The 72,089-nt window shown below is 47.6% G+C and overlaps 1 protein-coding gene and 1 long non-coding RNA gene across 3 annotated transcripts in view; both read right to left on the bottom strand.

Annotated features, from left to right (window-relative positions):
* Window positions 1-13,775: 13,775 nt before the first annotated feature.
* On the bottom strand, window positions 13,776-46,093 carry LOC129386463 (uncharacterized). The gene is made up of 3 exons (XR_011893636.1): window positions 45,988-46,093; window positions 38,629-38,682; window positions 13,776-14,061 (listed from the first exon to the last, which is right to left on the bottom strand). It is a non-coding gene; the product is annotated as an uncharacterized lncRNA (long non-coding RNA).
* Window positions 46,094-59,443: 13,350 nt separating this feature from the next.
* The window catches only part of LOC126537807 (uncharacterized), a 16,891-nt gene continuing 4,245 nt past the window's right edge, over window positions 59,444-72,089 (bottom strand). For both annotated transcript variants that reach the window (XM_055074439.2, XM_050184883.3), the window contains 4 exons: window positions 69,473-69,523; window positions 62,695-62,760; window positions 60,605-60,661; window positions 59,444-59,722 (listed from right to left, as the gene is read on the bottom strand). In XM_055074439.2, coding sequence (XP_054930414.1) covers window positions 59,472-59,722; window positions 60,605-60,661; window positions 62,695-62,760; window positions 69,473-69,523 — 425 coding nt within the window. In that variant the 3' untranslated portion in view covers window positions 59,444-59,471. The remainder of the gene's footprint in view (window positions 59,723-60,604; window positions 60,662-62,694; window positions 62,761-69,472; window positions 69,524-72,089) is intronic.

Here is a 72,089-nt window from a genome sequence, read left to right on the forward strand (position 1 = left end):
TTGCAAGTCCAGGTTAGTCTGGCTGTCTAGCTATGTTGAGGCGTTTAGCCAGTCGTACGGCGCGCTGTTCGTCTGTTTCCTGGGCGATTCGTTTGCTTTTCGTCTCGTTTCCATGTCGATTCCACGTCTCCTCCTGCTTTTCAGAGTTGTCGCCGTCGATACTGCCGCCTCAACTGTGGTTGCGGCGCTCGCGAGCTCTCCTTTTCAATCCTCCGACATATTATGAGGCATGCGACGCAACTGGCGAAGAGAGCGGAGGCGAACTCAACGGCGAGGAACGCGGTGTGACGTCATGTGCCTCCTCGGAGCACGGCCACGGCGAAATCGCAAGTTCGCCGCCAAGAAAGTTTTCGCTTTAAAACGACTTTTGTGCCGCGTAGATATTTATTGTTGTGGCGTACAAGATTCATTGTTCCAAATTAGTACATTAAAAGGAATGATTCCTCCAGTCTGGCTGATGTAGAGTCAGAATGATTTAGAGATGGGTAAGTTTGGACGAATTCAAAGCTATCTCTGAGGAATGCGCCGTAATATGGACAAAAAGAGGGCGACAAAAACTATGGACGGGAAATACGGTGCATGCAAAAGCACGTCCCTTAGGCAGTTCTGTCTGGCCTGTTTTCCATCTCGGTGTTCTTTTGTCCGTGTGACGTGAGCTGCCGTCTGAAGACCGAGTGCTGAACGCCACCACGGCATGTACCTCGCATCTCCACTTGCGTGAATCTGAGTAGTGAAATCCCTATTGCCACAGCAGAACCTGCAAGCGTCCTCAATTCAAGCCTCGCCGCCATCTATTCGATAGTGCCACCATTTCCCATTGCTCATGGCCCATCAATTATTCGAGAGCGAGAAATAGTACTCCAACTGGCACCGTCAGCAGTGTAAGCCTTCGCTGCAGTGCGCCACCTGGCACACTAATGGGCTTTGCAGCGAAGCTGTATATGGCTAGAGTTCCGTGCACTTTGTTCTCTGTGAGCAAAAACTAACATTCAATGGCTCATACCACCGTAAGCATTCATGCTCCAGCAAGCAAGCAAAATATTGCAATGGCTCATAGCCCCGTAAGGCAGAGGCTACAAGCATTGGACAAAGTGAAGCAAACAGTGCTTAAATTCTTTCTAATCACGCATACAACATGCCGAACAGCATGTAGAAAACAGTTATCATCAATGGCTCATACCCCCAGGAGTGATGTCTCATACCCTTGTGAGCAATGACTCATATCCCTGTGAGAAATGCTCATGCGACCGTAAGCAAGTAAAAAATTTCAATGACTCATAGTCCCGTAAGGTTCATGGCCACTCACTTTGCGCGAATTAGATGCGATGACACTACGCCTGTTGTCGTTGTCGATAATTTCAATGTGGATGTGTCGGTACCGCGTTCCGTGCTGCAGACAGTTTACGCGTTCCGTGCTGCAGACATATTCCTTGCGATGCCATACCGATCCGCCCCAACCGACCACCCAGCGGCGTATGTGCATCGATTTGACATGATGAAAGAATGTGATTACAGTTGGGAGTGAAATAATGACCACCGATCAAGACAATAAAAAAGTGTGCGTACTTTTCGCCACAATGACCAGCCATCAAGACAATAAAAGAGTTCGTACTTTTTTCAAAATTATGTGTCATCTCCGCGTCGTGCGCGAAACAGCTTCTCTCGTCAACTATCTTCACAGAGGGGAATGGCTCATGATTTCTTATGCATTCGGTACCACTAGTTCTGTTTTAATTGTGTGTAGTTCTTATGTACCCATTGTTTGGCGTAATCTTTATGTGGAAAGAACACCCTGACACAAATTCGTTCTCCAGCATCACAGGAAAACAAGTGGGGAACCTAACCGTCACAGTCGACCAGTGGCCGTGAACGTTAAGAGCGAGCATGTGGTACACGTATAACAAATCAGCTTATGTGGCAATCTGTACTACTGCAGCAAAATTAACGGGGCCGGCTCTGTTTTCTACGCAATTTGGCAAAGAAACAAGCGGTGTCTAAGCATTCTCACTACAGCTAAGTTGTGGTTTCTAGCTCATATTTTTTTTATTAAAGCGAGTTCTTTGCATTCCTCCACTGGGCACGCCACTGCGCTCAATGGAATAAAAAAATTGCCCCGCTACATAACCTATAGTTCATCAAATATGAAGCACAAAACAATAATCTAAAACACATTAAATACGAACACTCAGTTTATTGCACCGATGGCTAAGAGGCTAATGGCAATGGCGTCCTGCTGCTGAGCACAGACCTTACAAAAATGTACTTTTCGTTTGAATTGAGTGCGTATAACATTAATTTTGAGTATGCAAAACACATTCAGCGTAATATTATATTGAGTAAGCTTGGCAGAGATCTGATTGAATCAAGCTAAGAAAGAATCAGTTGACTCAAGCTTCATACAAATTAATTTGCATAAAGTTAAGAAGTGTCAGTTGGCTCACACTCGTACCCATTCAATTAAACACACCGAAGAAAGCTTCGGTTGACCAACAGTGGATACACATTATTTTCTTGTATTTAAGACAGGGCCAATTGAGCCACACGCGTTACACGTCTAGTTGACGAGCTATTGAGTCCTGTCAAAATGTTAAATTGTAAAGGTAGTAATTGTAATGAGGTTTTATATTAGAAAGATCGGGTGCTGTTCTGTTGCCTGTTAGATTACTATAAACATACAAGCATGCTGTTCAGATTTATTGTTTATTTTCATGTAACACAGATGCTCCCTTTAACAATACATTGAAGGTCGAAACCCATGGCTATATATGTCACTTAAGATGCCTTAGGTGCAGGTAGACAATTTCGTTTAGGTTGTACACAGCTACTTTTGCAATGAAAATATTTGTAGAAGAAGGGGGCCTAGTAGTGCCCTAGGGTTTGTACCTGCCTTATTTGCAAGAAACCGAAAACAATCGATTACGTTTCTTTACGTCATTGCGAACGGGTGCATTTTTTCGGATGTACTACAAAGGACAGTTAGAAAGCCACAGGCCTGCGAGGCACACGCAGCACAGTCAGAGCGTAAGCTGGAGAAGCGGCTCCATAGGAGTTCCATTTTTGCCTCCACGCACTGTAGGTCTTCTCGGCGTTTTCAGGATCTGAACGGTCCAGGTCCGCCTGCGTCGACGGGGAGCTGCGGCTTGGGCTGCGGCTTGGCCTGCTCTCTGCATCTCGGTCTGCTGAGCCCGATGTTGCCTGGTTGCAGCAGCGCGCGCAGCTCTAAGATTCGCTTCTTTGGCAGTGGTTCGTACTTTGCGCGTGCCGAAGAGCAAACACAGGCATCCAGACTACGCGGCGCACATGTCGCATCCCTCGGCCCGTGGCATGGTACATTGCCGTTGATGATCACGATAATGATGGTTTACTGGGATTCTCTTCAAAGCTGGATGGTGACAAATAGTTTCCTAGCCTGCTTGAGTCAACCAGGCCCAGCTACTTGCAGCATGGAACTGCTACATGCAGCTGCTACATGCCGGGACACCTGATAGAATATAACAGAGCTGCAATTCAAAGTTTATATGCATCGACGCTACGCGGCGCGCATGTGACATCGCATGCCAAATGGCACGATACGATGCTAATCATGCTGATGCTGCTGATGGTGATTTAATCAAGGAGGTTAGTCAAAATGAGCTAGATGGAGTTGATGTTGCTGTTGTTGTGTGGCCCAGTTCATGCAAGTGAAGTAAAGGCACTGAGATTTCACACGCTGCTGCATTGGCCAAATGCCGCAAACGAAGGACGTGGGTCGGCTCCACGAAAAGATGGAAAACACACCAACGTGTGCTAAGAAAAGCGGCTTAGTTGTTCTGCCGTAGAATAGCAGCCAAGTACGCACTCTTGCTCGGAACAAAAAAGAAGGTGGCCTGAGTTGAATGAGAAGCGTTCGGGAAGACTGGCGTGAAATAAGAGGAAGGGGTTCGGCTTGAAGTCGCCGCCACTGCTAACGCCCAAGCGCTTCCCAGTTGTCCCGTTGATCTTCTCGGTCTCGAGTGCGCTTTGTTTGGGGGCCTTGCCGCCAGACGGGGTAGCGTAGTCACGTAAATTGGGCGACGCAACACGTAGCCATCCGGTTTCGGTGTCATTGCTTAGCATCCGCGCGCGCCGTTTAAGAATGTCTTGAGAAGACGGCGGTATATTTACCACCACTTAGCCGGCTGCAACCGATGCACGCCTTTATGTGCGATCGCCATCGGGTCTTAATTACTGTGTTTGGAGCGTTCAAGCGAACCGGCCCACAGCTGCACGGTGCGCCGAGTTTTCTTAGTGCTAGTAGTGCAGCCCCCTCTCAGGCACACATGTCGTCAATAAGCCGTGACTTCGTGGGAGTATTCTCTGAGCTTGCGTGGCGGCCTCTTGCAGGAGATGTTTAGTCCTCGGGCTGGTGCACAGACAAAGGGTAACGACACAGACAACTTATGGTTTCAAGTGCGAACCTGAGCCTGGCCTCCAGTGCCAGAGCACAATAAGGCCAATACTCGGAACCTAACGTAGGGGAGAGGGAGATGACATGTGTCTCTGATCAAACCTATCGCCTTGCGTGTTGTAGATTGTGTCACTGTTTCTACCAATAACGTGTTGATCACTAACGTTTCTGTGCTATTGGTTGCAATCGTGTGAACCCGCATGTGTGATTGTGGCTGGTTTGTGATTGTTTTGTGCACCTGAGAGTTTAAAGAGTCATGTTTTGGTTGTGAGAGAGAACGGTGGTTTGGGCTTGGACCCGGAGGGACGCCTTGGCGTTTTCCTCCCATGTTTGTATCTTCCCAACGGGAAGATGGAGGCATTTGAGGAAAACGCCCACCATAAAGGCGGCCATGAGCAAACAACTTGAAAGGTGTACTTGCAGGTGAAATGTTATTACCGACGTCTTATGAAAGCAACACACGATTTCACCATTGCCTATAGAGGTGCTGCAATTGCTCTAGAGAAGCGTGTATCAATAATTAAATACTATTACAAGAGCAGCGCGGCAGCACACTCCGTGTTCTGCTACGACGACTAACCAAGGCGGCGAGGGCTTTTTGCCCCGAGCAAGATGGCGGCGACCAGCCACTTCCACTTCAGAAGATTTAGTATATAACTTCCTTGGATTTAACGGCACCATTCTCTTTCAAACGAGATGGTGACAGCCACCTAGCCTGCTTGAATTAATGAGGTATGCCATACAAGTTTTTCATTAGGTCAATATTTATACATGTCCATAATCTTTTTCTTCCTCAAGACTTCTCTATCTACCTTGTACCGCTACCTATGCAACTGCTACACGGCAAGCCACGTGGTGTATTAATATGCAGCTGGAATACAAAGTGCATCTCTATAGACACAACGCGGCGCACATCTGACATCGCAAGGCAAGTGGCATGGTGCGATTGGTGCGATAGTAATTGGCATCCTCTTTGAAATGCGGTGGTTACATAGTCACTTAGCCAGCTGGGTTTGACAAACGGCACAATACGATCCTAATGATAGTGATGCCGAGGATTTATTGGCTTCCCCTTTGAAACACAGCAGTGCAAAAAATTGGGGGTTTTACGTGCCAAAACCATATGATTATGTGGCATGCCGTAATGGCGGTATCCGGAAATTTGGACAACCTGGGGTTTTTAACGTGCGCATAAATGTACACGGGTGTTTTCGCATTTCGTCCGCATCGAACTGTGGTCGCCGTGGCTGGTATTCGAGCCCGCGACCTCGTACTTAGCAGCCCAACACCATGGCCACTGAGCAACCACGGTGGGTAACGCAGCAGTGACATAGTCACATAGCCAGCTTCATTTAATGATGTATACAATATCTATTTTTTCTAGCGTTTTTGCATACATATTAGCATCTTCTTAGCGAGACGCTAAGAATTTGCTTGGATAAATTCATTCTAATATAAGACCGTGCGTGGAAAATAGGAATACTTATAAATGTCAGTTCTAGCAACATAAGGTGTGAGAGAGCCTGACCATCAGGTTATCTGTGCTTATCCACCTAATTAGACATTATCTTACTCATATCAACATTTATCGGTCCTGATGAACCTTATTGGACTTGATCCGGCCCTTATCATCCCTTATATGTCGTTATTGACTTCATCAGAATTCCTCTGGCCATTATAAAGACTGATCGTTATTTAGGACCTTATCCATCGGCGTCGAACCATTATCAACGGCGATCAGACCCACATATCCCCTCCTCAGTCCTTATCATCTTTATGCACTCATTGATTGCTTATGTCTCTGTGTTGCGCGTCAGCTCAGACAACGGGCTACAACAGATTCCTATGGTTCAGTTAGCTTTCTGCAAGCGTGGGTGTTTAGCCCTGTGGGCGCGACACTCGGCTTCTGAGCGTCACGCATCAATGGCAATTTTCCTCAGTGTATCCGCGTAGAAATGCTCGCACATATAAAAGCGCATGCATTGTTTGTATGTGAATGTGGCTTGCGTATATGTTCTGTGTAGGGCGTTGTTTTGTAAGATGTGCCTATTCTATGAAAGTGGCTGTAAGAGTGACCATGGGGTTTTATGACCAGGGAATCTATAACGTCAAACTATTCCCATGTGTTTTTATTCCCATCTCCTGACGTCACATTTACGCAACCGCCGATGCACTGATCGTTATATCTATAACTATCACTTATAACTATTATAACTTATTATAACTATCATCGGGCTGCTAACCGCAGGGTTGTCTGAATAAACCAATGAAACGCTCTACTGGTTTGTAGAAGGTCACTTTTGTTTGCTTTGAAAACGAATAACAGTGCCTCATGACCTCGAGCGTACCGGAATCTTGGAAGAACGCTAACATAATCCTAATCCATAAGAAAGGGGACGCCAAAGGCTTGAAGAATTATAGACCAATCAGCTTACTATCAGTTGCCTACAAACTATTTATTAAGGTAGTCGCAAATAGAATCAGGAACACCTTAGACTTCTGTCAAGCAAAGGACCAGGCAGGATTCCGTAAAGGCTACTCAACAATAGACCATATTCACACCATCAATCAGGTGATAGAGAAATGTGCGGAATATAACCAACCTTTATATATAGCTTTCATTGATTACGAGAAAGCGTTTGATTCTGTCGAAACCCCAGCAGTCATGGACGCATTACGGAATCAGGGTGTAGACGAGCCGTATGTAAAAATACTGAAAGATATCTATAGCGGCTCCACAGCCACCGTAGTCCTCCATAAAGAAAGCAACAAAATCCCAATAAAGAAAGGCGTCAGGCAGGGAGATACGATCTCGCCAATGCTATTCACAGCGTGTTTACAGGAGGTATTCAGAGAGCTGGATGGTGAAGAATTGGGGATAAAAGTTAATGGAGAATACCTTAGTAACTTGCGATTCGCTGATGATATTGCCTTGGTTAGTAACTCAGGGGACCAATTGCAATGCATGCTCACTGACCTGGAGAGGCAAGGCAGAAGAGAGGGTCTAAAAATTAATCTGCAGAAAACTAAAGTAATGTTTAGCAGTCTCGGAAGAGAACAGCAATTTACAATAGCTAGCGAGGCACTGGAAGTGGTAAGGGAATACATCTACTTAGGGCAGGTAGTGACGGAGGATACGGATAATGAGACGGAAATAATCAGAAGAATAAGAATGGGCTGGGGTGCTTTTGGCAGGCATTCTCAGATCATGAACAGCAGGTTGCCATTATCCCTTAACAGAAAAGTGTATAATAGCTGTGTCTTACCAGTACTCACCTACGGGGCAGAAACCTGGTGGCTTACGAAAAGGGTTCTACTCAAATTGAGGACGACGCAACGAGCTATGGAAAGAAGAATTATAGGTGTAACGTTAAGGGATAAGAAAAGAGCAGATTGGGTGAGGGAACAAACGCGAGTTAATGACATCTTAGTTGAAATCAAGAAAAAGGAATGGGCATGGGCAGGACATGTAATGAGGAGGGAAGATAACCGATGGTCATTAAGGGTTACGGACTGGATTCCAAGGGAAGGGAAGCGTAACATGGGGCGGCAGAAAGTTAGGTGGGCGGATGAGATTAAGAAGTTTGCAGGGACGACATGGCCACAGTTAGTACATGACCGGGGTTGTTGGAGAAGTATGGGAGATGCCTTTGCCCTGCAGTGTGCGTAACCAGGCTGATGATGATGATGAACAGAGCAGCTTGTCTTTTCTAATTGGCTGACAAGAGGCGAGGAGCACGCTCAAGTGGAGAGGGATCCAATGGGGCAGGGCCAGTGCACTGAAAATTGATAACCGGATGAAGATGGTGGTGCTGGCGGCTGCGATTGGTCCGATTTCCCTTACTTAGCTTGCGGTGGCTGGTCGAAAATCGCGGCGACATGCAACGGAAGGCTTCAGAATGCCGCTAGAACGGATCATCAGCAAAGCCGAGTTGATAGAGCGAGATCTTAAACGTGCCCAAAGTGCTCAAAAACGTTACACGGCCACGCAAAAAGTTTTCTTATACCCAAATAAACCCAAGCGCTCCGGCAGGTGTGAGTAGCCAGTGCTTGAGCGATCGGCGGCAGCCACCTTTTATTCCTTTCTGAATGGGGCAGCCTGCGGCTATTGAGAAGAAGATGCAGTTTTATTCGGCATATTAATGCATCTTTAACGCTTACACGTCACTCTGACGCGATGGGTTTTCGCGGTTTAGTGATGTCGCGTGACAGGCTGGTGAAGTGGGTGCAGCCAGAAAACTTTTGACCAATAGCCGAGGGCTAACGGCGAAAAGGCGTGGAATCAGAAATAACAATTTTTCTTTTGTTCGGTCCAATCATGCATAATCAGTGCGTACATGTCATATCAGAAGGGGAGCTATCGCAGTTTTTTCGTGACGTCGCGTGACAGACAGGCGAAGGGGAGGTAGTCCAAAAATGTTTTTGACCAATCGCTGAGGGCCGATTGCAGAATGGGAATACAAAAGTTTGGCATAGCTTTACGTTATAGCACCCCAGGTGATGGGTCATAATTTCAATCTCCAGGGGCTATACGAGAGACGAGGGGCGTTGTGACCTGGTGCCGGTCGATAATGCGAATCTCAAAACATGCCGCCTAGTTTTTTCTCGCGTTTTAGCGACACTAGGAAAGTTACTCTAATTAATGTCGATCATACAAGGCATCGCTGTTTTTCGCTCAATGCAGCAGTGTCACTTTTTTGTTAGTGGGGCTAGCCTAAAAGCTTATTTGGACTGACTAAACAGACGTTCAGTTGACGAAGAAAGCAACATGTTCAATTAAACCACGATGACCAATCTGTTTATGAAAGTTAGTTAAAAATAAAGAAAAGTTAAATATGCAGGCATTATAATTTCTGAAGAAAAATGAATAAAAGTTGAACTAAAACTCTGTAGAAAGCGTTGTAAATGGAGGTCATGGTTTCCATTCCCTGCAATGGCGTCTATAATATGAAGGTCCTAAGTGCAAACGTGTTCCCCTAAAAATATCCACGAGCACCTAAAGAACGCAGGCAGTGTGACAATAATACAAATCAGCCCCCTAACTACCCCCTTCCCCCTTCATAAATAAAAAGAAGGACGCCCAACACATGCAAACCGTATACAGTGTCGGAATGAAAACCGTATATTTTGATATCATAGTGGCAGCATAGTGCATCGGGGAGAGGCGGAAGAAATGAGACGGTTGTAGAGATGGGACAGTGGAAGTAACTTTTAACATAGATTCAGCAACGCAGATCAGACTACACGTCATACACAGTGCCATTGTATCTAGAGATTCGATCGTAATCTTTGACCGCTCCGTCGTAAAATGCGCGTGCAAGAATATTCGGCCTTTTAACCTACAACGAGTAACCAGATTGCTGTTTTTTATGCTACCACTCTGAAGCCAAAACAGAAGGAAAAATGAGCTGGTGAATCAAAGAGATTCGAAACTTGCACTGACGGATTGTGTTCTGCCACTGGGTTGCTAAACGCAATGAAGAACTTTTACGCCTGTACGCGAGAAGTGCTTCTCTTGAGTTCCGCGTCCTTCAGTTGAATGAGACAGCATTATTTAAGAAAAAATGGGGCACTTAAATTGCTCCGTAGTTGAGCTACAGGCATTTGTCTTTATTGTATTCGCATATTCACTCTCAGAAATTGGTTATCGATGCATAATTATACCATTCACCTACATCCTCTAAAAGAAATGATGACATGTCGACTCCTAAACTGCAGGATAAGCCCACTGCTCAATACCCGTGGCAATGAACGGTGATAATCTTCTTTTTCAAGTGGCATGCAGCAATAGAAAGAAACAGATATTCGAGACACAACAAGCTCAATTAAGAATTAAAATTTTTGACTCCGAAATAAACAACTCTGGAGTGATTAGCTCTCCCTGATAAATGTGGAAGGTGTAGACCCTGCCACCAATCGACTTTCAAGGTCCATAGGGCGTTATTTCGATTGCAATGATGTTTTTATAATTTGACAAGAAGCGATCAGTGTCTTTATGAACAATATGAAAAGCATCAGTGGAGTGGTTATAGTTGTGAAGGCTATGAGAGGAAGATGAGAAACATGGACCTTCTTTTTTGGCGGTGTTGCGTATGTACTGAGCAAGGACATCGCGTTCAAGCCGCCAGAGACACAAGCAGCTAAGGTACGAAATGTACTTTAAATGAAATAATTTAGTAAATATTGTCAAAATCGTTTGGTACATCTATAAGTAAACCTTCAAAGAGCAAGCCTCAATCAATTGTCCCTTCCCCTAAGCATCAAAAGATGGTGTTCTCCTTAGTGACAAGAGGTGTCGCACTGTCAGTTAGGACCGTTGCTAGAGCACGATAAGGAAGGATAAGGTAGTGGATGCCTACGTGGGTATCAGGAGCCTAGCCATGTGGGCTGCAGCCCCCCGAAATTTCTTTGTGCTGTCATGCACCGCCTACCAAAACGGCCCTCGGCGCTGGAAATCATTCTAGTTTTTGTCTAGAATGTCTTTTTCACGCTCGAAAATACATTTCGGCGCGAACATTGAGAACTCGGGCTGGATTTTGTGGCAATGTCCGTGCACCTGCAGTCAAATAACTCAAGGAGACCCGTCCGAGCACAAAGTCTCATGGACACTTTGACGGCGAGCGGGTTCGTGGCGGCACCTCCCGGAAGCCGCGAAATCTAGGGAGCGCATGGATTTCAGTTCCGAAAGTTTATGGGTACAAAGTTCTCATAAACTTATGATGCGAAAGGTGCACTGACCTTTCTGAAGTCGTGCTTTAGATTTTCTATTCAGGAACATTGTAGGTTAAATGTTCTTATAAACATTTCACGCCAAAGGTGCATTGATTTTCTAAAGTCGTACATAGAACCATACAACAAGACAAGCCAAATCAACACACCATCAGACAAGTTGACAAAGCACAAAGCGAGGTCCGATGAGACGAAGCGCTGTGGTGGTTCATTTGTGTCATGTCACAGAAAAGAATATCATATTTTTTTTTTCACCTTCACCAAAACATCCATGTGAAGACACTAAAGCCAGGAAAGGCAATTACGATCTTATTTATTTTTTCAACTTTGGCTTTTATTCGCCAGGACACATAGAACCTCTTCAATTTTCTTGCTCTCGCTACCCGCTGGCTGCGAGAGCTAGCCAGAGCGCATGCGCATTTCTCGTGTTGCCTCGCCCACCGCGCGGCGAACCTCGGTGCGCGTTCGTTTTTCTCTGGCAGAGTGGATTTTGGCCTGGCCGAGTTTCGGACGCTTTCTGGCTAGCAGACCAGAAAAGAAACGATGGTTGCTCACTGCCATCACTGAGGGGACTCGACGGATTGCAACGCGTTCGGTTTAGAGCATCACCTTCACTTCGATTTCATCGCCACCTCTCTGGAAGGTCTTTTGTCTCGCCGGTGTAAGATACTGAGTACTGAGCAGTACTCGCGTGGTTCCCTGTGGCCGAAGTATCTCACGTTTTCTTCGATGTTCCTTCGCTAGCCACAGTAGTTGCCCAAAGTAGGCATTCCATTGTGGCTAACATGTTTTCGTTTGCATTTTTTTTTTCGGTGCCCCCGCCCAACCAAAGAAAGGGGAACATTATCGGCGCAGCGAATTATCCCATGGTGAAAGTTCAATTTTATTACTCTTGCTTTTGCCGAAAGTAATGGGCCACGGGACTCTTCAGTCGCCAGATACCCTTATTATATCAGTGACATAGCATTTATTTGAACACTCCAGGCGCATGCCTGCCATCACCGTCATGTTCCGTATAAAGTACCGGGACTATAACATTGTCGCAGCGGGCTGCATGCTGTATGTGCAAGTGAAAGTGTAGGAGCGGTGCGGTGGATGGGTGAGCCGTCGATGGTGGCTCAGTTTTGTGTGCGCAAGAGCGAAGGGAGAAAAGCGGGAGGAAGCGTGCTGTCTTCCGTCACGCGCGATTCATCGGGGGGAGTGGAGGGAAGGATGGAGGGGGTGTGCCTTAGGATTCTGTGATTTGTGATCTGTGTTTATTTGCCTTGTTTGCTGAACTATATACCGTGACTTTTGCATACGTACCCGGATTTATTAGCAAAGTCTTAGTACGTAGATTAATATTTATTATTGCTTAGGTACGTAGGCAATGACAATGCAGTGATTATTCGTGTATTTGATCCCTCAACAAATTATGTAAAGAGAATGCTGAGCTGCAACGTGATCCCCTCCCCCCTCCCCATCTCCCGCTCGAACGAAAGTTCTGGCTGCGCCCCTGGTGGACATGATCACTGGCAGTGCCTTGCTGAAGGCTTTTACTGCGCAGCGCTGCGTCAGATAATTAGTGGCGATCATGAACCAGGGGTGGCCAGCAAAATAGTTAAGGAAGCACTCACGGAACTTCACGGCAATTTCTCAAAGCATCAGCACTTTCGGGGCTACATGCTTAAGAAAACCGCCAGCGCGTGGGCGCATACTTGAGGCAATCTGGCGTTGGCGGTTTCGGCGAGCTTTGACGTAACGCTTGACGCTTTGGCTGGGCTTACTGAAGTAGAAGTGTTGGTTGTGGAGGATCGAGGCAAAAGCACCCGCGAAATAAAAAAGAAAGGAATTATGGTGATCCAACAATCACGTTGGAATCTAAGTGAAGCGAGGCTTTCGTGAAGCGCTTCAAGAAGTGATATAAATTTGACCATTTCATTCTTGCGTCTTTGGCATGAAGAAAGCTAGCGCGCGCGCGTGCTTTCATTTACCCGTGCTACGCAGTGTGAGAAATCTTGTGTAGTCGTATATTTTTTCATCTCTGTTTATTGATATTAAAAGTACCTGCCATTTCTTGGCCCGTCCAGTAAGATGTGTTCATGTTTCCTTGTGCGGGCATGACACAGTGCTTGTTAATTGAGTTAACTGCAGCTTATGTATCTACAATACTAACCTTTCTGTGTATAACTCTCTGATAAACAATAATATCACGTACGCGTTTGTGCCGGTGTGGGCGAAGGGATGTTATGACGTGAAGAGGAGGTTGAAATGTCTCGACGATAGGTAGGTGGTGTTACCCTAACTACTAAACTACAACCTCCTCTCCTACTATTCGCTCTATGGTCATAAAAAGTCTCGCGTCGGAAGTTTCTGTTTTGAGCAGCATCGGAAAGAGCAACTGTTGCTACCTTGGTGAGCATTGGAAAACAGCAACTGTTAGCCATAAAAGGAGTCACCCAATAAAGAGTAGCTGTCAATCGCTCATAATTGCTCCCGAAGAGACGAACAGCTGTAGCATGTAAGCTACTAACGAAAAAAGTTAACCTCTGTATTCCACTTACTGCTTTTTTGCCTGGGGTGTGCAAACAAGACAAAAACGAACAGATTTTCTTTCCGTTGAAGTTGACAATACACACAATACAACAGTAAGTAAACTAAGCTTTATTTAGCGATCCCCCAGTGGCACATTTAGGCTAGAAACATCCCTTACATGTTGGAAACCAACTTATACATGCAGAGCTGCGTCTCCTTTTTGTCGCACCGATAATTGTTGCACGTACAGGTGAATTCGAACGTTTTTTTGCAGCCACCATCTTCTCGATGTTTTGTTAGTTCCCAAGCGATCTTGCAGCTGCATTGATTGCATATTGCGTATTTGGTACCACCTGTCACCAAGTCTGGCCGGGTAATAGTGGTGTCAACAACTGAAAAAAATAAAATAGAGAGATCTCAGGTAAATTAGGTAGGTATAAAAATTCCGAAGGTTAAACTTGCATGTTTCGATATGGTGAGCACGCAATAAGGAATGTCTTAGTAAAGGAGACGAAAGCTATTGTAAATGGGTTTCTATCTAAACGACATATTTTCGCAGTTCTGCCCCATGAAGGACCAGTCTGATTGTCTTCAAGAACTACTGGGACGTCACATGCTTCGTTGATGCCACAATAATATCATTTCGTTACACGATCCCATCATTCGATAATTAGTCATTGCAATCGATGTGCCACTTGCCATTCATTGCCTTCTGTACGTTATTAAAAGATCAAGAAGTTTATTACGTTTCGCTGCTAAGATCCAGGTAGCAGGTGCGATCCCGGCAGCGGTGACTGCATTAGGACGGAGAAGAAAAAGCTACAAGAATTCCTAGAATTGTCTAGTAATGCGTTAGCCTTGTTTCGCTCGGCTGTGACTTCGTATTCGCTTAGTTTTGCTCACTTACGTTGCCTAGCTTACGCCCGTCTACCCATGTTCTTTCCGGTGGCAAAGAATGCTTAAGCTTTAGCAGTCAGTTTTGATATTTTCTGGTCGCATCTGGTTCCTTCACTGCAATAGTGCCAATTGCGCCGGTACGCAGGGTACGAGCGCGGCTCGACAGAGCAGAGCAGTGGGAAAGGAACACTAGCTGCCCTAGCAGCGCATGAGGCATTGTGTGCGGTAGGGTGTAGGGTTCTTCGACGTTTTACTCGCCCGCCGCTCTGTTCAGGCGGGAGACATTCTTTGATAGAGCTATCGCCGCCAAAACAACCATTGTCGTGCCCAGCTCGCGTGTCGAGACGTGATCATATGCCGCATTTCGATGGCGTCCCTCGGAGCGGGCACGAGAATGGCGGCGGCGCTTCACCATGTACGCAGCGGCGGGCAAGAAGGACATCGAGGCACCCTAGAAGAGCGCATCGCTGCAAAGCCATCTCACGCTCGCTGTGGCTCTCGCAAGCCTGTGTTATGCGCGCGTTCCTTGTACACGCAAGCCCTCGCCTGCGCTCTGTCTGTTTGAAGTTTATTACGATTTTGACAATACAGCATTGTCATGGCGCCGGAGCAAAAGGCGAGACTATACACACTAGACTAGGCCTCCGGCGTCACGAGCACAGCAGACAACAGTGCAAAAAAATGCATACATATATGTACACACACATGCACACACACACACATGCGTATATATATATATATATATATATATACAAATGACACAATTATGCTACAGTAAATCAATCAACGCAGCACAATAAGTATAAATAAGGCAAATGAAGAAATAAAGTAGGTACAGAAAGAAACAGGAAGGCCAACCAAATCGAAACAAGAAGACTTACAACGCATGAAATTGCATATCAGTCGATAAACAGGAAAATCAATTAGAAAAAGCAGGTGTCAAGTGTCGAGAAAACACAGTTGCGATTTCTTTCTGAATATTGAAATGGTTGAGGAATCTTGCATGATATTAAATAAAGCATGCTAACCGTTAAGTAAATTAGGAATCTGCCACTGTAAAAGCTGATTGCCGTAGTTTGTTCTGGTTTTTACCCGAATAAAGTTCCTAGCTCTTAAGGTGTAATTAGTTGTGGTATTAGTGTACATAGAAAAAACGTTCTCACGATTACTTATGAATTCTAAAAATGCTTTTTCTGATAACTTTTGTTTATAGAGAGTAGCTACACTCAAAATACTGTCCTGGTGAAAGTACTCAGAGGTACATTCGTACATCGAGAGGTTATCAATAATACGAACACAGTTTTGCTGAATTCGGAATAGAGTTTCCAAGTTAGCTTTAGAAGTGACGCCCCAGATAAGTAGACAATAGTGGAATCTAGAATGAATAGTAGAAATGTACAACTGCCGTTTAAGTTTTAATGGTAATAGCGTGAGATGCTTATTCAGCACACCGATTAATTGTGCTAAGCTACGTTTATTGTAGCTTACTTGATCTATCCACCTTAGATTTTCATGGAAGAGTACACCCAAGAACTTGTACTGGGAAACGCTTTCAAGTGGTTGCGATTGAAATATTAAAGATGCGAGCTTGACTGGCTTGTTAATAAGACTAAAAACAATATACTTTGTTTTTTATCATTTAGGCTCAACTTATTAGCCGATAACCACACTGTGCCCCGGTAAGGCCCAATGAAAACGTGCCAAGCGTTACAATGCGCTCGAGAACCCGCGACGTGTTCATAACTCGAAGGACGCTCAGCAGCATTCAATTGGACAATGGGCTACCCCAATATCTCAAGTTGCCTTACACTCAATTTCCGAGTTGCCCCACCCTGAAATTTAAGTAGGTCCATCCCCCCATTTCAAGTTGGTCTAGCCCCACATTTCAGTTGTGGGGCTAGACCCACAACTGAAACTTGTGTGAACTCGAAATTCAAGTAGGCCCACGCTGAAATTGAAGTTGGCCCACCACCAAACTTTCATTTGGCCAACTCCCAAATTTAAGTTTTGCTATCCTCTAGTTAGGGTTTGCCTATCCCGAAATTTAAGTTAGCCAAATATGAAATTTAATTTGGCCTGCCCCAAAATTCAAGCTGGCCCAACCCCAAGTTTAACTTGGCCTACCCCCGAATTTCAAGTTGGCCCATCCACTAATTTAAGTTGACCCACTCCGCAATTTTAGTTGGCCCACATGCGAATTTAAGTGGACTGCCCTAAAGTTTCAATTTGGGCCATCCCCCAAGTTCACTTGGCCCGCCCCCATATTTAATTTGGCCCGTGTACAAATGTCAGGTCTGCCCACTCCCAAATTTAAGTTGGCCCACCCCTATGTAAGCTTCCCCATGCATTTTCATGTAGGCCTGGGTATCTGCAGGGGTATTAACGCGATAGCGTTAAGGAGCTCGTGTCGCAGAAAAGCCGGTGTCGTCGGCGTCGGTGTCGGCGTCCGCGTTGGCTGTGAGCGATAAATCGCGGCAGGTACTTCATAAATAAAAACCAACTTCCAAGATGGCCTGGGTGGGAATCGAACCAGGGTCTCCGGAGTGTGAGACGGAGACGCTACCACTGAGCCACGAGTTCGATGCTTGAAAGCGGTACAAACGCGCTTCTAGTGAACGCGGTGTTGCCTTAAAAACGTGCCGTAGAAAGTTATACTGCGGTGTATATCGGTAAATATGAGCATGTAACTTATGGAAGTCGCATTTACACGAGTAGCGAAGTACGTTTCCGCTACATTTCTTCTGCGCTTACCGCACACGCAGAGCCATCTTGCGGCAAACACAGAAGACCCCCTCCTCTCAATGTACGGCACTGCCCCGACAGGTGGCGCGCCATGCGCGCATTGGGGCTGTGCGCGGACCGGTGCCAGGCGCGTCGCGGCCCCGACTGCCTCTCCCCTGACGACGCTTCGCCGTGCTCCCACGCGGGTTGCAGAATCAAGCGCCGTTCCTTTCTTTAGATTACTATCTATCTATCTCTCTGCCCGTGCCGATCACGACGTTTGGCTGGCGTAGATCGTTTCCCCCTCCGAGGCACCGAGTTCTTTGGTTCGTTCCGTTTGCTCAGACGCACGTTTCGTTGCCGCGCCCAACGCTGCGTTGCTCGACGTTCTCCGTGTGATAGGTGGGCGCAAAGTCCGATGCGGGGCGCCTCGTAAGTGATCCTTGCGCCGTAGCGCATTGTCTTACACCCCTTGGCGGGTCGATGGGAACGCTGTCGCGTTCCACTCTTGAAGGCGAAGCTTAAGCGTCCTCCAATTGTTTTTTATTTTCATATTATTTTTTGCGTTAAATTGTTCCTTATCTTTTAAAAATTACCGATCATCTACATTTACATTATCATAAAGGTTAAATGTCTATACATGCAATACATTTTTCGCGTGATAGGGCAGGGGATCCCAGCTCGCCAGAGAATGCGAACGCATTAAATTGCAAAAAAAAAAGACACAACAACTTCGGAGGACGATTAAGCTTTGACTTTAATAGTGCAACGCGATAGCATTAAAAAATCTCTGCTGCTTGCCAACTTCCCGGCAACGGCAGCTCGCTTGCAGGTGCACGGAGGCGAGCGCCATCTGAATGGCGTAAAAGTAGGTTGCCGCGAAAGGCTCTTTCGCGGCAAGAATTCTCTGCCACGGGAGGATGTGTACGGAACCCATTTTTTCGCGGCGTCACGTTTCCGCAAATCCGAGCTAGCCAATCACTGGCGCCAAAGTCGTCACATGGGCGGTGAGGTCAATGCTCTCAACGGCGAGCGCGACCGGCGCGCGCGCCGTGTCCCTGCAGCCGGGGCGGAACAACGACTGAAACGCGCGGGATTTCGCGCGGGCTCCCGAGGCATCTTGAGACTCGCTCCGCGACAGCCGACCGGAGCAGACGTGTTGCGGATGGGCTCCCACCCCTCCCCAATAACCTGCGAGTCGTCCCTCTATACCGACGACGGTTGCTATCGCGCCTCCGGCAGCCTTGGTTACATCCCGCCGAACGGCCCGACGGGCTCGCCGCCGCCTGTACTCCCACGCTTTTGGCCCGCCGCTCCTGAGCCCAGCCGCCAAACCGGTTGCCAATCGGACCTTGCCTGCGCGGCCCTGCCGCGCCAGGCTCTCCGACTGTAAAACCGCCGCCCCGACTGCTGAAATGGCCCCCGAAGTTTCGCCCGATGGTCCGGGCCCTTCCAACGGCCACCAACGTACACCATCCATGGTCAACCTCCCTGACGAAGACTCCGATATGGACTCTCGTGATTACTTCACGCAAGAACCAGGCCTCCTGACATCGTCGTCCGATTCAGCTGCGAGTTTCCCTACCCACGGTCCCGCGTGGGAGTACGCTCTCAGCAAGCATCGGGCGAAGAAGCTCCGCAGGGCCGCCCGGGAAACACAGACCTCCTCATCATCGGAATCAGCCATATCCGTGAGTGGCACTCCGTCCAATTGCAACCTCCTGACCCCAGGCATAACCCGAAAGCCCGGTCCTCGTCGCCCCAGACTGCCACCCCTACCAAAGGGAGATCTGAAGGTAGTCATCCGGCCGACGAGAGGCCTAGCCCTCAAGAAATACCCCAACCACGCTATCGCGGCAGCAATTGTCAAGTCCTGCCAGAACCCCACCCGTGCGGAGGGGAAATACGTCGTGCGCCCCCACATGGGCTCAAACATCCTGATAGTCAGCACCCCGCACGAGGAGGCCGCTGACGAGATCTGCCAACTCACCCACCTTAAACTGGACAACCAAGCCCACCCGGTGAGAGCATACGTCCCGTTCTCACCGCAAACCATCAGAGGGATCATTCACGGACTCGACCCCAACAACACAAGGGAAACCCTCATGGAAGGACTGTGGGTGCAGGACACCCGCATTAAGATCCTGGACGCCCGCATCTTGGGCGCATCTACAACGGCGCTGCTCACCATAGAAGGATCCCACCTACCCAAGCTGGTCTACCACGGAGGGTGTGAATACCCATGCTACCAGTATAGGCCGGCCCGGCAGTTCTGCCGGATGTGTATGCAGCCGGGACATCGCCCGGATGTGTGTCCAGACCCCAACACGCCGGTTTGCCGCCGGTGCGGCATGCCGAACCCACCCCCCACCCACGTTTGTGAGCCGAAATGCGGACTCTGCGGTGGTCAGCACGAAACCGGCACCAAAGAATGCCCCAAGAGATTGAAGCCACCAAGAGCGCTTCAGCTGCCACCCACCCGCAACAACGAAGAGAAAAGGTTGTCTCGATGGGACGGCCTCCCCAAGATCTACAATAATCGCTGGTTCGACTCCGAGGACGGGGACTCAGCCGACCGCAGCCGCAGCCGCAGCCAATCCAGGAGCCGACCCAGGTCGAGAACCCGAGCCCGGCAGCAGCAGCCACATCCACAACAAATGCGGACACCGCCCACACCGATGCCGAGAAAGAAGCAGCAACCCGCCCAAGACACAACCAAGCAGGTGAGCTGGGAAAGCAGGGGCAAGGACTCCTCTGCTCCTCCAACAGACACCCGAATCCCTAAACTACAAGCGATTATAACTGCGCAAAATGCTAGGATAGCAGAACAAGACGCCAAGATCGCAGCGCTTATGGCCAAACTAGACAAAGTAATCAAACAAAACACTGCGCCGCCACCCACCACACCCCCACAGCAACCCGATGAAGTAGTGACACACCAAACGCTACAGCAAACACTACAGGACATGGAGAAGAGAGTAGTCAGCTCCCTCACCGAAAATGTCACCCAACTATTCAGCGTGCTTCAAGCTAAAATTGAAACCATAGCGGGAAACCTCGCGCAGGTAACTGCTGCACAGAACTCACACTCAGTGTCAATTCAGGCGCTCCAGACTCAAAGCCGCAAACGCGCCTCGTCACGCGATCAAGGTCCCTCCCGCAATCGCAGCCGTGCCAGTTCCATTGGGAGCGATGCCGGCCCGCCAGCCCACCTAGCCGCCCAATATGGCCCCAAACCATAAGCCAAACAACACCGAACACATAGAAATATGGCAGTGGAACTGCAGAGGTTTCAGACGAAAACAAGGACTCCTTAAGCAATACCTCTGCACCACCCCCATAAGACCTGACCTTATCTGCCTGCAAGAGATAGGAGCCGAAAGAACCCCAACGCTAGCCGGCTACTACACAATCCACCAACCCCACATGGCGACGGTTGCAATCCTCGTCGCAAAAGACATCACTGTCATCGAGCACTCTTTATCGGAACCGGACATTGAGCACTTAGCCATAGAGATAGTGCCCAATAAACGGGGCCGAAAGAGCACGTTCGTGGTTAACACGTATAAGCCACTAAAACCAGCAAGGGCCGATTTCACCAACCTCCTTTCCGAAGCCAATCGACTGGCGCAAGCTAACCAGCTCATCGTAGTTGGGGATTTCAATTCCCCCCACCATGACTGGGGGTATCAGTCAAACTCAGCAAGAGGAGTGGCAGTCGCACGAGCAATAGAAACCCTCGGACTGGAACTCCTCACCGACCCTTTATATCCGACCAGGGAAGGCAACAGTGTCACCCGTGACTCCTGCCCCGACCTCACCCTAACGAAGAACGTCGCCGACGCCACGTGGACGAACCTAGGCGAAACGCTGGGCAGCGACCACTGCATACTCAGCACGTCCATATCATCATCCAAAATTAGAAGGGGTCTGGGCACCGCCCATATCACAGACTGGCCCAAATTCCGCAATGCACCCTTCCCGTCAGGTCCCATTCAATCTATTCACGCCTGGAGCGAAGACATCAGACAAGCATACAGAACAGCAACGGAAACAATACACCGCACACCGGAAGCCCCAGAAGTAGACCGCCACCTACTCAAGCTATGGCAGAAGCGCGGCCGGCTCGTGGGAAGATGGAAAAGGCAACGCCTAAACAGACCCCTCCGCCTGCGCATTGCACAGCTCACGGAGGAAGCTCAAACATACGCCACCAACCTAGCACAGCAAAATTGGCAACAGTTCTGCGAGTCACTGCGGGGAACGCTGGGAACCTCCCGTACCTGGGCAATTCTGCGGAACCTCATCGACCCCTCTAAATCAAAGTCACAATCTACACGCACCCTGAAGCGCATTGCTCACCTCTTCCCGGGAGACGACGCAGCACTGCTTCAGGCTCTAAGGGACAAATACATCGGTACTAGTACCGCCCCACCGTGCTCGGCGACCTACCAGGGCAAGGAAAACACTGCACTCGACGCTCCCATCTCTGAGGCCGAGGTGTATGCCGCCGTCCGATCGTGCACCCGAAACACGGCGACGGGAGTAGACAGAATTACCAACGCCATGATCCGCAACCTGAGCAAGGCACAGATCAGGGACCTCACCAAGTACCTCAATGACTCGCTCTGGGAGAAGAATGAAATTCCCTCCGAGTGGAAACACTCGGAGATCATAGTAATTCCGAAACCGGGCAAGAAGCCGGTGATCGAAGCACTACGACCTATATCTCTCACATCGTGCCTGGGCAAGCTCTACGAGCGAGTCGTCCAGACGCGCCTCCAACACTACATGGAAGACAACAATCTTTTTCATCCCTCCATGATTGGCTTCCGGTCGGGCTTGTCGACGCAAGACGCCTTCCTTCTCCTGAAGGAAGAGGTTCTCTCCAACATCCCGAGGGGTGGCGAACACATCATTATGGCGCTGGATCTCAAAAGTGCGTTTGATAACGTGTCTCACGAGGCCATTCTCTCGGAGCTCAGCAATCTCAACTGCGGCAAGCGCACCTTCCAATATATCAAGAATTTTCTGTCCAGCCGAACGGCAACAATAGGAATGGGTGACACGAGATCGGACCCTCAAGACATGCCCAACAAGGGCACGCCACAAGGATCGATCATCTCCCCGCTCCTATTCAACATCGCCATGATTGGAGTCGCCAGGGCTCTGCAACAGGTTCCGAACATTGGATACACCCTGTATGCGGACGACATTACGATCTGGACAAACACCGGCTCCCTAGCCGAGAAGGAAGACACGCTCCAAGCGGCAGCAAACTGCGTCGAAATCGAGGCCATTCGATGCGGGCTCTGCTGCTCACCCGACAAATCCGAAGTTATCCGCATACAGGGATACAACTACAAATCACCAGGCAACCTGAGCATCCTCCTACACGGGGCTCCAATCCGGGAAGTGCCAGTCATGCGGATCCTGGGTCTCTGGTTGCAGAGCGACGGAAAGGCCAACCACACAATCCAACTGCTCAAAACGACAACACAGCAGATCTCTAAGATGATCCGCCGAGTGGCCAGAAACAGAAAAGGCATGCGGGAGGAGGACACGATCCGTCTGGTGCAGGCGCTGGTCATCAGCCGCCTCTCCTACGGGCTCCCATACCTCACCCTGCTCCGAGCAGACCTAAACAAAGTCAATGCGATGATACGTGTAGCCTACAAGAATGCCCTTGGTCTCCCACCGTATACATCCAATGTGAGCTTGGAAGCTTTGGGACTACACAACACGTTCGAGGAAAATTCAAGAGGCGGTCCTCCTGTCCCAGAGAGAACGCCTGCTCTCCACAGCGACAGGCCGACACATCCTCAAGCGCATCGGCTACCCGGAGGACATTCACACCATCCAGTCGACCACGAACATTCCTCCACCGTACCGGGCCAGAGTACACGTGGACCCGCTCCCAAAAAACATGTCTCAAACTCACAATGAAGGCAGAAGAAACGCCCGAGTAGACTACCTCAAACGCACAGTGGGACGGAGCCCGAAGACGGTCTACGTGGACGCTTCCCTCTATCAGGGTGCATCGAACGCAGCAGCAGTCGTGGTGGTGGACTCTACTTACACAGAAGTCTCCAGTATCTCCATTCCGCACTGTACGGTTACGGAAGCCGAAGCGGCGGCGATCGTGCTGGCTGTTCAATACGGGGACGCGACCAACCGAGAACTACAAGTAGTGACAGACTCCCAAGCGGCATGTCGGCTCCTTCTAGCAGGCAGAATACCTCAAAAATTAGCTAGATTCACGACTAATCCATTGGCTACAAATTCATCACTCAAACACCAGATTACGTGGGCCCCGGGGCACTCGGGGCTGGAGGGTAACGAGGTCGCGGACAGGCTAGCTCGAGGTCACACAAACCGAGCGGCCACAATCCTCGATTCCACAACCACCCTCCCCGTCCCCGCGGCTTACGGCGCGAGATTTCAATATCTGCGCAAACAAAGACAGCTTTACCCCCCACCACACAAGGGGCTAAACGCACAGGAAGCGCGGGACTGGAGACAGCTCCAGACCAAGACTTTCCCCAACTTACACAAATACAGCTTCTTCTCAGAACACTACAAAGACGCATGCCCCTGGTGTAACGAACAGCCCACTGCCTACCACGTCACGTGGGGGTGTACGGGCCCCAAACCGCCAGACATACAAACACAACAGCCGGAGGAGCAGTGGGAGGCCACCCTGTCCAGCTCAGACCTAGAGACCCAGCGCGGACTGGTAATCCAGGCGAGAGCAGCAGCCAAGGCCACTGGGGTTTTGAAATGAAGACTCCACTCACTGTACATTTCCTTTTTTTCTCCGTATTTCTTTCCTCTTTTGTGAATAAATGTTTTCTACTACTACTACTACCGAGGCATCTTGAGAGAGGACGAGAACTCTCGCCAGCCCGCCGCTCTCCGTGACAGCGAACGCGCAGTGGTGGGCCTTCGAAACGCGGCGCGTGTTTTTAAGCGCGCCGCTTCGCGCGCGTTTATTTCCGCAAGTTCTCGAGGACCTACCTTTACAAGGAAGCGAGCGGGCCGCGCCGCTGTATGAATGGTAGAAACAATGAAAAAGAGGTTTGTGTTTTAGTTTCCGCATAGCAGAATTATGTTTTTTTTTCGTATGTTCAAGTTTCAGTCCGACGCTGTAAAGTCTGTAGGTTGTGTTTAGGTCGTACTTTACGATTTTTCTAATGCATGTTACTTCGAGGAATTGAATGAGTAACGCCTCTCCGCCACGCGGAGGGCTTGCGTCGTTGTGGTTCGGAGTCGTTTTCGCTAGACGACGCCGGACTCCAACACCGTCTCTTTTACGACACAGGGCACTTAACTCTATCGAGTTAAACGCTCGTGTTAATAGATTTAGGTGTAAGTTAAAGAAGCGCAGGTGGTGAAAATTATCCCACAGTGCCTCTCTGCGGTGCACTTCCTAGTCGTATTGTGGTGTTTGGCATTTATACCTCAGAATTTACTTTCTAATCGGCATCAAGATGTACTGTTGTGTTTATGGCATATGAACTGCAGTTTCGAAAGGTAGCGTCTTGTTAACATAAGAATAAATAAATAAAACAATCTTACTGTCAAGGATTGATTACTTATGTGCGTTGAGAAACTAGAGCAAAGGAATCAAATTAGTGATTAATTAGAGTCAGTGCAGGACTGCATTACATGAACATTGTCGAAATCTTTGTACTTCTCTGGTGCATGTCCGAAGAAGTAAGCGTGCACTTCGTCAACCTGTCTGCAAGTAAGTAGTCTCGTCTATTGTTGACGCATATTATTAACACGTGGACGCGTTTATGTTTTACGGGTGAGCGCTTTTCACCGCCTAATAAGTGTTATCGCTCAGCGCGGGACGCGCCTGCATGTATCGGAAGTTTCTCAAATGTCATCGATGGTTCTGTTCTCACCGAAGCTTGCGTAATCTGATTGCATGTGCGGCGCTGCATGTGCGGCGCGAATTGTGTAGAACTTTCTGGAAGACACGCGGACACCACCGATTACTATAGAACCTCCGATCCCTCGTGCATAAAAGCCGAGGCACTTGACCGGCAGATCAGATTTTGACGATTGCCGACCGTGTTAGCCGTCATTGCTGTGCTTGGAGTGTAACTTGCTTCTGTGACCACAAGTCCGCCCAATAAAACGTTAGTTTTGTCATTCGCAGTTTTGCAGCTGTATCATTCACTGTCGCAACTACGTGACATTTGGTGGAGGTGCTAGTGCGTTCATGTGCTGAACGCCATCGCAAAGCCCCGATACAAACCCTAGCCACGAAGACAACACCAACGTTGCCAAGAACCAGCGAGCTAGCCACAGATTGCGAGTCCTACGCCTCGAGCACGGACTTTTGCCTGAGAAGACCAGGAATTGCACGTCCAGGAGAGCAGCTACAATGACAGTCCCAGTATCGTCAACACCCATTGTGCTGCAGCAGCCCAAGGAAACAATGACCTCCCGCAGTTCAACGTTCGAGGACCCAGAAAGCTGGCTGGAGACGTATGAAATGGTCACTACGTTTAAAAGCCGCAGCAGTGACGACAAGCTGCGACATTTCTATTTCGCATTGGAAGATGCCGCCAGGACGTGGTTCGAGAATCGAGATGCCACCTTAACGACGTGGGACCTGTTCAGAAGCGGTCTCCTGCAGACATTCACAAGCGTCGTGTGCGAAGAGCGCGCACAAGCTCTACTAGATACCCGAGTGCAGCTGCCCAGTGAACCATAGTGATCTTCACGGAGGAGATGGCCCGTCTTTTGCGGGACGCCCACCCATAAATCTCGCAGGAGAAAAACGCCTGCTTCCTGATGTAGGGCGTCAAGCAAGAACTTTTCGACGGACTGATCCGTAACTAGTCGAAGAACATAGCTCAGTTTACTGCAGACGCATCGAAGATTAATAAAGCTCTGGAAATGCGCACTAGGCAATATAACCACACAGTCTTCACGCCGCAGTGTGCCATCCAAGCAATGGGTTCCGACGACCTTGAAGAGACCATCCGGGGCAGTGTGCGCGAACAAACTGTGCAAGATCTTGTATTCGTCGCAACGCCAGGTGGCGTCGTCGGTCGCTGACATGGTCAAGGACGAACTACATCGATCACTTGGAGTTCCTCAGGTGTAGCTCCAGTCGCCGTAACCAGAGCCAGAAGCGATGACATACGCCGCCGTCGCCTGCCGGCCCTGTCCACCTATGCTCCCGACCCAGGGTCCCACAGCGCCGTAAATCCGTCGTCCAGCGCCACCACTGCCAGCACGCCCGACCATCACCCAGCGCAGCGTTCCTAGGAAGACCGACGTTTGGCGTGCCCCCGACTATGGCCCGCTGTGTTATCACTGCGGAGAAGCGGGCCGCGTCTACGGTGGCGGCCATACGGTGAAATGGAACTACGAGGGTTCGCCGTCAACTCAGTCGAGCCCTAAACGACCGTCCCGTTCGCCGTCACCAGGCCGCTACCTGTCGCCGTAGCACCGACCATGCACTAGCTCAGCTCGGGGCCGGTCCGTCAGCCTATATCCGGAACACTGAAAGCAGCAACCTTGGAGGTGCGGTAGATGTTCGTCGAAGTGACGAAGATACTCCACCGCCGATGAAGGCGCCAGAGGCACTATCTCGGCGACATAGCGGCGACACGCCGCCACGTTGACGAAGCCTGCAATCAATAAATGCACCGACCAAAGACCTGACGATGTGAGGTACCAGCCACACGTCAACGCGATACAGCCGTGATCCGATGCCAAGACCTAACTTCAACGCAAAACAAAGAACCACAGACGTCGACGCGCTTTTCGACGGCCACGCAATCACCGCCTTAGTGGACCCAGGAGCCGACTACTCTATGAGTGGACTCATCGCTGCCCAGTTTAAGAAAATTAATACACCAGGGGAAGGCGCTCAAATCCGGACAGCTGGAGGACGCCTAATAAAGCCAACTAGAACTTGCACGGGAATAATTACGGTTAATGACCGGACCTAGCCTGACACTTTTGTTATCCACCAACAGTGTTCTGAGACATCATTCTCGGCATAGACTTCCTGAACCAACACGGCGCCATCATGGACCTGATGTCAAAGTCGATAACGCTGTCGGAAGACCATGCGATACCGCCGGAGAGCTGTCGTAGTCACCACGCTCTGAGTGTGTTCAAAGATCAAGTGCGCATCCCGTCTCGATCTAGCATGTTTATTTCCGTCAGCACCAAAACACCCGCAGACGTAGAAGGCGTCATCAAGGGAGATCAACGGCTAGTGCTCGATCATGAAATTTGCGTCGCAAGAGGAATCGCTCGACTGCATAAAGTAAAAGCGAAAGTGATGATGACCAACTTCAGCCAGGAGTTCAAGCACGTCAACAAGGCCACGACGATCGTATACCTCGAGGAAATTGAAGAAACCAGCAATGCGTTTGTGCTCTCGGATTCCTCTTCATTTACCCCGACGAGCATATTTCCCGAACCAGACTTCGACATAAATCCGAGTCTCCCCGCAAGCAAGCAACAACAGCTCAGAAATCTTCTCCGACGATACCAGGACTACTTTTTGATGTCATCAAGCATTCGACGTACACCAGTTGCGAAGCATCGCATAATAAACGACGAGTACACTCGACCGCTCTGCCAGATCCCTTACCAAGTTTCGACAAGAGAACGTGAAGCTATAAGGCAAGACGTCGGCTAAATGCTGCGCAACGACATCATCCAGCAGTGTAAAAGCCCGTGGGCATCTTAGGTGTATAGTACACTTGCAGTCTTGGCGAAGGGAAAAGACGGAACCCTGGGTTTCGGCGTCGTTTATCGTCGACTGAACAAGACCACGAAGGACGTATGCTTCCTCCCACGGATAGATAACGCATTAGATCAGCCCTGCAACGCTGAACACTTCTCGTGGATGCATCTCAAGATTGGCTACTGGCAAATAGAAGTCGACGAGAGGGATCGCGAAAAGACCGCCTTCCTCACGCCAGACGGCCTCTGCGAGTTCAAAGACATGCCATGCGGACTGTGCTCCGCGCCTGCAATGTTCCAGCGTGTCATGGACACAGTGTTAGGAGGATTGAAGTAGCAGACCTGTCTTGTTTACTGGAAGACGTCGTGGTTGTTGCTTAAAATTTTTGCGATCACCTTACGCGGCTTGCGACAGTGGTAGAGGCCATCAAGTCATCAGGACTCACTCTGGAGCCGGGAAAGTGCCGCTTCGCTTACGACGAGCTGCTGCTCTTAGGCCACGTCATCAGCAAAACTGGAGTCCGTCCCGACCCGCAGAAGACAGCTGCCATCTCAAAATTCCAGCAGCCCATAGACAAGAAGGCAGTACATAGATTCCTTCGCATGTATGCCTACTACAAGCGCTCTGTCAAAAAATTTTCACGCATCGCTGAGCCGCTGACACATCTAACTATGCCAGTCGGACAGTCACAAAAGGCGAGAGAAACTACACCGTAACTCGAGTGTCTAGGGGTTGTCTTCACCGTACGAATTTTGTCCGTATCTGCACGGCCGTACCGCCGCGTAGTGACTGACCATAATTTACTATTTTGGCTTGTTTGGCTGCGCGACCCGTCAGTCCGGGTGACCCGCTGGCGTTGCGTCTTCAAGAGTACACCTTTCCCGTGTCCTACAAGAGCGTACGATGTCACATGGATGCTGACTGCCTATAGCACCTTCCTTCGCTGCACATTAAGGCTGACGGTGATGACTTCAACCACTGTCTAGTTTCTGTCGCATCTCTCTAGTTTCCACCCCTAAGTAGCTTCAAGAGCGAGCAATGTTGTTATCTCACCGTCAAATCCCTACGGGTAGCGGCGCGTGAGTCGGTGCGAAATACACCGTTTACTGTTCGTAATTGTTTGATGTCCAAAAGAGTTTTCAGCTGGTGGCCCGCCATTGCTCCTTGTAGTGCCCGGAAACCTGTGCCCTGTGGTTCTTAGTTCGATGCAGGCGACATCATGTCCGGGCACCTTGGCTTCGCACCCACACTGCACCGACTTCGAAAGAGATTTTTCTGGCCGGAATTCTTCAAAAGAACGATGCAGCATGTCGCCAGCTATACTGTTTGTTAGGTTCACAAGCAAACGATGATGACTTGAGCAGGCTATCTGTAACCAGTTCATAGACATCGCCCTTAGCAAAATTATGCATCGGCTTGCTTGGTCCGCTTTTGAAGACTTCAGCTGGCTACCGGTAGCTGGATTATATTGTGCATTGATTACCTAACTCGCTACATGAAACGGGGGGCAGGTCCATCTGCCACTGCAGCAGACTTCTTTTCCTTCTAGTTGCGTCATGCCATACTACGTTACGGTACTCCACAGGTTGTCATCAGTGACTGTGGTAGCCAATTAACCACCGACGTCATTCAAGGGCCTTTAGAGCTTTGCGGGTGTGCCTGTCGCCATAACGCTTCTTAGCACCTTCAAACCAACGGCCTCCCTGAGCGTAGGAATCGAACCCTTACCAACATACCACCATATATGTCACCGCTGGCCGAAAATTGGGACGCCGCCTTACCTTTTATTATGCACGCTACAATGCTGCCAAGCAAGAAGTTACTAGATATGCGCCGTTCTTTCTGCTGTACGCACACTTTCCACAGAGCCTTCTGGGGTGGCTTCCATGAATATTGAATAACAAAAAATGCGGCAGAGGCACTTAACACTGCTTACGTGTGGAAATGCGAAAGCATTGTGCTGTTTATAGAACTCGGAACGGCTCTCCTGAACCTTATTTTACCGTTCTCGTGTCAAGACGACCCTTCAATCGCCCGAACTTTGTGTGGTGCTGAAGAAGCACGCAGACTAGCGCATATCGAACGTTGTCCTCACAAGGCCATAACAAGACTCGGTACAATCCCCCTCAACTTTCTCTGAGTGACTGTGCCTGGTTGTGGATATGTGTTCGGAAAAAGGGACTGTACCGCAAATTTCGCACCATATACTATTATACTACTCACTCGTTATACTCACTCGCTTGAATGATGGGAACTATCTTGTCGCAGAAGTGACGGCAAGTAATTGGCGTTCCCGCGCGACCCAAGTCGTTCACATGGGGCGCCTCGAGCAGTAAAATTACAGGGCACTTTAGTTCACTCAGCGACCATTGCCTGTCTCAAGGGAAGATGGCGCCGCACTGGGCGACTGAGCTACAGGAAGAAGTATAGTGGGGCGCGCGAACTCGGCTGTATTCCGCGGAGGGTGGTCCTTCGGGATGGCTTCTACTGCATCTTGTTTGATTGTTTAAATAAACATCTGCCGTAGCATCGTAAATATATGGCTATTTAATGCGGTGCACGTTATAACGACGACGGAACTTGTACTTCGCCGAAGGAATGGTAATCCTTGGATTACGTGGCGATCATGAAATCTGCGCAACGTGGCACAGTTTCTACGTAGCGTAAGCTGCTACGAGGAAAGTACTGGGCAAAGTAGGACGATCCCGGAGATCTGGAGGCGTAACTCGCCACCAAAAGCGCGAGCAACCACAAGGAGATAAAAGGAAATTGGACAGGATGCATGTTCCAAGTGTTTCGAAGAGCTGGCTGGCTTTGGAACGAGACAAGCTAGTTAGAGCGATGAACTGATGTGCTAGATGGCAGAGGTTCGACTCCATCGTCGGTCGCACACTGCTTAAGCGAAGCTTTCTTGCAAAGTTCGAGGGCGTTTTCGTACGTACCTGGCCTCTAACGCCTAAAGCGTGTAACTGGGTGGTGACGGCATCATGGAACGGTACAGCGAAGATGTAGTTTAAATTTCAAACAGAGTTTCATAAAATAATTTATACAGTTTATAGCTGTAGTACCTAAAGGGAAGAGAGAGAGAGAGACAAATTTATTTACAGAATGGCAGAGAGGTTGGCCTGAGCTATAACTTGCTCTGGCCTGTACTCTAGACTGGGGAAAAGTGACGGAGAGGGAAAGGGCTGATGAATGATGATGGTATAAGGAAGAGATGCGTATGTACAAATTCACAGAGTTGTGGCATCTCTAAAGCCGTGCGTCCAGCCCAGTGGCTTGGAGAAAAGCTATAGCGGCACTTGTTACCAGGGCTTGTTTAGGCCACTTGTTCAGGCCAAGGACCTAAAAGAAACTCGTCTGATAGCAGTCTCTGATGGATCGTTGCAGTGGAAGAGACAAGTTTCGGTCGTTCTTGCGCGTACGCGGTACACACGCAAAATATATGTTCAAGTGTTTCTGGCACCTCACAGTATTCACAGTTTGGGCTAGTATCACTGGCACCTATCCGATGTCTATGACGTTTGGTGAATGCTACACCAAGACGAATCCGGTGCACCATGCTTGTGTGGCTTCTTTTGAACTTGTGAGGCATACGAAATTTCATTTCTTGGTCCCATTTGTGTAATCGCTTGTGTCGTCGATCGGGTTGGGCCCAGTGTTCCAAAGTACGGTTGCGTATTACGCGACGAAGTAGGGCGTTTGTGTCTGTTCGTGAGAACGGAATGCGTACTTCACAAGCATTATCTAAAGCAGTTTTCGCTTCAGCGTCTACCTGTTCGTTCCCAATCACGCCCAAGTGTGAGGGTATCCATTGAAAGGTGACATTGTGGCCATATCTAGTTGCGTGTTCGAGAGGCTCTGTAATTTCTATAGCCATGGAATAATACTGGCCCCGTCTGGGGACACAGTCAATCGTTCGAAGAGCTAGCTTGCAATCGCAGAATGTCGTCCATGCGCGAGGAGGCTCCTCAGAGAGAAATCGAAACGCCTCCCGGATAGCAACAAGTTCTGCGGCAGTTGATGTTGAGCTATGGTCTAGTTTCAACCGCCGAGCGATAATCATATGTGGAATGACAAAGGCTGCAGTTGAGGCACATGGTGTGGCAGAGCCATCGGTATACACATGTACAGTATCTCCGTACTCTGCAGAAATGTGCAACAGGGTCAGTTGCCTGAGGCAAATAGATGCAACGAATGACTTTTAGTAATTCCAGGGATCTGCAATGTAACGACAGGTTTAAGCAGAACCCACGGGGGTATTCTCGGAATACAGGCGGGAGAAAATCCTGAGCGCAGAACACTCTGATGGCGCGATATTGTCCTTGAAACGCTGGAACCTGGGTGGTTGGCAGGGAGCGATGACAGAGGATGGTGCATGTGTCGGGTCAACACGTGAAGGTACATTCGAAAAGGCTCGCAGAGCAAGTATGCAGCAATAGGACAAGCACGAGCTTTCGCTATTGTTCCATTGGTTGACGTGCATCGTGGGAGGCCCAAACATGTGCGCAATGCTTGAGCTTGAATGCTCTCCAGCGTGCGCACACTGCTAAGTCCCATGCTTGAGAGCGCCGGCATGCTGTACCGTATATACCCTACGAATAGTGCTTCCTACAATTGGAGTAATGACGACTCCGAGGGGCCCAATCTTGTTCCTGCAATGACGCGAAGGACGTGAACAAAACTCTTCAGCTTTGACTTCAGTGCGGCGACGTGTCTTGACCAAGATAATCCCCGGTCTATGACTAAGCCAAGGAATCTGTGGTGTGTAACCGTAGGTATCGCTACTCCGTCAACGGTTATCGGATACCTGGTCATTTGTTTTCGCGTGAATGTAATCACAGAACATTTTTATGTTGAGAGTTGGAGGCCTTGACGCCGCAGATACTTAGCTGTGATTGCCACTGCACGTTGAAGCCTAGCACGCATTTGTGCACGGGTGGCTCCAGATGTCCATATGCATATGTCGTCCGCATATGAGCTAATCTTCACCGTGCTAGAAAGTTCGGATGCAAGGCCAATCAATGCAACATTTAAAAGAGTTGGACTGAGAATTCCCCCTTGTGGAACACCTCGATGTATATGGTACTGTCTGGTGTCGCCATCACTTGTCAACATATACACTGTGCGGCCACTGAGGTAGCTAACAATCCATGCATATAGCCGGCCACCGACGTCTAAATCTTCCAGTGCATCAAGGATTGCATAAGGGAGTACACTGTCGTTGCACCCTTAATATTCAGAAAAACAGCTCCAACTAAACGACGGCGACTTCTTTCCTGTTCAACAGTGGATACCAAGTCGATAACACCGTGAATGAAAGAACGACCTCTTCTAAATCCGTGCATAAAATCAGGAAAGCAATTATTTCTCTTTAGAAACCATTCCAGCCTTGACAAGACTATTCTTTCTATTACTTTGCCGACGCAACTGGCTAAGGCGATCGGTCTGTAGGAGGAAAGCTCGTAAGGGCACTTCCCCGGTTTAAGCAGCGCTACAACGCGACGGCATTTCCAACAATCTAGAACATTTCCTGCCTCCCACGTTCTATTATAATAAGATAGAAGAAGACGTCGTGCTTCGGTGCCAAGATGGCAGAGTGCAGCGTATGTGATTCCGTCTGGTCCTGGTGCCGATGAGCGTCGAGAAACGGAAATCGCAGCGTCAAGCTCTTGCATCGTAAACGGTACTTCGAGTCGTTCATCAGGTGATGGGTTCGCGATGGTGACGCAGATGAAGTCACTGCATTAGATGCGTCCACAATGAGTTTAGTGTAGTCCTCTGCTACCTCCAATTCAGTCCGGCGTTGATGTAAAGCCACCGCACGGAATAGGTGTCCTTGTTGTGGAGTTGCCTGGAGACTTCGTATGACCCACCAGATCTTAGATAGAGGCAGGCTGTCTTGGATCTAGGGATCCGCAGAATGTCCTCCAACGCTCTCTGTCGAGCTTCTCTAGATGTCGAAGAACATGTCGTTGAGCTCGGCGACTGCTGGAAAGATCTGACGGTGACTTCGTTCTTCTGTATCGTCATTCCGCGCGGCGACGGATTGCGCGAAGGGCCTCATATTGTATGCGAACCGATGATTTGTGCCTCGGTATGCTGACTTCTCTGGTTTTGTCCCGCAGGGTAGAGGCAATGATGTCCTCTATTTCAGATGGAGATGTCATACTCTGACAGGCGGTGTGGACAGAGGTCTTAAATGAAATCCAGTCTGTTTGACGAATGCAACGTGAGGCTGAACGGCGAAACCAGCTAAAGTGAACGTAAGTGGAGAGGTGGTCACTATCATGGGTCTCTAGATCCGTCGACCAGCATGCTGAAGACAGAAGGCTCCTTGATACAAACGTTAGGTTAAGACAACTGCTGTAAGACGTGCCACGAGTAAATGTAGGGAAACCGTCATTGAGCACATGTAGTGCCTGACTGCACATGAAGTCGGCGAAATATTTGCCACGAGAATTCATCGAAGTGCTACCCCACAGCGGATGGTGCGCGTTAAAGTCAGCAATCACAATATGAGGACCTTGCGATGCTTGCAGCAGAGACATCAGGTGCGAGCAATCGATCCTCGCTCTTGGGAGGATGTATCCTCCAATCACTGTAACCGTGCGACATCTGTGTTTTATGGTAAGGCATACGTAATCATTAGTAGTATGCGATGGGACGTCGTGCCTGAAATACACCAGATCGTGATGTATACAAACTAACACTTTGCTTGAGGCTTGGTCGTTACGAGACCACATCTGGACATATCCAGAAATACGGAAAGAACCCATATTAGGTTGGCAGATAACAATAACTGGAAATTGGTAATTAAATACCCGCTGTCGGAAATCCGACAAACGACCACGTAGACCTCGAGCATTCCATTGCATAACAAACGATTGACGCATCCGTTCTTCAAAAATCGTCGCCATGCTTGCTTAGTGAAGACCCACTAGCAGTGGTTCCAACACTTGAAGTAGCTGCACTGGCAGCCTTGGCAGCCGGGGTATTCAGGCCGGAAAGAATCTTGCGCATGGAGCCCTTCAAATTTTTCAACATTCTCGTGACGTCAATGTCGTCCATTTTTCCTGTTTCTTCAGTGCTTGTAGGAGCGGTGCATAAGGGTGTTACCGCAGGCCTTGATGCTAATGAGGGCCATTGAGTCTCCGATGTGTTTGGGGCCGGTGATGAGTCGCCTTGTACTTTCGTAGCATACAATGGCTTTGAGTCACGTGCCCCTTCATTCCTAAGACGAGCAGGGGGTGGACGCCGCACTTGAGCTGGCTTTCCTTCTACGCGAGGAAGGCTGCGGTCCCGTTGATGTCGGCGTCGGGACCGGCGTCTGCGGTGGCGGATATATGTCCCTTGCCGTTTCCCTGTGCGTGGAATCATCTCTACCCATCTTCTTCAGAATACCCATTTCCTTCCTAATCTTTGGGCACTCTTTTGACGTTGCGTCGTGGGCACCAGAACAATTCGGACATTTCGCAGGAACGTTGCAATTGCTGTCTCTGTGAGGTCCACCACATCGTTTGCATGTCCTTGCAAACTGCACTCACATGCCCAAGTTTCATACACTTGTGACATTGTAAAAGCCTCGGCACGTCAGGACGTACCGGATGCCTCATATATTCAACCTTGACGTGTGTTTGCAATGTTTCAGACTGGAGCACTGATTTCACACATCGGTATCATCCAAAACGGTGCAAGCTGAGCACAGGAGCCGACGACGATAGTAGTTTCACCAGGTCAGTGTCTGTAATATCAATGTCCACGTCGTAGATGATACCTGTCGTTGCTTCCTTGCCGTATGTGGGGAATGCGCGAACAGGGATGCTTCCCAACTGAGTGACGTTTTTTTGTGTCTCCAGTATTGTCAGTGTATTGAATTCCACCGAGAGGATGTTCTTTCGAGCGTTTAAAAAGTATTTCTTCTATTTGACCAAGGGCAGTTCGTTCAAAATATTCCGACAGGCTCTGCCTGTTCAGTGAGTTGAGGTTGTCTGTTGTCGTTGTTGGTACGTATGCAATAGTGTATGACTGCTTGCCACTTGCCTTTCTCGTAGCCTGGCGACTGGTCGGTGATGTTCTTCGTATCTTTCTCTTCAGACGTCGGCTTGACACCACGGTAAAATCACTGTCCGAGCCCATATCATCAGTAGAGGAGCCATCAGATGACTGAATCGGGACCATGCTGGGGCCGAAGCGGTCACTCACGTCACCGGGATAACGAACTGGCCGTTCAGGACCCAATTGCTGGGCGGGGTTTGGGTCCCCCATTGCAGAGGACGACGTGCCCCAGTTTTCTTGTCACTGATTGCAGAGATCACAGAAATTAAAGTAGAAAATGGAGAGAGCTCGAAGCCGAAGCTGCTCGCTACGATCACTTCTTCCTTCCCTGGAGGGAAGTATTGCACCACCGTCTATGAGAATTTTCGAAAGAGCGATGTGCCCTTGTGGAAATGACAATACATGGCTCTGCAAGGTTTGTGTTGGCTGGTGTTGTGCGTGGCTTCGTCTAAAGGCGTGAACATGGCTACACAGACAACGCGTCCTTAAAATATAATCTTCATAAAAGGTTTTATTCACCTATATTAAAAATTTCAATGAAGTGTACTCACCTACAATGCATAATCAAGCGAAGAAAATCGTAAACAGACGACAAACTGTTCTAAAGCAAAAGCGAATCTTGTCTGTCCTCTAACTTTAGCGGCCTGCTGATACTTTTTACGTGTCATATAAGTGTATATGCAACCACAAGTCCTCATAATGAAACAAAACGCGTTTTCCTGTAATAAAGGTACAGGGAACTATTTGCGTGCTGTTTTAGTAAAGGAATGCATGATGGGACATACGGAATGGTGCTAGCCAGGCACGTCTTCAAAGCGTGTTGGCTACCCAAGCACGATGCCAATCCGAAGTCACCAAATGCGGGTGTTCCCATGCATATTCACCGCCAGCTTTCCTTCTATAGGTAGAAAAAAATTGGCAGTGGCTAAGCTCGGCTATGCCATGATATATGTAGTGAGAGCTAAGGCATAGCATGGTTAGCCTTGGTTAATTTCGATTGCAAGTTCAGGTTAGTCTGGTTGTCTAGCTATGTTGCCGCGTTTAGCCAGTTGTTCGGCGCGCTGTTCGTCTGTTTCCTGGGCGACTCGTTTCCTCTTCATCTCGCTCCGATGTCGATTCCAGGCCTCCTCCTGCTTATCAGAATTGTCCCCGTCCATACTGCCACCTCAACTATGGTTGCGCCACACGCGAGCTCCCCTTTTCAATCCTCCGACATGTTATCATGCATGCGACGCAGCTGGTAAAGCTTTCGGTTTAATATATGGACACACTCTATGCAATAACTACTGGAGGGCACTGTGGTACCATTTTCTACCGCAGCTGCAAACAAAGCGGCTCATCCAACATGGGAGGGATGGACAGTACATGTATTCGTCCTTTTGTCCTTTTTGTCTTCAAATGACTTTGCAAACTCATCATTTTCGATTAAGTACGGGGCTATAAACAATTCAATCACATTATTTAAACTGTCCCACACCGGAATTTGAACACAAGACCTCTAGCACACAAGGCTGCTTCTGAAACCATTACGCCAGGGGCGCATGCGATTGCAAGCGGCATAGAAAACCCTTTCTCGCGTACAAGCGAGCGCGTTTCGATCCGCAGTTGCACAAGAAAGTGACGCATAAGAAACAGCGGGAGGGCAACACGACGCTAGGAACCCCACTGAAAATTGAGAAAATAGTCTCTCTCTCTCTATATATATATATATATATATATATATATATATATATATATATATGTGTGTGTGTGTATGATTCGTAAGGGACAGGCAGATTATGGAACCTAGAGGGATTCTCTTGCAAGGTTCCCATGTTCAGGACTCGAACTTTTTCGGACCTCAGGTTGCTCAGAAACATGGCCGCCGTCCTATTTTATGGAATGCTCTTGATGTACTCGTGCATTCTCCAGCCGCAGTCAGTGTTAAGGAAGTTCCTCAACAATGTCTCGTGAAAGACCTTTTCGAGGGCTCTCACAACAGAGTCACCCAGAGCAATAAGCTCCAGTTTACATAGGTGAGCAGGACCATCCTCGGAAGAGTGGGCTACGTAGGTGGTCTGCAGAAACGCAAGGAGGACGCTAGGATCCTCCTGCACGTGAGGGAAGCCATTAGGGCCGCACCGATCCCATGGAACAAGCAGCTCTAACATACTTGAGGAAGGAGAGAGGAATGACCCAGGGACCTAGGGAAGGCCTCTGGAAAGGACGTAGACGTGAGGTTCGTTGAATTCGCAATAATGCTGCCATTACAACGTGGATGCTCACTCGTTAGTGCCTATCCCCATCATATGATGGCGCTGTTCCTGTTTTCTCCCATTGGATCCTCCCGTAAAAACCGATGGCTTAGCCACTACCACGCAGTCGCGTCGTAACTGACATAAAAAAAAGCTAGAAAGGCATTGCTCTGGCATGCTTAGGAGCATTCAGCGCAAGAATTATGCGGTAGGTGGTGCGGCAGTAATTTGTGTTCCAGAAATTCCTTATCGTCACGCCATGCCTAGTAGCATCAGCCATTTCAACAGACTTTCTTCCTTGTGTAAGTAACCTTTCCACTTACCTGGTGCCATAGCTATGCCATAGATGCCCCCCATCGATTGTCCAGCTCCTCCTGCTAAAAGTAGAAATGAAAAGATTACGCATAAGGAAACCATTTTACAAATAAATAACGAAATAATCCTGCTTACGGGGATTTCAGAGAAAACTGAATAACTAAATAACAGTCGTAAGAGTCCCTGAAGGATGTCACGTGACTTAGAATGATTGATGAATTGGTGTACTTACACGTCAACTTGCAATGTGTTGTGTTCGCTCAAGCAAGATTGCATTATATAAATTTCAATATTCTGTTTGCGGCATGTGTACAAGTGTGGAATTGAAGCCAAGCAGCATGAGGCACAAGTGCTGCGCTTAGCACTAAATCAAGAAATATAACCCTAAATTTCGTTTGGATGCATAGTTATTAAAATGCAGCACTCATACGCGGTAAATACGCAATTGTTAAATTGAAGTTGTGGAGTTTTACGTGCCAAAACCGCGATATCATTATGAGGCACACCATAGTGGAGGACTCCGGAAATTTGGACCACCTGGGGCTCTTTCACGTGCACCTAAATCTAAGTACACTGGTGTTTTCGCATTGCGTCCCCATAAACATGCGGCCGCCATGGCCGGGATTCCAGCCCGCAACCTCGTGCTTAGCAGCCCAATGCCGTTGCCACTAAGCAACTACGGTGAGTTATTCCATTGTGTTTCGCTCAATCTATTTAGGACTTATTTTTAAAAATCTATTTTAAGCATAGGAGTTCTCTTAATGGAAGTGTTCTCCTTAGAGCTGTTCTCTTTAGTTGAAAAAGAAAAAACAGTTGTCTACATGCACACCAGCTGACCCTGAAGGTCAGCTGGTGTGCATATTAGGTATATTACTATAACACTCAGTTTGCATGAAATTATTATCTGCCTGATCCCGTAATATAGTTCATGAGGCAGAATATTGCGTCTGCTACTTTTAAGAATCAGCTGGTGTGTATGCAGACAACCGCTTTCTTTAGATTTAATTATTTAACAAGATCCCCTTTGTTAGAAGCTAAAGCTGTTTTGCCTGTGAAAACGAATTTTTCGAAGATAGGGAAATAACCTGTGTGAGAAATCAAAACGACCAAGCATATAGGTGAAGATGTTCATATATTATATTCTTATAAATGATTTCCTACATATATCAAAATGCACACTTGAAGCCGAGCAGCAGTGAAGTCAAGTCCTTAGTACAAAAACTAAAGTTAGCTTCACGCTGCAATGTAACTTGGCTGTGGAGCATCGGTATAGTGTCCAGATCGCACACTAAGGGTTATTGGTTTGAACCAAATTATCGGTGACAATCCCTTGTGTTGCCAAGGCGTTAGGGGCTGATGTAACGAAGATAGCCGTATTCCAAGTTGAAGCCTGTTTAGAGCAGTAATACAGAGCTAAGTATGCTAAGTATGCTAAGAGCTAAGTAAGCAGTCCTTTGTCGTGCCATGTTGTCCTTGTCGCCGGCAGTCTACTCTACAATAGCTGGAGGGGCCGTAATGTGGATCTCCAATCCTTGCCATAGCCGTCGCACTATCCGCACGTAGTCATCCCGAGCGCCGTTTTTCCTTTTCACAGCTTTTCAATCTCCAGGCCTACTTGGTGCCACCGAACCGCTGGGGTTGGGTATTTGCGCGTGGAAGATTTAGACCGATATACCTATTAGAACGGCTCTCTAGTGCGGGGTCTGTGCGATGAACAGAGCATTATAGCAGTTAACAGGACAAATAACTGTCGTGGACTGGAAACGCGGCAGCGCAGAAGCAGCCATTAAGCTATCGACTACGCCTTAGTGTCAGGAACGGTCTAAGAACAACTAGACAATGTTGCTATAGATGTGCGTGGGAAAGGTAGCCAGGATAGCAATTACAAATGTTTAACCTTAAAAGTTGATAGATACACTATAGCAAAACATTAAGTAATGGCAGCAGAATGCTTAAAAATGAACGAACAACAAATAAAAGAAATCGCAAACAACACAGAAAAGAAAATGGAGGCGTTTGCTACAGAAGTGCGGGAATCGGTACACGTTGCAGTAGGATATAATTCCGACGCGGCACAAAAATTGTTCGGTTGGAAAGAGGGAAGCCCATAAGGGGTGGAACAATGAAGTAAAGAAAGCCATAGAAAGATCATCGAGAAGCCAAATAGTTGAGGTTACACAAAGAAGAGATACTCGTTAGATGGAACGAATACAGACAAAAGAAAAGGGTGGCGAGCGAGCTTGTGGAAGAGAACTATAAATGCACAAGAGTGCATTTCTACCCCTTCTTCACAATTAACAAAGGGCTTCGTATGTTTAATAGAACACCCTACTTTTTTAGAGTCATCCGGACGAATCAGGCGGCACAAAGTAGCAAGTTTTCGCGGCGCGGAAAGAACGGGTGGTATACCGCATACCACTGAAGTGTGGAAAAGAGTATATCGGCCAAACTGGCCGATGTATTAATGAACGCCTGCGGGTGCATAAGCTTTCGTTGAAAAATGGATATGGTTCAAACTTGCCGCTTCATTGCGAGGCCTGCGGAAATGAGGATGAACGGGCATGTGAAGCGAGGCTTCATGATACGACAATCATGTATAAAAGTAAAGATTGTGTTGCGCGTGAATTGTTGGAGGCCAACGAGATTAAGAAAAGAGGGGACAACTGTATCAGTACCCCTTCTTTGAATATATACTCGAATGAAAGCATGTTTTTAGATAAGATTTATATTTAGATTAAGCGTGATTCCCTTTATCTACAGTGTTCTCGCACGTGCGCATTCACATATTTAGTGTCCCTCCTTTTTCGTTCCCCTCTCCTCATGGCTATATAATCAGCCACCTGTCATTTCAATAAACAGTTGCAAGTAGCGCCTTGTCCTGTCTGTATTTCTTCTTGTGTGCCGTCACTTTTGGCGCTTAATCTATTGAAAGCTATGCACCAACTAGCCCCACAACGTGTTTTACTGTTATCTTAGAGCTTCACGTTCTCGCGTCGAAATTCGGCAACCGCCGTGGTTGGTCAGTGGCTATGGTGTTAGGCTGCTGAGCACGAGGTCGCGGGATCGAATCCCGGCCACGGCGGCCGCATTTCGATGGGGGCGAAATGCGAAAACTCCCGTGTACTTAGATTTAGGTGCACGTTAAAGAACCCCAGGTGGTCGAAATTTCCGGAGTTTTCCACTACGGCGTGCTTCATGATCAGAAAGTGGTTTTGGCACGTAAAACCCCATAATTTAATTTAATTTTTTTTTCGAAACTTGGCAAGGGCTCTGGCGGTCTGGTCGAGCACACTCTTCGGTTATTATGCGATGCTTGGTGACTGGTGCTTGTAGAATCCTGAATGACGTTGGAAAGCAGTCTTTATATCGTTGGAAAAGACGTTTGAGCTGTTGGCGCTTAATCATCGGGATACTTGAATTTTTATAGAATTCTGGTGCGGGAACGCGGCAGAATACGACAGTACAAATGCATTGCTGGTTTCCTTAATTTCATCCATGTACGCGATCGTCGTGACCTTGTTGATGTGTTTGAACCCCTGGCTGACGTTTGTCAGCATCACTTTGGATTTCCCTCCGTGCAGTTAAGCGATCCGTATTGCGACGCAAATTTCACGGTTGATCAATAGACGTTGGTCGCCCTTCTGGCACCTTATACTTCTGTGGGGGTTTCGGTGGCAACAGAAATAACAATGCTGGAGCCAGGCTGGATACTCACTTGATCTTCGAGCACACTCAAGGTGTGGTGACTACGGGAGCTCTCCGGCGGTATCGCTTGATCATCCGAGAGCGTTATCGACTTCGACGTCAGGTCGATGTTTGCGCCGTGTTAGTTCAGGAAGTCCATGCCTAGAATGACTTCTCGTGAACCCTGTTGGAGGATTACGAAGCTGACAGAGTAAGTCTGGTCATGAACGGTAATTATTGCCGTGCAGATTCCAGCCAGCGTTAAGAGGTGTCCTCCAGCTGTTCGAAATTGAGGGCCGTTCCATGCAGTCTTGATTTTCTTCAGCGTGATGGCAAATAATCCACTGATGACGGAGTAGTCGGCTCCTGTGTCCACTAAGGTGGTGACTGCGCGGTCGTCGAGAAGCACGTCGCGGTCGGTTGTTCTTTGTCTTGCGTTGTAGTTACGTCTTGGCGTCGGATCGTGGCTGCGTCGTGTAGACGTGTGGCTGATACGTCACGTCGTCAGGTCATTGGTCGGTGCATTGTTTGCTTGCAGAGTTCGTCGGGACAGCGGCGTGTCGTTGTTATGTCGTTGAGACAGTCTCTTCGGGGTCTTCATCCGCGGCGGAGGATCTGCGTGAGTTCGACGAACAGCAACTGCACCTACATCGGTTACGGCCTTTAGTTTTCCGAATATGGGTTGACAGAGCGGTCCCCGGCTGGACCAGTGTATAGATGGCGCTGCGGCGACAGGTAGCGGCCACCTGACGGCGAACGGGACGTTAGTCGGCGGCTCCACTGAGTAGCGGCGAGGTAGTCGGCGATATCACGAGGGCATTCACCTTCCTGAGGGCGCGGTTCATTGACGGCGAACCCTCGCTGTCCCATCTCGCGGTAGGGACATCGGCGGTAGATGTGGCTGGCTTCTCCGCGGTGCTAGCACAATGAACGGTGGTCGAGGGCGTGCCAAATTTCCGTCTTTCTCGCGTAGCAGCGCTGGGCAACGGGTGGGCGTGCTGGCGACGGTGGCGGTGAATGAGGGAATTGCGGCATTACGGAAAGCAGGCGCGGTCGCAGACGGGGACCTTGATGGCGGGCGACAGCGGCGTAGGTCATCACTTCTGGTTGGGCCTACAGTTTGTGGTTGCGCCTCAGGATCGCCAAGCGATCGCTGGAGCTCTTCTTTGACGATGTCGGCGATTGAGCCCAGTTCAGCTTGCCACTTTGGAAAGAGCGTCTGCAGTTCCTCGCGAAGGACCGCTCTGATTGTATCCGGCAGGTCGTCGCTGCCGAGTGCTTGAACATCGGTGTGGCTTGCGGTCAGTGGTCGGCGATTATATTACCTTGTCCGCATATTGAGCGTCTTCTCAATAGTTGTGGCCTCGTAAATAAATTCGGCAACATTCTTACGCGGGCTGCGTATCAATCCGGCGAAAAGCTCTGTCTTCAAGCCGCGCATCTGGAGGCGAAGTCTTTTCTCTTCCGGCACGTGTGGGTTGGCGTGTTGGAAGAGGCGAGATATCTCCTCCGTAAAGATCGCGATGTTCTCATTCGGCAGCCGCATGCGGGTTTCCAGTAGAGCTTCGGCTCGCTCTTTGCGCAGGACGCTCGTGAACATCTACAGGAAGCACTCGCGGAGCAGGTCCCATGTAGTCAGCGTTGAGCCCTGGTTCCCAAACGAAGTCGTGGTGGCGTCTGCTAAGGTGAAGCACACATGCCGCAGCTTGTCATCGGAGTTCCAGTTGTTAAATGCAGCGGCCCTTTCATGTTTCCTCCCGGTTATACGGGTCTTCAAATGATGATCCACGGTAGGTTGGTGGTTCCTTGGACTTTTGTACCACGATGGGGGACGCTGGGGCTGCCATTGGGATTCACTTAGCGACGAACTTCCTGGTCGTCTTAAGCAGACGTCCGTGCTCCTTGGGCAGTCCTTGCAGTCCACGGCTGCCTCGCTGGTTTTAGGCGACGTTGGTGTTTTCTTCCGCGTTCAGGCTTGGGCAACGGCTTGTCGGGAGCGTACGGAACATGAACAAAACACGTCTACCAGATGTTACGTGGTAGTGACGGTAAAGAAAACAGCGAAACTGTGAGCAACGAAACTAGCGTTTTATTGGGCTAACTTGTGCCCTCAAAAATAGACTACACTCAAGGAACAAAGAGAGCGGCGACTACAGCCGGCGATCGTCGAAAATCTGATCTCCCAGTCAAGCGCGTCGGCTTTTATACACGAGTCATCGAAGGTTCCAGATTAATCGATGATACCCGCGCGCCTTCCAGAAAGTTCTACGCATTTCACGTTGTAGATGCAATCAGATTACACAAGCTCCGGTTACAAATAGAACCATGAACAACATTCGAGAAACTTCCAATACATGCGGGCGCGTCCCGTGCTGAGCGATAACATTTTTCAGACGGCGAAAGTGTTCACCCGAAAAAGATAAAGTTTACGTGTGACTATAAACAAGGTATAAACAACATACCTCAAATTGTTGACTTGAAAAGACCGGGAAAACCAACTTTACGTTTCTCATAACGCGTGAAAATAGGGAGAGAACTAGCATTCAGTAAATACTTTCAGAGAACAAAACTCTCCCACTAACTAGCAGCTTTCGGTACACGTCACTAATAAAATGGCCCCCACTCGCTTTAAATATGGAATGGCTCACATTGTTAGCGCTCCCAGTGAGGCTGGTAAACTTTACAAGCGTTTTACATAACACCTCAAAACAGGCCGAAAACTAGGATTTCGTAAATTTATTTGAATCTCTAATTAACACATCTATGTTTTTCGTGTCTGTCTGCGTTTCTGTTCTCAGAGCTCATTTTTTGAGCAATGCAATTGCAGCAAGCCCAAGCATGCAATATTTTAACCCAAACTGTTCAAAATGCGCCTGCATGTCTTCTCTATGATTTCGTACGTGTCATACAAATTTAAACATTCGCTAGTAATCGATATTTCTCTAAAAATTACGATAACCTACACACAATGGTTTTGAATAGACTTAGTCGCATTATCAGCTTCGCTGTAAATTGCATTGAATACTAACACTAGATTTGAGCACATGGGCTCCAAGTGTGTCACAAATATGTAGCCTTTTCTAAATAAAATTTATTATGTGCCGTCTTCAGAGGAAATTTTGGCCGGAATGTTAAGAAAAATGCGGAAGGTAGACATAAGTCGAGAAGAACGGTATACTAAATGGATCTGCTTTCGTGCGTGCCTGCGTATATATGTTTTAAATACCTGACCATATACGAATTCGCACACTTTGTTTATTAACAAGTTTACTTATGCATTGTGGAAAAATCTTCCCCTGTCTTCAGTCATGTTTGCAATTGATGCTGTGCCCCCATTTTTCTGAACTGATGCACGAAAGCTTAAAAAAAAGAAGCTTATCCTTTCAGCACTGGGTAAATGCAACATTCGAATTACGAGTGTTACACTTAACGATTTAAATTATTTATAAGTGCTTCTAGCTCACAATTTTGTGTGTGTCTCTACTCTGAATTTTGATCACGGAAAGCTCTTATGCACACCTTGCACACCTGACTGAACCTGTCTTTCGCACTCAGCGCCATTACATGTGGTGTAGTAGAGCACATACTACTTTCTAGGCTATTTCTGCAAAGCGAATTTCTGTAACATGATTAATGTACGCAATGGAACTGCTAGAAAATGCATATCGAAAAAGTACACTCACCCACAATTGAACCGACGATAAAGACAGCCAGTGCGCAAGCCTTCATGATAGCTTGCTTTAGGCAAACCGCCACCCAAGTTTGCAGCCCATTTTTATGCAGGTGCAGTAACAGCTGCAACGACCCAGCGTACACAATGTAATAACAATGACACGCACCTGTTTCATACAGGAGTTCTTTTTCTTCATCCGTGGCCTACTCGCTTGAGTCAAGAATCGCTTATTTAGGCACCGACGCACTGTTATCAAGCGCTGGCTTACGCAAAATGAAGCAACGGGAATAATCAGGGGCACAATTGTAATGTTCACTTTTACTCCAGTTCTATTAAGGGTTTCGTTCCATTCTGAGTGAAGTCTTCGCTTCAGGTTTAGAAGGAATTAACAGAATTAGAAGCGCATCGACAGAATTTAACTGTAAAAATAGCGTTTTAGTGCGATTAAACTTTTTTTATCTACGTCAACCTTTTGGAGCGTATCTATCTATCTATCTATCTATCTATCTATCTATCTATCTATCTATCTATCTATCTATCTATCTATCTATCTATCTATCTATCTATCTATCTATCTATCTATCTATCTATCTATCTATCTATCTATCTATCTATCTATCTATCTATCTATCTATCTATCTATCTATCTATCTATCTATCTATCTATCTATCTATCTATCTATCTATCTATCTATCTATCTATCTATCTATCTATCTATCTGTAACTTCGACAGAAAGCTCACTCAGTGATTTACGCCGAATGACAACTCACTTGCGGAACAACATAACGCGGAGGAGGCTAACACATTATCTCACTTTTCATATTCGCAAAGAAAGGACGCCAAGCTCAACTTAGAAGATGTTGGACGAATTGGTCACCGGTAGAGTGGAGCTACGTTTGGTTTTTGAGGCGATCAGTAAGATGTGCACCTGTCAACTTGCCCTTGAAATCTGGAACAGACTGCGTGCAATGAGTATGTGCAGCTATGCACCTCTATCATTCTCCCTCTCTGTTCGTTACCTCTGCCTTGAATTATCGGGCGTGAGTCAATTGGCGGGCCGTTCAGAGCAGCACGGTGAACCGGCTCTGCCGTAAATAAGCTTGTGCGCATAAAGCGTCATGCTGCTGCCAGCAATGCATACCAAGGTGTGCCGCGCACAGCTCTTCGCCGTCCTTCTCCATCTGCAGTTGGTTTATACGCACAGAGCGGATCGGAACGTGGGTTGTAAGCGCACTCTCAATCAGAAAATAATAAAAGACGGGGTATTGCATTGAGCCTCGCGTGACGACAATGATGACTGATCACCTAAAGTTTCCGCTTTTAAACCACTGCACTGTTTCATCGTTACTTGAATATATTGCAAGTGCTGTAATTACACCTGTGCTACACTGGTCTTCGTACCTATCGCAAATTAAAAAAGTGTAGAGCCGATGGTACGTATATCTACTGTGCATGTGCGTAGTATAAAATACTATACATTAACATTTTTCATTCCGTGGACAGCACCCTGATGAAACGGATAGGTTTTCATGTGATACTGCATTAAAATCACATCCCCAAGAGTGGTGGAGTACATTATTTGTGTATGCATTTTCTGTGCGTATGTATTGCGATTCTTGTTACATTACTTTTCCTCTTTCTGATACAGTGAATCTGCATATGAGGGCAGGAAAGAAACTTGGAAAGACAAAAGGCGCTAACAGTTTGTTTGTATTTACTCTATATTGTAATCGGGTACATTCTTTTTTGTTTTGTTTGCGCGCGCTTTTAAGAGAACATGCACCATGGATACATTTATGAATAAAGATGTGCTAATCTGGCGTGTAATAAATTCGATTCGCCAAAATGTGAGCTTCAGGTGCTTCTTGTCTTTTGTGGGAATGTGTACGCATTTTTAAAAATTACCAGATGACGCGTGCACGTAGTTAGGGCTTATATAAGCTGCTATACAGCAATTAGCGGCAGTAGCCGTGCCGGCCAAATGTGCTACAGTGCAAGGAATGCACGGTAACACAATACTCAATGAATAACACCAGCGCAGCATCCAATACGGATATGAAGAAGTTTATTAAAAGTATCCTGAGAAGAGCCGCCCCTTAAGGCTTCACCGCGGGCCGCTCCCACGAGGGAACAGTTGGGCCTAAGCTAACTGCCGCATCGCAGGCTCCGTGGATAGCATTTCCAGGCTCTCTGGACACCCGATGTATTTTTTTGCAAGCGAAATTGAGAAAATATGTTTCCTTCTTTTCTTTCAAGAAGAAAATCAGTAACAAATACTGCCATTTAAGAACGTGCCTAAACCACTTCCTGATTATGGGGCACGCCGTAGTGGAGGACTCCGGAAATTTCGACAACCTGGGGTTCTTTAATGTGCACCTAAATCTAAGTACACGGGTGTTTTCGCATTTCACCCCCATCGAAATGAGGCCGCCGAGGCCGGGATTCGATCCCGCGACCTCGTACTCAGCAGCCTAACACCGTAGCTACTGAGCAACCACGGCGGGTAACTATTGCCGTTTCCTCCCCTGCGCTGTCCGTATGGCAAATATTGCACCATTATCATCGCAATCTGCACCAGCAACGTATCATGTCCCGGGTCAAGGGATGTGACATGTGCGCCACGTAGTCCGGATACCTACGTTTCCTCTTCGGTACACATTATGGTGCCTCCTCGCAAGGGATGAACCCGAAGAAGCGATTCGTAGAGCTACGCGCGCGGCTGCAACAAGGCAACATTGGGCTCAGCAGGCTGCGGTGCAGAGAGCAGGACCAGCCGGAGGTCGCCGTTGTCACCGGGCGGGCACTACAGATCGTTCTCATGAAAACGACGCGAAGATACTTCGCCGTTTTGATATGTATATGTGTGGTGCCGAAAATGAAGCTCCTATGTAGCCTCTCCTCCAACTTACGCTGTGACTGCGCTGCGCGTGGCGCGCAGGCCTGTGACCTTTAGAAAAGCGTTTCTCTGCTTCGTGTTATTTTTTATGTCGTGCAGTAGAGACCTACTTGCTCTTCTTACAACATGCACAGCGCACATGTCACAAGTAAATCAGTTTCACTTTGCGTGTTCAATGTCTTTGTCGACAAATCTCTAACGGCTGATGTTCGTAACGAAAGGAAAGCCTTCATTACGATGGCACCTACAGAACCACTTCTTATGAGATATAGATGATTGCTCTGGTAAGTAATAATGAAAGCCGCAACATAATTTCCGGCTCTGTATTCACATTCCATGTGGCTGTGTTCTCGTATAATTCTTAGCTCCTATTGTAAAACACACATAGAGAGAGAAGTGGTTCTTGTGGGAGAGGAGGAAAGGTTGGCACTATCTTCTGCAACCCATGCGGGAGCATGGCTCAGGGCCAGCAGTGTGGGGGAGATGGGACTTCTGCAAGAGTTCCACCGCCTGGGGCTCCCACGTTCACGACAGAAAAATATCCTCTTCCCCTGTTGTAATCAGCTACCGGCCTTCCCAAGTGTCGTCCAGTAACTCGACTCGTCGGGGCTCTTGGCGATACTATAAGAAATTTCTACACAAACGGATGGTCTACGGCCATCCCAACATCTTGGGCTTCCTGATCCGCCACTACGTGACTTCTACTGGGCCACCTGCTATACAGTCTACCTCCAGCCTACTCCTCCGGTTGAACCCATTGGGCCATCCCGGCCGGGCTGCACGGATGCTGCTGGGACGACCCTCTCTTCCTTTTCTAGAACACAGATGTGTAGCTTAGTGCGCTTTACTGAAAGCTTCACAATTCCCTCTCTGTTTCGTAAGCTGAACTATGCTATTCGGTACGGTGATTTCATTTTTTAACATAAGAATGCTTCTAGATCGTAACAAAGTACCTATAGAGACTTGTTCTTTGATCACCTCATATATTATGAGAAAGACTGAATTTGTGGAAAAATTATAAATTAAAATTACCATGCCGCATATAGCGCTGGGGAGCAGAACTTTCGCACGGCTCACATTCATGTAATCTTTAAAATGATGTGAATTTACCGTGACACGCTTTCAGCGTCTTGAATCAGGAGGCCAGAGATTATGAAAACTGTTGGAGCTTCAAAGCACGTCGACCAAGCGAGCCCATAGGTTCCTTTAGAAATGAAAGCGAGCAGAGAGCACGATGGCCATTTATTTAAAGGACGACCGTGGAAGCAGCGAAGGAGCTTCGCAACCGCCCACACAACAGCAAGGCATTCGCTTTCTGTAATTTAACAGCTGTGTCCGATGGTGATAGAAAGTGGCCTGCATAAGCAATAACACGATCCTTGCCACCCTAACGCTTAGCCAGCACCGCACCTAGGCCATGACCACTGGCATCTGCACGCAATTCTATATGGGCATCAGGGGCGAAATGGTCCAGGATGGTTAGTCAGGTGATAAGGGTGACGAGACGGAAGAAGGCGGCGGCTTCTGAGGCAAGCCAGAAGAATGGTACGCCTTCAGAATATTAGTGAGGGGTCGATCAATTGCCGCAAAACATTGAACAAGACGACGTAAATACGAGCCTAGTGCTACAAAACTTCGAGGGCCTGCGACCATCTTCAGAACCAGAAGGTCTCGGGCTACGCAATAGGCTGTACTTTATAACCATCGACGAGAGGGCCCAGGATAGTAATTGGGCTGTGGACAAAACAACAGTTTTACGAGTTGATTTGAAGTTTCGTCTGTAGAAAAACACCAGTTACAGTTAGAGCCTCAGGATGTTTGTCATGAGGTGGCGAGAAAACGATGACGTTGTCGAGGTAGCAGAGACATATGGACCATTTAAAGCCTTCGAGAGAGATGTTCATCATGCGCTCATAGGTGGCCGGAGCGTTGCATAATTCAAAGGGCACCACTTAAAATTTGTATAGGCCATCGGGTGTTCTGAGCACTGCAGAAAGACGCAGAAAAACGAGACAATTTGAAGTCTAATACACTGCAGCCAGACTGCAAGATAGATACTCGCTCACGCCAAGAGACATTTATTTCATCGTCTCTCTCGTGGAGGCTAGTGTCATCACAGAATCTGTCGATGACATTGTAATACTATAATAATGAAAGCCTGTGCATTGTAAAACTTAGGATAAATAGGAGTGACAAAAAACGACCTTTATATTACTCCTTCCAGCAATATGTGGTAGAATGTATGTATGTAGGGAATGACAGAAAATTTTTTTCTTGATGTTGGCGCCTGTACCGTCCACCTGCTCGGAACCTTTTTCCTGTGCTTTCTTTAGCATTCCTCCATTGACTGACACGAGCACGTGGCTCGGATATCCAGAACCGCTTAAACAAGAGACTTGCCGCCCGATGCTGTCATGCGTAAGGCAACGGCATGACTTCCACAGCGCTTCACTAAAGCACATATTCGCGGTTGCCCTATTGACAAGGTTCATATGGGCGAAATGAAATAGTAAACCTGCCTTAATTGCACTAGGTTCGCAACACCAGAATGTTCTCCTATCGGTGATTGTACACTTATTGCGAAAGAATCTAATCCTCCAGTCGCATGATATTTGAATGGTCACTTCTTTTGGATCAAGGCAGTCAAGAGTAGCGGTAAAAACGGAAGCAGATTGATTACTAACATAGTCAGATGTGCAGTCAATAAAACTAAATGTCATCAATATATATAAAAATGTTTGCAACGTTAGATTCATGAAGGCGCTAACAGGTTCCGGTCCGATTTGGTCAAGACCAGATTGGTGAGCACTTGTGCTAATCAAGAAGGTACACACAATCCTTTGTGCAAACAAGCGGCACCGTTGCAAGAAAAAACGTCAACAACAAACAAAATTTACGTATTCTTAAGAATCTTTCAATGGATGTACTCGCTTCCTTACTAAAATTATCGACACTGTACTCATCATTGCCAATGTTAGTACTCGTTAGTGATTCAGAGGATGGCACGGAATAATAAAGATATTTAACCTGTACGGAAAAAACCTTTAAGCCTTGATTTTCATGCACTCTTACGAATGTTAGAACCTGCTGAGAACCTTTGAACAGTAATGGACCATTGATGCTAAATAAGTTGAGCTTTCCTTGGATGTACTAGGCAACATACTTATGTCATGTGTCTTCGGCTCGGACTTTCAGAGTCCTTCTGGAGAGGCAGCTGCGCGCCCCCCTTTAAACCACACACAGCGGAAAGGCAAGTCCGAAAGCATCTGTGGATGGCCGGCCAAATGATGGAGTTGCACTCGCATCTTCAGCTTAGCTCGCAGGACCTTTCATTAAAGTTATTCCTTCCTTCCTTCCTTCCTTCCTTCCTTCCTTCCTTCCTTGCTTGCTTCCTTGCTTCCTTGCTTCCTTCCTTCCTTCCTTGCTTCCTTGCTTCCTTCCTTCCTTCCTTCCTTCCTTCCTTCCTTCCTTCCTTCCTTCCTTCCTTCCTTCCTTCAGCTTAGGCATTTACGTAGGTGAGTGAGCAAAATGCGTGCGAGTGCTACCTGTAACCTACAAATACCCGAAAGATTCTGCCTCCATAATGCCGCACGTGATGTCTGGGGGCTCGGACGAAAGTTTGCTGCACAACCGCAAAAGAAGCCTGAACTATTATCAATTGCGCGTCAGGTGTGCAGGCGTGCTCTTGAGGAGCAATCCACCAGGATCACTTCCGAAGGCGTCGACGCCTCGAAATGATGTAAGCCCCCACATTCTGGATTAACTATGTTCGCGTTGAACGTATACCTACCTAGCAATTAGTGTCGCTAAAAATGTCTGCACTGGTTTACCGTTTTTGCTCATATTTACCGAGCTATGCACACGTGGAGCATGTCGTTTTGGCGGTATAAGTAGCAACAAGAACTGAAAATGAATTCGTTGTCGGAAGTTAGCGCTGCGTGGTTGTCAAATATGGATTTACGATATCTCTGTCGTTGAGCTTGCGCTACAGTAAAGTAGGTGCTAGTAAGTTCTACATGCAATGTTGAGCGCCTGCAGAACAGCCAATCAAATATCCATGATGAGCTGTGCCGGCCGTTTTACTTTGAGAAACCGGTCCTGTTTGTGGCCGTGTTCTTAGTGTTATATGGGGGAAGAAAAAAGATCCTCGTGTGCCAAAAACTCTTTACCCTTTATTGAACTTCACGCTATGAACGTTCATCCGTAGGCCAGTAATTGACATCTCTGCCTTATTAAGAATGGTAAACATAGATATCAATTCTGTGGCTCTCAAACAACGATTATTCGGTGCGTGCAACGTAGCAGATACATTATTAACCTCGTGAGTTGTAGCCAGTACTATGTGATGTTAGGAGGGGGCTCTAGTACCGCGAAGCAGGCATGCTCGTTACGCGAAGGACCTGACGCTGCTAATCCGAGTCTCCTTCTCGGGTTTTCGAAACCACATGCATCACGAGGGTTGCAATGTGGGCTTGTTGGTAATGCATCTTCAAGGGGAGTATGGTAGCGCGATTCAAAGACGGGACAAGATAAGACACAAAGGGACACACACAGCGCAGTGTGTGTCCCTTTGTGTCTTCTCTTGTCCCGTCTTTGAATAGCGCTACCATACTCCCCTTGAAGACACATGCGTCAGGTAGTTTCTAGTAGAGGGCTTGCAGACCGTAGTTTCCGTAGCTACAATGTGTTCAGCCGCATAAGCATGTAGAATTGCTGCTCCGTCTTGCTCAGGCGGACCGCTTCCACTAATGGTCGTAATAAAAACACGCTTAGATAACATTGTAGCCCTGGGGAATTTTATCGATTTGAGAGGCATTGAAACTTTCGTTAAGGTGTTTGTCGTGGTTGGGTGGGGATGAACTGATTACTTCGGGAGCCGCCGGGCCATGAATGTGGGCTTACTGACAAATGCTGAGGACGATGATCGCGGCTGCTTAGCCGGGCGCGGAGCGTGTTCTTTGCTGCAAGCGGAGCAAACTTCACCCTCGTAGCCACAGCATTATCAGTGACCCTATAGATGCTCGTGCTTTGCGCAAACTAGAAATTTCTGCGAAAATAAAAACGCGAAAAAGAATATGTACGCTAAAACGCGGAACCTATATAAAGATATGGCATTATCGAACTGCACACGTTATACAGAGTTATGTACCAAAATTTACGATCCCCACGTGAGTCAGAACTGCAAGTCTAAAATGTAGAGGCTTCGCGGTACATGCAACTGACAGCTGTGACCGGTCGTGGAAACGTTGCACTAGGCGAGGGCATGGCGATGCTATTTGAGTGAACATATCGCCACTCATAATTGCACTGTATAGGTCGCAAGGACTGTGGCAGTCTTGCCGTAAGCAGGAGCTGCCGAATTGTCTGTGTGTGTGAGCCATCAGGTTCACGTCTTTGGTAGCAGCCAGAACACGCATTTGTTCGACATTGCATCCGGGAACAGACACGCAATGGTGAGTTCAGATCAGTGCGATAGACGCAGCAGCGTGGTAAGGTGATGAGAAATGTGAACGAGCATCTCGGTCATTCGAACGCACACTGTAGCAGCGTTTCACTTGACGCCTATTAAGCTTGCCGCAAAGGTAACGACAGTAAAAGGGCGAGCGGGCGAAGGCCCATCGCCGGTGATGCAAGAAGGACCTTCATTGTCCAGTCGCGCGTGTCAAGGAGGCAGCTTTTGCAGTAACCTTCAAGCCAGTGTACTTGGGGTGTGAGAGCGGAGGAGGCAGAGTAAAGTGCCATGTGAGGGATATTGGAAGCGGAAGAGACAAAAGAATGACGCTGGCATTGAGGAGATGCAGTATATACGTCAGCGCTGGGGCCCAATCTGTCGGTGGCTTTTTTGTTGCACCTCACTCTGAAGAAGCCTGCTGGTATACGAGCCGCCAGACTCAAAGGCACTTCCAGGCATTGAATTTCTCATGCATGGTTCGATGTTGCCATGCAATTTAAGCAGTATGCACGTAGGTGTCCGGCTATTTGGAGACATCGGTGTGTTATGGTGATCATTGGTGAGTAACGGTGAACTATCCGTGTGCGTAGGTAAGGGAAGTTTGGCTGTTTTGTTGAGATGAAAATTATATGGACACTCCAGGCACATTTCTGCTAGACATTTGCCGTCGGAGTTGCCGTGATGTTCCGTATGAAGTCCAAAGGGGATGAAATTGTCGCTGCACGCCATATGCTGTATGTGCAAGTTAAAGCGTGCGAGGGTGAGCCGGCGATCGAGGCTCATGCTCGCGCACGGAAGGCAGGAAAACGGGGAGGAAACCCGTCGTCTTCCGATGCGCGCATGACTCTGGGTAGAGGGTAAAGAGGAGAAAGGGGCGTTCTTTCGGTTCCAGGGATAAGAAAGAAGACCGACCTGCCTACCTTGACCTTGAAGCAAGCAGCTCTGGATTGCATGCACGCTTTCTACTTTGACCGAGTCCACATCGATATATATCAATGGCTCTTCCATTTAGACCAGCTCCACTGGCGCAGTGGTTATGCCATCACGATCACTAAGCATCCGATACAAGATTTCTCACTTGACAACATAACAAGTTGGGAGCTTGCTGCCCTCCGAGGTGCCGCTGAGTATATTAACAACCAACGGGCTAATCACTGGACAATATTCTGCGATTCGCAGGCGGCCATATAATGTCTTCTGTCATCTCTTCGTCGCGGGTCCTGTGAACAACTCGCGTCGGAGAACGAGAAATGCACCATCATATGATCACGAAAGAACACATCGTGGTGTTTCAGTAGCTTCCTGGCCATCGTGGTACCTCCGGCAACTACCTCGCTGACGAAGCTGCTAGGAAAGCGCCCGAAGGAGCAATCCTTGTTTCTGTACCTTTATCGCGGACTGACGCACCCCAGCACTTAAGCAAGCTAGCGCACTTTATAACATTGGAGAAGTGGCACACACCTGAATTCACCCAACGTCGATTGCATTCCCTCGACCCATCTATGCAAGTGCGGCTGTTACCAGGGCTTCCGCGAAATGAGGAAACAATGCTGTGCTGCTTACGCTTGAGCATCGCATTCATCACTGCATATATGTTTTTGAATGGGATAGCTGATAGCGCCCACTGCAATGCTTGTGGTCTCGAAGAAACTATAGAACATCTACTGTGCTACTGTTAATCTTTTGAAAATGAAAAACTTGACCTCTGCACAGCTCTCAATCAGTCCTATAGAAAACCATTCACCTTGAACTGGATCTAGGGACGATGGCCTCGCATATCGCAGCTACAAATGGCCACCAAAGCGCTGCTGCGATATTTGAAAGCTACCGGAGTGAGTCAGCATCTGTGATCCGGATTGAGGGACCGAACAATATTCCCAGTGGACTTTCTCTTCTTATTTTATTCTTTCCGTCCTCTTTTCCCTTTCCCCAGTGTAGGGTAGCCAACCGGGCTCAGTCCGGGTTCACCTCCCTACCTTTCATTTATCATTTGCTCTCTCTCTTTTAAGCTTACCTGCGTCACTGTAGATAAGTGACTGGGCAACCACCACTGTTGAATACAAATTTTTGACGCCTCCTTGGAGCAGTGGGAATGTGCCCCTACGTCTATGCTTGTCTTCAATGAACCTATTCGATGGCAACATCGGTAGCAGGGTATGGGTCAGTAGGCGTGTACGGCTCGTTAATGAACGTCTTTGTCGCGAACTTGGGTAACTAGGTATGTGGCACAGGGAATGAGCCGCTCTATAACGACCCTGCGGGAAGCGGCGCGAAGAGCGAACCACCTATAGTCACGGTTTACTTAGGCTGGCCAGCCATGGTGCGGCGGTATCTCCAGAGTGGCCGACACTGCGGCTGCTCAGGTCGAGCGCGCTAGCGTGTTCTATACTCGAACAACCTGCACGTCAGCCCATCTTCGCCTGCTTTGGCGGCAATAGCCACACGACTATAGGGACCTCCTTCTCCTCCCCAACCCCAAAGTGCAACGCGCGATTAAAATAAAGTGCAGTGGTAAAGGCTAGGTAAAGTGTGCGGATGGTGTGTCAGGTTCGCGCAATCCGAGGGAGACGTACGAAGCAGCTGCGGCAGCGTAGGGTGTGAGCGAGGCGCTGCCACAGTGATATCGTAGCGCGAAATCGCGACCTGCCGCTGGTTCTCGTAGGTTCCGGGCCTGTAGAAGTCGGAGCTCCAAAAATAGACCCTCTGGAAGCTCGAGACTTTCGTGGAGATAACGCAAGTGTTGGCCACTCATGTTGTTGACATAGAAGTGATTCTGTAACTGGAAGAAATTCTGGAAGAAACCCGGTGGCAGAGCAGCTCCTGCAGAACTTCGTTAGACCATGCATCAGCGGAAGGTGTGAGCACAGAACATTAGAAGGCTCGTCTGCTGCTGCTTGCGGTGAAATCTCGAATGACGATAGCATAAGGGCTGCCGTGGTCGCTGAATGCATCGTGAAGGTTGGGCTTGTGCCGTCTCCGCTCCTGCGAGAGTGAAATTCGCACCTAGTGCAGCCGGTGCAAGAGCCTGTGCATCGGTGAGGAGTGAGGTGCCCCCGAACGGAAAGCGGACAGCTTGCGGGACCGTCCAAGGAAGGAGAGCGGCAGGCCGTGCAATAGCCGTAAGTGCTTACTTTTGGCCCAGTGAATGCCTTGGAAAGAATCGTCGCGCTGCTGCCTTTGAGCTGGGGAGGAGGCTCACGAACCAAGTAGATGGTCTGATGCTGGTACCGGAGCATGCTGACGATGGGCACAGGGGAACGCAGGCGATGTGAAACGACAAGACGCGGATACGCGAGTGTTCAAATGGCGAGAGCGGGTGTGACTGAGCGCTTGAGTTAAAACAGTGAGCAAGGATGGCTACCGACAAGTCGTCGTAGAAGTCGGAGCCGGAGGGTGGCAACAGGAGCCTGGAACGCAGCCGATGCCTGGAACCTTGTTGAAAGTGAATTGCCTGTCCAGCAGGATGAACCAGATGTCCGGCATGTCGACGTACAATTTCCAGACACCGTGCAACCGCGTGGTGCCTACCGGACTACATCGGCGCCACGTCACTCGCCTTGGTAGAGTCGGTGAGCTGACGCTGGCATGGATGGGCCCGGTCGTCAGGGTCACTAATTTGTGGGATGCAGCGCGAAGAGGCAGCCAGGTATAGACGGTTTATTTCGCCCGGCCAGCCATGCAGGCTGCAGTGGAATCTTGGGGATGGCCGACAGTGCGGCCGCAAAAGTCGAGCGCGAAAGCGTGCTTTCTTCTCGCGCTACCTGCACGTGAGCCCACCTTCTTCACCTGCTTTGGAGGCGATATCCATACTGCTACAACCAATACAATCCCTTAGCTTACCCCGACGGCGAGCAGAATCAAACACACGTCACAAGCTTACCTCAAGGACAGAAACCGGTCGCTTCAACATGCTCTACTGAGTGTGTGACGCTTTTCAAGGAACGTCTTTGACGTCAGCGCTTTGGCAAGCTGTGCCATGAATGCACTGGGTATGTGCCACACTTCAATGGACCTCTCGCCAACTTGGGTGATTAAGGATCCGCCACTGAGTCTGCCGCAAGCAAGGGAACAATTTCCAGCATTTGCTGGCCCCGCTGTGCCACACTTCTCATCTCGGAGGCCACGTGTGGACTTCTCGACAGTGCCACTAGATGGTCCATGGCGTCCAGAAACAAATAGTGGCTACTTAAGAGGAAAAAACGAAATCAGGAGAGGAAAAATTTATGATAACTTAAAGGGAAGCTCATTACTTTTGGAAGCGAGATCGGGATGCCTTAGAACGCGCACCTATAAAGCGAGATATAAGAAGGAAGTAAAAGAAGCATGTGCTTGCAGCGGTAAAGCTAGGGAAACTATGGAGTGTGTATTATTAGAATGTGAAGAGGTCTACCCAGCGGTCGATTTAGGAACCACTGGCTTCCTTGAAGCCCTTTGGTTCAGCGAGAGCAGTGGAAAAGTAAACACATCCCCAATAGGTGTTAGTAAGAGGCGATTGGAGGATTGGTGGAAGAAAAGTAGGGAAACGACTAAAAACGGAGACGTACAAAAGTACAGTTCGCAACAGGGGATCACCAAATTTGGTTCTGGGAGTTCCTAGTGTTTTGTTTTCTTTGTTTATTGTTGAACCTAGGTAGGAGATTAGGCAATATAACAGCAAGAGCTTGGTGGCGCAACCAACCACCCCGTTCCAAAGGGGACGCTCATAACATCCATCCATTCATCAAAATGCGAGAGAGGAGCCCAGTTGCCGCAAGATGCGCTTTTCAGCCTTCGCACGCAAGGGCATGGTATGCATCTCGGAGGCCACGTGCAGGTTTCGCGGTGGTGGCACTAGATGACACTGAGTGTTCTTAAATAAGCACCAAAGAAGAGTTCCGCTGCAGTACATGCCTCACAAATGAGGTGGCAATACGTTGCGTCGCAATATTGATTCAATGCTAGTGCTTTACCGTCGACAGTCACCATAAGCTGGGTTCTCCCGCAAGTTTTTTTCTGAATGTAAATGCTGTGAACATCATAAGCAGTTTCCTTTAAATCGCAGCAACGCCGACGCATTCGTCCGATATTTCTGTAAAACAATTCTAGTCGAAACAAACAACAGACAACGCACGAGAAATATTACGTAAGTAGGCCTTTACTAAAAATTAGAGGCAAGAGATTTGTTGCAGACGTTGCTCACAATTTCCAGACGCCAGATTTTTTAGGCACTTCACAATCTTCCGGCTGCTGCAGCTACTCCGTTTGCACGAGCAGCTGAATTTTTTCACCGATGAAGTGCAACCGATTCTTTTCCCATAAAAGTCCGCTTTCCAGTGAAACGTACAGCTGCACTTTCCGCACTGTAGAGATATTGTGCTGTTCGCTGAGAATTCTGTAGTACCTGAAATGCCAGGCCCTAGGAAGACGAAGTGCATTCATTATTCAGTATTGCTAGACCAGGATTGCATGATAGCACAATGTTTGAAGCGAACTACTATTCGGGAGGAACGACCATTGAATATATCTTTGTAAATATTTTTTTTGTGTCAGATGAGTGCTCTTAGCACACCGACTAGCATTAGGTGCACTGAACTAAGCAGAATAGTATATATTTAAGCCGAAAATGAACACTGTACAGTACTATGCATCGCTTGACCGAGAAGCGGAAGGTCTCCTGGTAGTACAATTACTGCGCACAATGACTTCGCATCATCAATGAACACCAAATTTTGCCCCGCCAGTAGGAGTCCGAAGCTGGTGCAAATTTTAGCACCTATATACCTTATGTACATACCTAAGGTCATAAACCAATTCGGTGAACCTCCAAACTTAGGTTTTTAGCGCCATGCTCACCTGTACTGCAGGTTTTTTCGTCACATCTCAAAACCATCCGCAAAGGCTTACTAAAACATTCACAGGGCTCACTCCCCGCACGACGCATGGCCTCAAAAATTATTGCAAGACAGGAATATCCACTCCTACATGAAACAAGCCATGTAAAGGCATAAAATATTTCTTCTTCAAGATGAGCCTCAGAGCCCTGCGTTTCACAATATACTTTTGCATTGCAGTTTGCTCTGTTCATGGTAAGGTGCGAGACGTGTTGCTGGCGCACCAGCATATATTGCATTCACTCAATGTAAATCAGCAGATGCACCGGTAACAACATTAAAAGAATGCGAACCGAAACTACAAAGCTTTGGCAACTGATATTAACGCTATATGAAGACGCAAATGTTCCCCATGTCACCGTTGCATTTTAATGAATCATCGCTAACAGCATAGAAGCTGTACTCACCAGTATATCCAGTTATATTATTGTTTGGGTTTGGGCGAAGGTCAAAGGGTCGAGGACCTAAAAACAAAGAAAGCGAATGTGTTAGATAGGTAGCGTTAAAATATTCGATAGTACAAAGCTGGTTCGAGACATTCAATAAACAAGAATAGGTAGGAGTACAGCTGAAATAGGTGAATACCAGAAAAAATTGCGCTTGTATTCGAATTACTTCATTTCACCGGAGACCAAAAAAGCATTTACAAAGTTTTGTCTGACAATAAGACTTAGTCAGAAAGAGTTTCAAGCCAATACTGTCGGGTATTTGTTTTATGCGTAGCACAGAAAAACAGAAGGCACTTGATTGCGGCAGCATACACTTAGTGGAACTCGGATTTGAAGCTGATTCTTCGATTCGGCATTCAAGGACTAGTTGCTGATCCACTGTTCATTACGAGTCAACACAATCTGGAGGTCTTAGCTTCAACTATGTTTAAGACGGAGGGGACATATTTTGGCTAGTTATCTTTACATCTTGAATTGAAACAGCCTCCTGGGAAGCAGTAACGCAAAAAGAAAAATACACTGAAGTCACGTGCGTCATTCACTCTACGATCCCATGGTCTTGGCTCACATCATTTTAAAAGGTCTCTGTGTACGTTATGTGCGCGGTACGTTCAAAATTATTCCTGTACATCAGCATAACTTGCAATGTTGTAGGCCAGAGCCTCCGGTCATCTGAATGTCCTCTTAAGTTTTAAAATTTTGTCTCAGCCCTCTTTAAGTACATACATTTGCGTACGACCATGTATTGTTAAACCGTGTTAAAAAAGGTAAAAATCTGTAATGCAAACATTGCGGAGCAAAAACTGGGAAAATGCGCTTGCTTAGGTACTCGCTAGGTATCTTACAATTCGAGACTCCAAATATATGATTGCCCCCTAGTGGTGGCGCCGAGAACCAGACGATCTAAGTACTGCGCCAGTTCTCACATAAAAACCTCTGCTGCAAACTTGCCTCGTAGTTCACTAATCTTCCCGATGCCGCCGCGCAGAAACCCGGAAAGGAAAAAAAAGCAATACGGATGCCGAAAGAATTTCGCATTATGCGTATTATCGCACTGGAAAGACGGTAATTCATCATGTCATCGTTTTACTAAAGCAGCAGACGACACGGAACGCAGAGCGACGTGGTTAAGAAGCTTGGACATTAGGGAAAACGATGACTGACACTGCGGTGGTTTGCTCGAAACATTTCACTCGGGATGCCTTCTTTATTCCCGGCTAGTAGGCTATTACTTTCTTTTTGTATATTTTAAATCTGTCGCTGGCATTTCAAGATGGTGAGTGTACTTTGTTTGGGCAAGCGGTTTAATAAATTAGTTAAGTGCGCTTAAACCTAATTTGGTTTGTTTTTTTAGCTTCCCGCCCAAGCATTAGTGTTATGAGTGCTTTAGCCAGAAGGAATATTCCCAGTAATTTACTTTTGTCCGAAGGCAGCGGTAGCCGGAACGATAGCTTGCTTGGGAAGTCTGAAGCTAATCATCACACGCAGAATGGCACGAGTCTACCTATCCTTTTGATAGCATGCCTAAGTTTAGCGGTGGAAAGAGAAGATGATGCTTTGTCATTCAGCGCGGCGAGTTACTAGTTTATTCGCTCAGAAAAATGTAGAAGTAACCGCAAACAGCGTTCGTTGCAGACCTGGAGCATTTGACCTGGCGAGAGCACCACTAGTTTGCTTTCCGACGCTCTACACACAGCTAAATTCCATCACAGCTGGTCCGATCCGTTTCAAGGTGAAGTATTCACGCTAACGCAAGTGAAGCTGCTTATTCTCGCTGAATCACCCCCCTTCTAAGTACTATGTTTATTGCGATTCCTCCAAGAATAATTTTAGTTTGTATTATTGTTAATATTGACATTAACTTTCAAACCTAGTACACCATATGGTGCTTGCGCACTTAACAAATGCGCTCATTGATAGAACGAAGATTCTAATCTGTGCTAACCAGTAATCAGTGCTCCGGGAGCACTTTATCGCCACGTATCACTGGCTACCATCACACAGTTTACCAAGACATGGCTGCCTAGTTACGTGACCGCTCCACTTACCCGGTCCCATTCCGAGTGCATATATGTCGGCGACATCCGACTCTTGAAGCTCTTCTGGTTCTCTTTCTGAGAAAATAAAATAAATAAAAAGCTCACATTTGGGCACTGAGACACCATCTATCAGACAACGTGGTTGTTGGCCAAACTATATATTTACAGTAAAGTATGCTTGCGTGTGGAGCGATTTAGACCTGACTACTGCCGAAAACACAATAACCTGCATCACAATCCACGCGTCTACCTCACTTCATGTACATATCAGAGTGCTGGCATGTTGACCCGGTGGCTCCACCTACCGTCAGGGTTCGCCCTGACGGTAGGTGCGGCTGGCTGTGTAGCGTTGGTGGCTGTGTTCCTGTGTAGCGGCAGTTTGCTGTACGTGAAGAGTGGGTCGTCACTCTTCACAATCGATTCTTCTGCATGATTGTTAAAATATGTTTCTACGCATAGCTGTGTATGCAGTGGCAGTGTGGGGAAAAGTAATAATTACGCTCGATATCGTTCCTCACGGCAAGAAGAATTTCGCAAGTGGTTGCTCTTAGCTGGGCATCTGCAACACAACATCTGCAAGCTGCCGCTGGAAATCATGAAGGTGCGCACACACTACTGCCAGGAAGAAAGCAGTGAGGCTCCAAAATTGCACCGAGTTCGAGGCTACATTCCTGCTGGCCAGGAAGAACGTCTATAGGCCAGAGCTCGTAGCGCTTCCAGGGGGCAGCTGCCGTGGATGGCATGAAGTGGTGGACAATATGAACGAGAAACTGCGATAACTCTCAGCGTTTCATTATCGTACGCTAACCTACAGTGTTCGCCCGCCTTGAATTTGTCGTCAGCTGCCGCATCATGAAATTGACAGCTTAGCGCGTGCTGTGCCGACTGGCGGCTGGGTCGATATTAAGAAAATTTAATCTAAAGGACTGTGCGAGAGCAAAAGATCCAGGCTTCCAACTCGATTCTACGTCACTCTTATCGTCCACTGTTCCCATTCGGCTCATCCTATCGATAACGTGGGCGGAGCGTCTCTGTGACCACTGACTGAAGCGCGAAAATGTATGGCATCGGAAAAGGCATCGTTACGAAATCGCCACCCTTGTGTATAAGTTGTGGTGGTGATTCTTGCTCCCCAAGTTTTCTCGCAGTTTGTTCCTGAAGTTCTATTCGGGTCACTGCGTAATACCACGGTCTACGGCTATGTGCGCTTAAACCCTCCTGGCACCTTCGACACTGCCATCTCTGCGTGGCCTTCCCCTGCTATATGGGCCATGAGAAGGCGTCCGCGTGGCTTCGCTAGTCTACGCGGTTGTGAATTTGAGGACTGGCTCACAAACGTTGGCCGAGAAAGCAATTTCAACTGAGAAGGGACCGTTTTCTCAAGTACTGAACGCCCACTTCTACATCTCCTATGTCCGTAAGCCTAGCTTTGAGCCATCGGCAACATATCCATAACTGAACGACATTTGCGCAAAATCTTTGCAAAATTTTCGGCACTCCCCCAAGCCTACACCACCTGCATTAAGGACGTCTTGCAATGTGGCCAGCGCGAGAGTTGCGTTTTGTCCCAAAGCATTGGGATACGCCATATTATCGAAGACGTAAAATGCTCTTCCTATCAGAGTCAACTTACCATTATGGACGCCACAACTATTCGCCTTTGACTTGCCAGTCATCCCTTCGTCTGCACGCTGCGCGCAGTTACGTCGGACAATCGTCGAGCATCGGCCAAAGGTTTATTCATTCATTAATTTTTAGTTCGGCAATATGGTGCGCGCATAGCACCGACAAAAAGCTGGGGGGCAAAGACTAAAAGCCACAGAAGGCTTGACGGGGTCTGTACTGCCTGATAATTGCACTCCCAAGAGGCAAAAAGAAATGTTCGTATGCGACAAGCACACAATGACAAAAACTGTACACGTGAAAGTCCTGGAAGTCTATCAGTAAAAGGGAAATATTTTGCTTCTCTGCATGACATAAAAAATAGCAAAACTACAGTAAACAATGCTAGTGGATTAAAAGGGTAGGCAATGTATATGCGATCATTTGTCGGCCATAGTTAGCACAGCTCCGTGGAGAAAACCAAAAAGTCATTCTGCGCGTATTATAAACATTTAGTCTTTCTGTCACGTTAGCAAGTTCCTTCAAGTACAGATTGTTCATTTTAGTCCTTTGTTTGTAGCACGCCATTGGTAAAGCATCGTGCAAGAAGACTAGTGCTACGTTTAGGATCTACAGATGCACCTTGTGTCTGCGTTATACGGAGCATTGACAATGAAACGGACAACCCTTGTTTTGTAATTTAGAAAGCCTGAGAATGTTCGAAATTGTCGTTCCTTACACAAGGTAGCAATAGTACAGTTTTGAAAGGAAAAGTGAATAATACAACGACAGCTTTAGGTTCTCAGGCAAAAGAAAACGTGTGCATGATAGTATACCAACCATGCGAGAACGGCTGGAACAAACAGAATCAGACAGACGAACGCAAATACATGCCGCTCCTTTCAAAGAGCTCCACGAACACTCAAGATGCTCTTCCTATGTTCCCATAGCATCCATTCCTACTCATCCGACCAACTTAAGCAACAGCATTTGGAAGAGATTGCGTCGGCCTTGAGTTTCAAGGGTTCAGACGATCCCAATGCCTGTCCGGCGCCTGTACTGAAGATGACGTTGCTGCACTGTCCTCAGTCACTACCTCACCTGAGCCTAAACCAGCCGGTCACGCAGCTGTGGCTTGACTACCACCAGCAGAATGTGCACAGCAGCTCTACTCCGCGTGGAGTACTACCCGCCCTGCTTGTTATTACTGCGGCTATGGAGGGCACATCTCCCTGAACTGTAAACTGCGCCAGTGGGGTGACAGGCGCGGGTTTGCTCCTCAATAATGTGCGAACATTGACCACTCAAAAACTACCAGCCGACATCGCACCCAGGCCCTTGTATAACGCCAACAATCTCCACGTGTCCTCCCTCGCGAGGGTGGGAAGACCTTCCTTTCGTCTGTTCTCAGCGAAGTTTTTCTCGCCTTAAGCACCATTCATAAGACACGTTCTAGCTTCCATACACTAATGACTCTACAAAACGTTCAGGTGCGATGCACCTCTGTCCGGGCCCCAGGAACCGTGATGCCATTCTGGCGTCTCCTACTTTCACAGAGAATGCGGCTACCGATCGCGGAACGAGAGTTTCTCCTTATACAGCGAAGCTGTCTATGGCTAGGACCTGGATAAAACAGATGTGCCCGACATGTTGACAAAAACAAATCAGGTGGGCCATCCTGGTGATAGTGCAGAAAGTGTCCAAGCTCAAAGGCACATACACCTGTAGGCTCGCTAGACTATGACCATGCGTGTCGAAACGTTAGTGCATATATGTGTAAAAAAACAAATAAATAAAAAAAAACAAGGATAAAGAAAACATAATGCAAGCAGCGAAGTTACGTGTCAATTCAGCATAACGAACGTATAGAACTTAATATACTAATTGTGCAATGGAGCTTCGCTGGTCTTTCATCTTCACATAATGGAAGGGCTCTAAATTTTCTTCGTGGTCTTTAGGGCCGCTCACCAAGGTTCGTCCTGGATTTATGTTTCTTCTCGGCTCCCGTACTTATCCGCAGCTGTCTTTTCCGGACAGCTTGTTGCTCACCGGTCCTACTACCGACACCTTGCCCGCATAAAGACCGGCATCTCCAGGAATGACCGCAAGTGTCGCTGAGACTCGACTTTCCGCGATGTGAATTTCTCCCCTGGAGAAAAGGTTTTACTCTGGATACCTGTGCGCCTCTCGTGGCTTGCACAATAAATTTCCTGAGCGTTTTTTCCGACGTTGAGAAATTCTCGGGCTGATACACTTTGTTAAGTACCGTATCTAGCCTGTTCGCGCTCCTTGCTTTCTGCTTTGCCGCAGGACGAAGTTAATGCGTGTCTCATGTTTGAAACCAAATACGCGGCGTTTCATAAGACTGCCGCGAAGCCAGGTGTGCGATTAAACACGAGGGGAAATCAGTATGAGACATTATGCTACTTCCATATTCCTCATTGGCGGAGATCATGATCAGCATGCCTGGCGTCTTTGTTGCTATATATATATATATATATATATATATATATATATATATGCGTGTGTGTGTGTGTGTGTGCGTGTGTGTGTGGGCGTGTCTGAGGGCGTGTGTGTGCGTATGTGATCATTTTAGAGAAAGCCACGTGACCAAATGGCACGCCTCGGAGATCGCTCAAGTCTGTGGCATAATTTAGGTTATTAGAAGTTATCGTTGTTCACAAGGCGAATGACAATCTGGTGTTTGCGAAAACACACTCCTCTATGCATATCGATTTATTCAATTTAGGGTACATGTCCAGATTGCACAATTTAATTCAAATACCACTTGGTATAAATCTTGCGTGATCGCCATTTTATGCAGGACGCTCTTCCCGAAAATTTCTATGACGCATTCACGGTCGCGAAATTGTATCGATAGTACTATTAAAACATATCATGGAAAGTGTGACTAGCCCGTTAAAATCCCGTTAAATTCAAGCCCGTTAAAATAGGTGTCCCTTTTTAATAAGAATGAATCAATCGATAATTAAATAATAATTTATTTATTTATTAATTTATTTATCTACGTTGCGTCCCAGACTACATCATCGGAGCATTGTGTGAGGGAGATTACATAGATAGGGGTATGATAAGGAGCATGAGTAACATATTTAAGCAGTGCTTATCGGTTCTTAGTACCCATTACTGAAAAAGTAAAAACATTATTATACAATAGGTAATCACTCGTTAGTAGCTACAAAACGATCGCGAGTACTTAGGCCCTAAAACTAGCTGAAAAACAGATGTTCATGATGTGCTGCGGAAGACCATTCCAGGAAATGATTTCTTGCGGGAAAATGAATGAATTAAATGCGACGGTTCCACCAGAATTGCGCCGGTAGCTTATAGGGTTGTTTAAACGACGTGCAGTGAGGTAAGGCAGTACAAGAGGCAGCAATGAATCATTGGCACTGTAGACTATCGTAGGAAAGAGACAGATTAGGGCGATTAATCGTCGTCATTGCAATGCAGAAAGAGGGCAATGATTTCATGTTTGTTACGCTCGAGTGACCGTTGTAGTTCCTGGAAATAAAACGTGCGGCAGGATTTCGAACCAACTCAAGGGAATCAATTAATTAGGCACGATGAGGGGACGAATGGGTGAAGCGTACTGGAACTGCGGACGAAGAAATGTTTAAGAAATGTGATATGTGTATTGTAAGAAGCAGTGGGCATTTTTGTTGGACATTCATATATAGACGCCTCTAAATGCGCACAGTTTTTCATTAACACATCTTAGGCCGAAGGCCGAAGCAATGACAGCGATAGCAAGCATGCTAGGCCCGTGCTGCAAAACAGCTCAAACAGTAGCTCGGAATTTACTAGGCGCCATAGGCATAATGGACGCGACGGTGAGGGCATATGTGGCGAAGCTGAGTTGCGGCGGACTCACAGATTGTAAAAATATAACGTGGTCATAAATATAAGTGGCCATAAGACAGGCTCTCAGCCAGACCTTGCTAGACGCTGGCAGAATTCCTACTACTCGCACTCAAGAGAAATGCGTGGTTGCAAAGCCTGCTTTCAGTCGTTCGGAAGACTGAATTTTGAAGTTCTTGGTTTTTGACCTATACTCGGCGTTATCTTTCGCGCGTTATGCCAGCGCAAGCAACACACTCCGGTGTTATCACTCCTGGCAATGGCTCGTCCTGTTTTCGCAAGCACGAGTACCAAAAGAAGGTATATGTTGTTGCGGGACCACTAAAAGCGTCACAAACTTGTCCCACTGAGATTCAGTACACGCAAAACTTACTTTCTCGCCACGACCGAGCTTCTTTTCGCTAACTGCGTCACGACGCCGGGCGCAGCCACTGTGCTACAGAGGTACCCCAGAAAGTTATGAAATTAGTCACAGCAATATTCGGGGTCAGAGAAAAAAAACTTGTCCAAGTAAGACTCAGTACACGCGAAACTAACTGCGTCACAAAGCCGAGTGCAGCAAGTATGCCCAAGAACTGCCGAAAAATGTTAAAATATTGCTGGCGCTCATAGAAAGCGTCAGGAACATCTCCCAGTACGAGCCATTAACTCAAATTATGTATTCTAGGACGCTACGCCAGGACGCTGATTTTTCGCTAACTGCGTCGCAAGCCTCGGTGCAGTGCCGTAAAAGCCTGAATTTCTCACCTTGCCGTAGTCCAATAGCGCATTGGCGTTATGTCGAAGTGCAGAAGGAACGCAAGAATACACCGGGAGCCCAACAAACCAGGCGACGTCCGAAACAAACAGGTCACCGAACATGCGAACTTCACATGCGCCGCCGACCTTGCTCGCTTTGGTGACGTATCTGGCGCATACCGCAAGCATATGGCGCGTGCGGCATGCCTCTAGCTTGTTGCTAGGCAACGCAACAAAATAAGTCGAAAACTATAAGTCCATGTATACGCAAAACTTTTTACTTCTAGCGGGAAAGAATGAAAAAAAAAAATAAAACGTTGTCTAAGTTTATTTCACATTCTTTTTTTTTTCGATGCTCACGCCAGCTAACGGTTGGAATCAAACACTAAGCGTGACGTGTTTCCTGTTTGCAGTTTTTGCCGAGTGTCTCTTCTTGTTGAATTTCTTTCTCTATGATGCGATGCCAGTAATGTGTGCTCAAGGTATACTTCGTTGTCAAGACATGTCTACTACGATCCGGCATGTCATGAGAACATGGTGCCTTCGGTATAAACGCTCAACTTACTAAGTTCCAACAATCCTCCACCTAGATGGCCCAAGACATGTGCGACTTCTCCTGCCAAAAAGAAGAAAAAAATTGAAGGATCATACACGTGCACGGAAACTCCACATAAACATACATCTAAGATGCGTCCCAGCTAACGCAGGTCAAGTTGTTAAACAAAATGGCGACGAGATACGGCGACGGGGCGAACGCTGTTTAGTCAAATGCCATCGCGCAAACTTAGATTTCCTCGCATACCTGCGTAAGCATGCATGAATGTGAAATTGCGCATCTTATTCGCGAACATTGAAAAAAGTTTTCAACTTGTTACGTTTTCGCCAATTACTATTTCCGTGTTACAACGTTGTTTCGCGAAACAAGAAAAAAAACAAGTGAAAGCATGGTGAAGACGAGTAGCCGCATCTCATGCGCGCACGCCAGCAGCACCCTGAAATGGGGTTTCAAAGAACCAACACTACTAAATAGCTAACATTGTGACCGCGAAATAGTGTCAAAGCAATTGGTTAGGTGTTGGCTGCTTCTGCTAAACAAGCAGCCGCGGCATGCGTTCCTTTTCGCTTCATTTGTATTTTTCATCTCGGCTATAAGCCGACGCACAATGCTTTAGTAAACAGTAGTACACAGAGTGGCAGGGCTGCTGGCTTGTAGCAGCAACCAACAGCTTCGCCGTACCGTTCTCAATTTTGCGCGGTCGCAAAGCCAGCCTTGAAGAGGATCAGTTCTTTATGAAACCCATTTTGAGAGCTCTGTTGCTGCGCGCGTGACACAATCAGGTCCGCATTCACTTCGCATTCTTAATTTGCATTGATAGCGGAACATTGAAGTTGCTGTCGCATAGTCTGTACCAGAGATTCAAATACCGCTGATATTTGTCTGCGCTCTAGCAGTTTGAAGTGTGAGAGTAGCGCTTTCAGTCACTCCATTGTGGTTCCTTCTGGAGATTTAGTTGCCACTTTACTGAAGTATTTGTTTCGTTAGTCTTCACTATCTTGCTGAAATTGTCTCAGTACTTGTAATTCGTAATCTAAATCCTATTTGCGAAGTCCAGTTTGTTTGGAAGATACCTGTAGTCCAGCCATTGATGTGTATCGATGTAGTCGAGTTGTTATGAATTGTTCACGCGAAAGATTTTCACACTCCGGTCTCTGCATTTATGAAGAAAAATTTTTGAAAGCACGATTTGGAGAGGTAGAATTCAACAGAGGATTGCATTGTGGCGCTTTAGTGACCTACATTACAGCGGGGCACTATATTAGAGCTTGACGCACTTATATGCCGGCTACGGAGAAGTCCACAAGAGAAGCAGGCGAGCGTGGAGGAGAAAGTCGGTAACTTCGGCCACCGGATGTTTTAGACCAAAGTTTGTTCCCTCCTTACTACATTTTGCTGAAGATGGCTGGTTCTGTCTCGCCAATTAAATAACTAACGCCTCTGAGTATTTTAAAATGAAGTATTCCTTGCGTCACCACTGCACAGCACTGCACAATTGCTGCTGCTTCTGCTGCTGCTCCTGTCTACCTGAAGGTATATCTTAAATTGCTTGGTATGCTGTGATAAGTGACGTGCAACCAACGTAACCGAAACAGCCGAGTACAGTTTTGTGATCGTTTTTCGTTTGAATAGTTCGCAATAAAAGAAAAATAAGCGCGCGAAATTGATGACTCTGATGGCTAGTAAACCAAATTGCAGCTCAATATAGGTAAAGTAGTTTTGCGGAAGTTCGCAAAGTGTAGAACGGTCCTCGAAAGACAAAATTGTCATCGACCGCTGCAATAGCACTAAGACACAAAGAAAACATCCATGGGTTTCTCAGAAAGAAAACCTGCCAGTTGAATAAAAAAGAATTATCCTTGTACAGCAATTGAACCCAGAACCAATGCCTTTTCGGAATGGTAACTCTGCCGTTTCACCTAACCAGACGGCTAGCACATTGCCACGCGAAGAAAAATTAATCGACAACTCGCAGCAGACTGAAAACATTGCTCCACCTAGCGGGCTTGGGCAGAACTGGATAATTATAGCGAATGTCTCTGTAGTTCGAAATGAATGAAAAATAATTTAACGTCAATATTTGTTAGCGAGGTAAAAAATTGCTCTTAACATGAAGAAAGAGCAAAGCTATTTATGTCGGAACAGGCTATTATGGCAGCAACAAAAAAATTGAGTATGAAATCGGTCTTATGCTCTCCAACAATTATCCGTATTTAGAAGAAAAAGATGTAGGTAACTTAGTGACAACAAATAAGACCATAAGTAGATAAATTTCTGAAGATAAAATTTAGGTCAGCCGTAAGGTACCAAGGCGACAAATAGGCAAGATTTTCCAATAATAAAGGACATAACAAGAAAAACGACGATATATACTATCGCGCTACATACGAGCTCAAACTCGAGGGAGATACGTCTGAATTTTGCCAGTACGTTTAATTAACGATGGAGGGGTTATTATTGTCGAAATAATTCTCTATACGCTTTGTTCGCAATTCCTAAGGCTTCAACATACTAGAGAATCGGAAGAATACCAATAATATACTAATAAACAGGAAGGGACAAGTTTACGATTTGAAAAAGCTTTAGGAGGAGAACTTTGACTTCAATATAGCACAAAATACAGTAC

The sequence above is a fragment of the Dermacentor andersoni genome, chromosome 4 (genome assembly GCF_023375885.2).
Source record: "Dermacentor andersoni chromosome 4, qqDerAnde1_hic_scaffold, whole genome shotgun sequence".
Lineage (NCBI taxonomy): Eukaryota > Metazoa > Arthropoda > Arachnida > Ixodida > Ixodidae > Dermacentor > Dermacentor andersoni.